Genomic DNA, 71111 nt, shown 5'->3' on the forward strand with positions numbered 1-71111 from the left:
CACACACAGGTTTGGCATACTTACTGTAACATTTTGGGTCTTTCTCATTTCGTTTGGAAGTTTTTTTAACAATTTAAAAAAGACAAAGAGTTTTTAAGAAAAAACTATTTCAGTATAAAAATCCTGAAAACCCTGTATCGGTTGTGTACCTAACTCTCAGTTTTATTTTCCTGCCAAACAGAAACTTATAGGGCATCACAAATGGCTCCATTCCAGGGGTCCACATCCTCCCACATCTGGCCCAGACCATTATATAAAACTTTAAGATCCATAACAAATATGACTTCCTGTTCTAATGTTATGCTAAAAAGTTAAATCATTCAAATGTTTTATTTAGACACCATCAGGATTCTTGCCGCTTCATTTTGACTGTGACGACTCTAGTTTAATTGCTGAACCGCCACCTGCGCCATGTACCTACGACCACTGAACGGATAAATGCTCATACTCTGATGAAAGGCAGCACATAGTCATCGCCTCCACAGATAGTCATAACACGAGATACTGTTAAATAACTCAGCCTTTAGGCTCACCTTTGACCTGTCAAAGTCCGCGCGGAGGGATGGAGAGAAGGGAGGGAGGCAGCTTTAAGATGCTATAACAGCTAATCAGTGACAGGTGAACTCCAGCTTTAGAGTTGGACTTCAAGCTGAGACGAGCTGGTGAGTAAATGAGCAAATATTCTTTCATGTTCTTTAATTTTAGTTTTAAAAATTAATAGCATGAAATTTATATAAGAACCCTTTTAGATTGATAGAAACACGTAAAGGAGAAAATACCAGGAAGATTTAAGAAGCCTGTAAAACAGAAATTCTGACATTACATTACAGCAACAAGGAAAGAAAACTTGCTGCTTGCTTCAGACTTCCTGATTACATTTGTGAATTTTTAATGACCAAGTGGATTATCAACCTCTTTTGGCCTCTAATTTCGCATTTTGGGTGAACACATCACTAAACTTACCAAGGGATGCCGAGGAAATGTTTTGGTTGTAAACGTATAAAAAACTAAAGTTCAACAGAGATTTCTTTCTTATAGGGTTACGGTGAATGAGTTTATTATTAAAGACTAAACAGTGTTACGTTACTTACATAGAGCAGTTGTTCATAAATATGCACCTATCACCAGGATTGCCTAAATTCATTCTCTTCCATTTATAAAGTATCTAGTCATGAGCTGTTCTCTCAGCAAAGAGCATTCACATCCTTTGTGTTTTTTTTCTCTGAAGTCAGCTATATCATATGCGTCATCATCAAAACATGTGTGTACCTCTTTATGGCCCAGCTTTAATAACAAGCGAAGAAGCGAATTAAAGGGAAAATCCTTTTTGTGCATTCAAAGTCCATGCAATTTTTTATGGTCTTCAGTCAGCAGTGCTTTCTATTAATCATTACCAGGCTCTGCAGAACGTTCATGGAAGATTAACTTTTCTTCTGAAGTCATCAGCACTTCTGTGGCTTCTTTATGTGGTGGATTAAAAGGTTTATGTGTAACAGTGGTCGCAAGAAGAAGGGGAGGCAGACGAGGGAGGATTTTGAAGGTCTTCATTTAACCTGATAACTGCAGTTACTCATTTAATTTGACGCTATTTCAAAAGTAATTATTTTGGCTTATTTGTCATATTATTTATAGTCCTAATCTCACCAAATGCACCAGCTTCTTTTGGACAAGTCACTTCTACTTTCTCCAGAGAAGGGTGTCTTTTGCAATAGTTTGTGTTATTCAGTCCATGGAAAGATGGAAGCTTTCCACAGAACTGGGCAATACAGCAATTTAGCATATTTCTGCAAAAAGAAAAAGAAAAAAAAAAAAACCAACAGAAACAACAGCAAAAAAATCCACATAGTTTTGGTAGATATTCAAAAAGAAGATTAGAAATGTCCAACACCTCTGAGGAACATTTCTAAACATTTAGTTATTTTGCACTCTAAAAAAAAAAAAATTGTGAGAACACACTTCAGATTTTCATCTACGTTCAAGTGTCAACACAATGTAACGCAATGCAAGCAGAGTAACGATTCTGATAATCTCTGTATTACTGAATGACAGTTATTACATATGAATAATATCTAGATAACCCTTGTGATTCTTTTTCTCCATCTGAAGACATGACCACCTACAAGCCAAGGGTGATTTCTCTGACCAAGAATCCAGGTCAAACGTTTGGTTTCTATCTGAGAGTGGAGCGAAATGAGGAAGGTCATCTGATCCGCTGCCTGGAAATGGGAGGTCCAGCCGAACTGGCTGGCATGAAAGACGGAGACCGCATCCTCCGGGTGAATGGAACATTTGTTGATGGGCTGCCCCACTCAGAGGTGAGCTGGCCTTCAGAGACACAGCAGTGCATTAATCAAATCGATAATGACTCTTTGACTGATTTTCTTTTTTTCTGACATCTCTGTTTCCCTTGGACAGGTGGTGGAGTTGGTGAGGAACGGCGGGGCATCTGTCGCATTCCACATCCTGGATGAATCATCTTACAAACAAGCAAAAGCTTTAGGGGTAAACCTTTCTGACCCCCAAAGCACACCAGTGACCAACGGAGTGGCCAAAGAGGCTCCAAAACCCAAACTCTGCTACTTGGTGAAGTCTAGCTCAGGATATGGGTTTTCTCTTCGCTCAGTCAAAGGTAAGATGCGGGATTACAGTCTGGGACAATTGTTTACTCATGCAATTTCCTCGGTCAATTGTCGATCACATAGGAAACAATTTCTTTTATGATCGAAATGGCGAATTGATAGTGGAAAAATTCAAATAGGTCATCCTGTTTAGTATCTGTTTTCCTATGTATGTCCTAAATCAGCCTGTTGTCCGTATACTGTCCAGTTCAGACCAGATCTACTCTTGCCAGCTCAGCATACCACACTTAGAGACGCCTGGAATGCAAGGCCTTCCTGATTTGGAGATTTGGTTACCCAAGAGAAGATCCCTCTCTTCTCTCCAGGGTTAGATATCTGATGCTCAAGGACTATTTTATCTCCTAGTCTCCTCTGTAATGTGAATTACATTCTCAGCCTGTGAAATGACTATAAAAGGTTTTTAAGTTCCTGTCTACAGCAGAGCGGGCAGAATAAGACACTGGTTTGATTGTATCCTCTGTCTGTTTTTCAATTCTTGGAAGAATTAATTAAAGTACCACTTTGATTTTCACCGATCTCCTGAATTTATTGAGGTGCATTTTTATTTTTTCCATTTACAGTCTACTTATAGCACCCTTCAGAGTTACTGGCACTCCAGGAAATAATATGCAAAAAGTCTTGCCATGCCTTCATAATTTACTGCGATAGTGTGGTTTCACACACTGAACATTTACAGCAGAGAAATTCAACTATTAATTTAAATACATTTATTAGTTCTGGGGAAAACATTCCAGATTTAACACATACTTCTTGTCTTACAAAATCACAGATACCACATATATTTACACCCCTTATAATTTCTATACAATAAATCTCACAGAAGCATTTTGTTGTTTTGTACCTTACTCTTTAAGTTGATCTGTGTAACTGGGAATTTAGTAATCCATGATTTCCTGTTTCCCTGGGGTATAAATACACTGCTCAAAAATATTAAAGGGACACTTTTTATCCAGAGTATAATATCAAGTTGATTAAACTGCTGGACTATTGATCTGGTCAGTTAAGTAGTAGAGGGGTTTTTAATCAGTGTCAGTTGTTGTGGCATTAATAAAACTAACAGGTGTATGAAGGGGCAGCAATGAGAAGACCCCCAAAACAGAAAGGGTTTTGCAGGTGGAGGCCACATACATTTTTCCCTCCTCATTTTTGTTGACTGCTTTTCAGTAATTTTACATTTGACCAGGGTCAGTGTCACTACTAGTAGTATTAGGCGATACCTGGACCATATAGAGGTTGCACAGGCAGTCCAATATAGAGGTTGCACAGGCAGTCCAACTTCACTTGGATGGCACATCAATACGTGCCATTGCCTGAAGGTTTGCTGTGTCTCTCAGAGCAGAGGAGATTCTAGGAGACAGGCTCCAACTCTAGGAGTGCTGGATGGGGCCGTCAAAGGTCCTCAGCCCATCAGCAGGACTGGTTTCTGATCCCATGTGCAAGAAGGAACAGGATGATTATTGCCAAAAAAATCTCCAAAGCTCAGAAGTTGGAGAACTGCAGCAAAGAGTGACATCTTGGGCTCAACAAGTTTCTATGACAACCAGTTTCTTTACCAAAAGCCCTGGGAACCGTGAAATGGCAAATGGACTGAATTTAAATAGCACTTTTCTAGTCATATCAACCACTCATACCACTTTACATTGGAAGTACATTCACCCAATTGCACTCACAAACATTCATACCCTGATCAGTAGGCAATTAGAGATTGAGTGATTTGCCCAGGGGGAGGAAGCTTGACTTGAGCCTACAACCTTCAGATTGTAAGACAACTACTCTGCCTTCTGATCTACAGTAGCCTTAGCTAAAAGTATGCAAGGTATCATGAACTATCTGAAATACCAGAAGCTAAAAGAAAAGCTGCACCAAATTCTTTCCTGTGATGTGCCATTTAACAATATTATGCATTTATGGTTATTTTATAGAAGACACAAAAATCTCATCAACTGCAACTGCTACCTAGCAACTGATCTTAATGAACTGTGATAGGATTAAAACTAGCTGCCTTTAATAAAGTGTTGAGTTTCAGTTAGATTATTTCTTTAGAAAATTATATAATGTTTTAACTTGGACATAAAAACAACATGTTATTTGTTTATTACTAGATCCATAAAAAAAGAAAAGAAAATTTGATTTGACCGTCTTTGACGGCCTAGAGGGCCCTTAGGGTTCACCTTTTTATAAGTTCAGGTAAGTAAAGCATGTGCTAAAGAACAGCAAACCTTGGATTTGATGTGAATAAATCTATATCTATTGTGTAGCTTTTCCTAATCTTTGTCGATCTATAGATTTTTGGCTCTGTTTAATTGTTTTACACAATAAGTTGTAAAAACAAAACAATAAAATTGCAGAACTTTTAAGCAACAGATATCTGTAACAGAAACTCTGCAGCTTCTCCAAGCAAATAAAAAGAGTTTTTTGTCTGAGTTCATCTGTGCATCTATCTGTTTTGTTCTGCTGAACCAGGCGAGCAGGGACTGTTCATGGCTGAGGTGGCCGCAGGTGGAGTAGCAGACAACGCTGGAGTCAGAAACGAAGACCGTCTTCTTGAGGTCAACGGAGAGAACATAGCAAACTCTACACATGATGAAGTGGTAGAAACTATCAGATTGGGGGGGGGGAGCGTCATGTTCTTGCTTGTTGACAAAGAAACAGACAGGTTCTATTGCAACAAAAAAGCCAAGATGGGATCATGGTCGGCAACGGTTAAGTTTCTCCCCCTGCAACCGCGTATCATCAATATGACCAAAAGATCAGATGGATATGGATTTCTGCTCAGAGAGGAACAAGACAAAACAGGCAAGGCCAAAACCAATACACTGTACCTTACACTGCAGAGATATGGTTGTGGTTTAACAACATGCTTCATGATTTAATGCAGGACACTTCATAAGAGACATAGACAAAGGCAGCCCAGCAGAAAAAGCTGGTTTGAGGGACATGGACAGAGTTGTTACTGTAAATGGAAAGGAGGTGGACAGGTGCAGCCATGAACAGGTGGTGGACAGGATCAAGCAAGGTGGCAACAAATGCTGCTTACTTGTGGTGGACAAAGCCACGGACCAAATGTACAAGCAGGTGAGCCACAGACTCTCTCTCAAGTCTTTCTGGTTCTGTTTACAATGTTGACGTACTGATACAATGATGTTTCATGCCTCATAGGGTAAAATCTCTCCAATGCTTTTCTGGGACAAGATGAAAGACTCCAACTCCCCACCCAGTTACATTGAAGCTTTGAACTTACCTGCTCCTGCCCAACCATCAACAAATGCAAAAGATAGGAAGGAGGAGCTCAGACCCAAATTGTGCAGGATGGAGAAGACCCCTGCAGGCTATGGCTTTCACCTAAATGGCATTGAAGGGATGAAGGGCCAATACATCACAGAGGTAGGACCAACAAGAACAACCACTTTGAGAAAGACTACTCCACAAGAAACTAGTAAGACTAACCTTGTTTCAGGTGGTGAAGGGCGGCACAGCAGACAAGGCTGGTCTGGAGAATGACGACATCGTGATAGAGGTGAACGGGAAGAACGTGGAGCAGAGCACCCATGCCGAGGCAGTGGAAATTATTCGCAGAAGTGGCAACTCTTTGGAGTTGTTGGTGGCTAGCAAGAATGTCTACACACAGCTCAAAGCCAATGGTGTCACAATCACACCTCTTCTCTTTGGGGAAACACCCAGGGGTAAAGCTCGGAGTGCAGGGCCTCCAGAACCCAACAGAAAGGAGATACAAGAGATGACCGAAGGGGAAGCCAGGCCTGAAACTCCACCTCACCGGGAAAAACAGAGGGTGAGTGGTGCTATTTGCTGTCACCGGTAATATTTCTAACTAGAATGGTTGTAAAAATGACAGTTCTGGTCAATAAGTAACCTCATGAGTGGAATGTGATATTCTGGCATATTTTGTCTTTGAGGTAACAAGTCAATTAATGATTAAAAATTAATGGTGCACCTTTAGAACATCATTTCAAATATTTTGGACCTGGACTTCGAAAAAGATCCATTAATGAAATGGTCGGGATCAGCGTTGTACATTTTGTGGGGTAAAATGGGCCTCTTGTCGTCTTCTCTGAATAATACTCCCATCCCAATCTGTCAGTTTAAGAGTACGATGATGTCTTGGAAGGTTTGCTGTTCTGCCATACTCTTTCCATTTTTGGACGATAGGTTGAACAATGCTCCGTGAGATGTTAAAACCTTGAGATGTTTTATAACTTAACCTTGCTTTACACTCCTGACCTTTATATCTGACCTGTCTTCTTCTTTTGTTCGCTAATTTTTACTAACCTCTGAGGTATTTACAGAACAGCTTCATTTATACTGAGATTTCATTATTTACTTAGATTAAAGTTACTTTTGATGGCAACTTTAAATTATTCATAGGTGTCAAAAGGGGATTAAAAATGTGCACAATTAAAAATCCTGTATAATTTTTTTTCATGTTAGTTTATCACTTTAAAACCACAAAATGTATTTTATTCTAATTTGATGTGGCAAAAGGGCTATGACTCATTTCTTCAGTGCACAGTATTGCATGAATTGCTATAAATGCAGATATGAACCTTCCCTCTCAAGAGGAATGCCAGTCGCTGTCATCAAATAACACCAGCAGACTACACTTTTGGTCAAATCTTTTTGGCTGGTGAAAGCATGCAAGACAGCTCTTGGTATATTATAAGTATTGGATGTTTAAACACTAGCAATACAACAAATCTCTGTTCTGGAAGAGTGTATCTGCATGAAGACAAAACTAGGAAATGCTTAAGTTGATATCAAGTATAAAAAAAATATTTCAAGTTTAATTCGATCCAATAACTTACAGGTGGTATTCTTCTTGCTTCAGCTGGATTCAACACAAACAGTAATGCTTTATTATTTCTCCTTCTTACTTTTAGACGCCCTCCGTGTCGTCATCGTCTTCGTCCGAAGGAAATTTCGATGAGAGACTCTGAAAAGGCGCCTGAAGGAAAACGTCTCTGTGACTGAATCTAATGATTTTCCTTTTTTTCCAACAATATGCTCTCTAAGCTTGACTCATTGAGGTGAAATCACATTAAAAGTGATGACAAAAAAAATGTAATTGCAGCACGGGACTGAAAAATTTACCCCTGGAATCTGATTCATGGCAGAAGAGCCATACTTTAAACTGACAGCAAAAAACATGCGTGCCTTTAGGGACGTTTCCAGTGCTCTTCCCATTCACTGGAACCCCTAAGTAGAGGTGATACAAATAATAAATTCGCCTTTTGTTGCAGTAGCATAATGCAAACCTTTAATTTGCATACATGTTCCACAGGCAGGTGTGGGGTGTTTCTGAAACTATAGGTATCTGTCGCCTTTTTATATAGGCTTTCAAGTTTTAGATGATCAGAGCAGAACCTTAAACTTGTAATCCACGATTTACTGTTTCTTTAACATATAAAATAATGACGCAGCCCAGAAACCCGTTTCTCTTAGCCACTCTTCAAAGTGGAAAGGTAAAAGAGCATATCATTTCACCCAGAATAACTGTATTACCATCTTCATAACAGACAATGGCTACAAGAAGATAGCTACTCAATAAGTCTAGTCAGAACAATAAGTTTTAAAGAAACAGAGGCGTGACAAACAAAGCTGGATGTCATCTTACCACTACAGTAGTAGTAAGAAGAACCATGAGGGAGGTTAAAAAAGCTCATTGTAAAATAACTTTACCAAAGCTTTGGTTTGTAATTATACCACTGAAATAAAAGATCCATTTATTTTAATCCTTTTTACACAATTTTTACCACAGGTCCCAATAAATGTATTTTGGGTGCTGTATTTTGGTTTTGATCAAAGCATCTGTATTGATGAGCAGCCACTTTTACATACCTGAAATAATCAATGTTAAAAAAAAATTAAAGTCATCTACATATGCAGTAAATACAGTTGTCTTTTGTGTACTTTCTTTCCTTCACACATTCTGTTCCCTTTATTCAATGTTTAAAAAAAAAAGTTCACATTTCTTACATTGAATAAAAATTCCATCGGAGGAAATGCTGACTTTACACATTCCTGTTTTCTTTCCAAACTGAATTACATGAACATTTAAAAAATACAATAAAAAGTAAATCACAGTAGGAAAACTTTTCCCCCTTTTTCAAACCTGCGGTGGAACAAGAAATGTTTTGCTCAAACCAGTGTGTTAAAAAACACATAAACAATTAGCCAAAAGAATACAAAACAATAACCAAAGAAAGAAACTTTTATGTTTAATTCTAACAATTTTCTGTAAATACTCTGCGTTTATGAGAGTCCAGTTGCAAAGTTCCTTCAACTTGTGCTCCAAAAGCCACCCAACAAAATGTTATTCCTGATTCAGGAATAAATACCTAAAACAATTATTACTGTACGTCTTAGAACTGCAGAATGAAGTTCAGCCCATGTATCGATGCGAGCAAAACGCACCGCAGGTCATCAGAAGGCCATGTGTTTTTCTGGTGCCTGTTTGTGGGCGAGATAAAGGAAGAGGATGCTGGACAGGGCGCTGACCAGGAAGATGACGTCAAACCAGCGGTGGTAAAAGTTAAACTGCAGCTCCCCCAGGACCTCTGTCACGATGGAGCGATACTCCAGCGGCATGCTCATTCGCATCAGCAGCACGGATGAAACAAAATACATCCCCTGATAGATTGGAATGCAAATAAAAACATATATATTTACATTTAACTTGAGGTTGCAGGAGGCACTCAACTAAGAAGAAACGCACACTTACCATGATCTGAGCGAGGACAAGCACAATGACATTGGAAGACTTGCTGCTCGATATTGCGTAGAAGAACTTAACAAAATGACGGAGATAATGTTCAGGTTGTGGAAACAGGAAACATCATTTTGGAGAAAGAAATCGTGCAAATGTTTTAACTTAGTTAAGCTGAAAAATATTTGGACATGGTCCTAATTGTATGTTTTTTGACCCAAATGGCCTCCGATCTGGATATAAAAACTAGACACACTGCAGATTAGAGCTGTTAATCTGTATTTAAATGTGCAATTCGTCCACAACCAGGCCAAACCTTTACCTTTGTAAGTGTGATGAGCAAACCTCGTATGGAAGTGACAATTATTATTCCAACCAAGATGAACGAAATATGCTGAGACCAAAATTTCACCTGAAACACACACAAAAAAAAACAGAAAACAATTAAAGCCAAAACCTTTTGAAAAAGGTTTATAAGTAAGACAAAAGGAGATTTTAGATTGTGCCCTTCGAGTGTGAACCTATGTTTAACAACCGTTTTATATGTTAACACGTGGAACATAAGCAGGGCAAGGTTAACTCCAGAGAAAACAAGTAGAGGTGACAAATAATGGGCGGCAAATTATTATTAATGGGTACTTATGCCTTTTTGGAGACATAAAGCAATTAACTAAATTGTAAAGCATTAAATTCATTTTGAAAACTCAATTTCCAGGTTGGTATCAAAATTAAAAAAGTGGTGGCTGTAGAGAGGGTTAGGACAAACCCATGCAATTACATTAGAAGTAATGGAAAAGGTGATATAAACATGTATTCGTACACGTGAGTGTGTTTCTTACATCAAACTGGATGCCCAAGTAGTTAACTGTTATTTCGATACCCCTCGTCACTGGATCCGTCTTCCCAACTCGATCAAACACTATGTTTATTGTGGCCTGTAATTGAAAGGAAGTTTTAAATGTAAAACATATCAGAAGCCTTGATTATGTAACCAACAGTGTGTGCAATGAATGTTTATATGGGATAGAAAATATTAATGCAATATTCCTACCATGAAGATTTTCCAAACACAATAGATGGAAAAGAAGTAACCAAGAAAGTTGAAGTATTTTCCCTGGAATGTCTTTGAATACTCAATTCGCTCCTAAAGATCAGGAAGAATGACAAATATTGACTGAAATATTGACATACCGCACATGATTAAAATGGGTATATTGGGAAAAATAAATGTCTGCTTTGAATAGGCGGAAAGTGCTGTCTGTTAAATGTTTAGTCCAGGTGAGAAAACCCTGCTGGTTTCCATGAAAGAGATTTAAAGAATCATACGTTTACATGTCGGGATACCATTAAAAGTCACCATTCCGCTGACCTTGCTTCTCTGTTTCAGTTAAAACACCCACAATCCTGCGGTGCATCACTATCACATGCCCAAACACCCTCCCCTCCAGAAACACAAACACAAACAGCTACAAAATGGAAACAAACATCAGTTTTTGGTTTTTAATATGAGACCACTTTTAATCATGGAACTGATATTGATAACTAACATCGGCCGATACCAATGTTAGTGGCGATATATCCTGCATACCTATTTATATGGAAATCAAAAATATCTTTGTGTCACAACAACAGCTGGAAAAAGAAAAAAAAAAAAAAATCACACCCTTCCAACATCTAACAAAAGATCTGATATTATGATTGTCACATTTTTATATATTAATCACAGCAGGGATTAGAAGTTACAAATACAGGTTACATAGTTACAACTTAGCAACAATACAAGCACGAATCACAAATTAACGAGTACGAATCTAAAACCCCTGATGGTGTTACACTCCTTACCAGTTGGTGGCGGTAATGCACCTGAAAGTATTATTATTATTATTATTCGCCAACCCCGCATTAAACAAGAAGAAGATGAAGTGGATCTTGTGTGGTTCCCCGTGTCATGTTTTTTTTTTTTTTTTTAATCACAGAGAAAATCAAAGTCTTTTCCAACTTATGTCATGTTCACTTTAACCTAACTCATATCAGTCAGCCACCAAACACTGTTTTTCAACACATCGGATTTAATTATAATCTTTTATTACTGATATACTGCTGGACAGAAAAAATTAGGCTTCCTGTGATGTATGAGAACATATTTCTACTCTTTTAAGAAGAGAAAAAGGAAAATGTTTTTAGGACCATCAAAGCAGAACAGAATATTTCAGTTTGTTTCAGTAATGTTTTGTTACCCCATGGGACAGGGATTAACCAATCAGCTTGTGTTGTGGCTCGTTCATTCCTCACATCGTACAAAACCATCCTTGTGAAATTGGAGACATTTGCTCTTTGCTTGCCAAAGTTAGGGGGGTGGGGGCTTATATTTCAGCCATCTGAAATATTCTGTTCCCCCCTGTAACTTTGGTAAATAGAGACCAAATGTCTCCAAATTCACAGCACCTACTGTCCATGATGAGAGGAATAGAGTCAAAAACTTGCTGGAAAATAATTTGTTTCTATGTTATGAGGGCAGTAAAGAATATTTCAGCCATTTGAAATATGAGAGGAATAAAAACTGTAAACCCCACTAGACCAGGTTTATTTATTATTATTTTATTCCCACCTATTTATTCACATATGGAGAACATATCGTCGCAGGGGAACAGCACAAACCCCGCTTCCCCTTCTTCTACTTGTTTAATAGAGTATTGGTGAACAACTTCCAGGTGCATTACCGCCACCAACTGGCAAGGAGTGTGACAGCTTCATCAGGAGTTATAGATTCATACTTGTAAATTTTTGATTCGTACTTGTATTGTTGCAAAGTTGTAACTTGTATTTGTAACTTCTCAACTTGTGTTCTCACAGATGAAACATCTGATGTCACATGTATTTATAAGTTGACAACAAGGCACAAATACAAATCTTGCATTTATTCATGTTTATTTATGTTCATTTACAAATTTAGACACCTACGCATAAGTTTTTTTTTTACAGTTATCCACAGCTTTTCACTATTCAAAAATGGCCACAATTAAAAGCACAATGTTAACGGGCAAATTTTTCTATCAATATGCCTTACTTATCTTCCTTTTGAGAATAAAAGCAACTTTACTGGGGCTTTTTCCAAAATAAAATATATACTGTATACAGGTGAGCTCAAAAATATTCATACCCCTGGCAAATGGAGATTTAAAAATGTTTTAATTGTGGTGCGGCGCATGGTATAAGAGGCTTCAGTCCCCAACGCAGCTGTACCTGGTTCGAGTCCTGACCCCGGTGACCTGTGCTGCATGTCTTCTTCCCCCCCGCTCTTCAACCCACTGTCTGCCTACTTTCAAATAACAAAAAATAAATGCCACTAGTGTCGCAAAAAACAACAAATCTTAAAAATAAATAATAATTTTAAGAACATGCTTCTTATGGCGGCAGGTCATATGAAAATTAGGGATTGGTCTAGCCATAGTCACAGCTTGTCTCTGTGGATAAAATATCTGCCTAGATTACTTGACACACGCTTGGAAGCATCGACACACAGGACATATCATGGGTTTATACCACTTCCCATAAGAAAATACCTATTTACCATTTTAAAACCAATTTAAATCTAAACCTAAAGTATTAAAAATTATGGGCTTAACTGTATGTAGGCAAAGAGATCAGATAAGAGTTAAGTAAATGTAAAAAAATGCCATTAAATACCATTAAAACATTAAATACAGTGCCTTGTGAAAGTACTCGGCCCCCTTGAACTGGTCAACCTCTTGCCACATTTCAGGCTTCAAACATAAAGATATAAAATTCTAATATTTTTGAAGAATCAACAACAAGTGGGACACAATCGTGAAGTGGAATGAAATTTATTGGATGTGTCAAACTTTTTTAACAAATAAAAAACTGAAGAGTGGGGCGTGCAATATTTTTGGGCACCTTTACTTTCAGTGCAGCAAACTCACTCCAGAAGTTCAGTGAGGATCTCTGAATGATCCAATGTTGTCCCAAATGACTGATGATGATAAATAGAATCCACCTGTGTGTAATCAAGTCTCTGTATAAATGCACCTGCTCTGTGATAGTCTCAGGGTTCTGTTCAAAGCGCAGAGAGCATCATGAAGACCAAGGAACACACCAGGCAGGTCCGAGATACTGTTGTGGAGAAATTTAAAGCCGGATTTGGATACAAAAAGATTTCCCAAGCTTTAAACATCCCGAGGAGCACTGTGCAAACAATCATATTGAAATGGAAGGAGGATCAGACCACTGCAAATCTACCAAGACCCGGCCGTCCCTCTAAACTTTCATCTCGAACAAGGAGAAGACTGATCAGAGATGCAGCCAAGAGGCCCATGATCACTCTGGATGAACTGTAGAGATCTACAGCTGAGGTGGGAGAGTCTGTCCATAGGACAACAATCAGTCGTACACTGCAAAAATCTGGCCTTTATGGAAGAGTGGCAAGAAGAAAGCCATTTCTCAAAGATATCCATAAAAAGTCTCGTTTAAAGTTTGCCACAAGCCACCTGGGAGACACACCAAACATGTGGAAGAAGGTGCTCTGGTCAGATGAAACCAAAATCGAACTGTTTGGCCACAATGCAAAACGATATGTTTGGTGTAAAAGCAACACAGCTCATCACCCTGAACACACCATCCCCACTGTCAAACATGGTGGTGGCAGCATCATGGTTTGGGCCTGCTTTTCGTCAGCAGGGACAGGGAAGATGGTCAAAATTGATGGGAAGATGGATGGGGCCAAATACAGGACCATTCTGGAAGAAAACCTGTTGGAGTCTGCAAGAGACCTGAGACTGGGACGGAGATTTATCTTCCAACAAGACAATGATCCAAAACATAAAGCCAAATCTACAATGGAATGGTTCACAAATAAACGTATCCAGGTGTTGGAATGGCCAAGTCAAAGTCCAGACCTGAATCCAATCGAGAATCTGTGGAAAGAGCTGAAGACTGCTGTTCACGAACGCTCTCCATCCAACCTCACTGAGCTCCAGCTGTTTTGCAAGAAGAATGGGCAAGAATTTCAGTCTCTCGATGTGCAAAACTGATAGAGACAAACCCCAAGCAACTTGCAGCTGTAATTGCAGCAAAGGGTGGCGCTACAAAGTATTAACGCAAGGGGGCCGAATAATATTGCACAACCCACTTTTCAGTTTTTTATTTGTTAAAAAAGTTTGACACATCCAATAAATTTCATCCCACTTCATGATTGTGTCCCACTTGTTGTTGATTCTTCACAGAATATTAGAATTTTATATCTTTATGTTTGAAGCCCGAAATGTAGCAAGAGGTTGAAAAGTTCAAGAGGGCCGAATACTTTCGCAAGGCACTGTAATGATGTACATAATTTCAGGACTGGTTTGTAAAAGGAATGAATGAGAAAGTTTTTAATAATGTTCAGAAACAATTCATTTAGTTTTAACCTTTTTGAACTGAGCACAGAAGTAGTGCTTATGGGTGAACTTTCACAACCCTGAATTACTGTAACTTAATAATGTAGGCAATAACAAGAAAAGGTCTGTATTACATGACAAGAAATGGAACATTTTTCTTGTACAGTGTGATATGTCTTAATTAGCTTTGTTTGGTCAAGTTTGTTTCCAGTGCAAGATGCATGGATAATCCCTGTGTTATTGGACATGCAAATTTGTTACCTTGGTGGCTTGCAGATCCACAGTTTCCAGGAAGAGTTGTCGACTCAACTCTTCCAGGGCATCAACTTCCTGTTGGATTAAAGTCAGATCTGAAGCGAGGAAGTCAGGGGAATCACACCAGCTAAGAGTTTTCTAGACACTTAATAGGAACTAAAAATTAGGAATGCTTGCATCCAAGCATGAAGGATACTTTCACTGCCTGTTTGTGTAGAGGTGACGCTCTTGATCATGCCCCAGAAACCAGTTTGTTTGTTTTGGTCCTCCCCTCGTTGGTACATCTGCCTCCTTGTCATGGCGATTCTTCACAGACAAAAAAAAAGCATTATTTCATATTTTGCCGAAAAAAAAAAAAAAAAAGGTTTAAGATAGAAAGAAATTTTAAAAAGGTAAAATAATTTATCCCACCTTTTCTTTTTGCTGACAATCATATCCATGGTTTGGAGTAGCCGCCGCTCCAGAGCAAGAATGTCACTGTCTGTTACATTCCTGTGAAAACAACAAAAGCTAGCTGTGAAGACACAGCGCCACCTTCAGCATGAATGTTGCGAAACATAGCTGAGGAGGCTCACCTGAGGAAGTAGGACATATATGTGTATGGGCAGTTGACAGCACCAAACCCTGAGAGAAGAGCCATAAGAGTGACTCCGATCACACCGACACGACTGATCAGCTGCTCAATGGACAGAATCCCTGAACAAAATCAATCAGCAACAAACATTAAACAGCTCTTAAACATGACACATGAATGACTGTACAGTACCTTGCAAAGGTCCTGCTTAACATTTTGCCTCATTACAACGACAAACTGTTATGTATTTATTGGGATTGTATGAGATAGACAAGTAACACACAATTGTGAAGTTGAAAGAAAACAATACATTTAAAGGTTTTTTGGGTTTTTTGTAAACAAACATCTGAAAAGTGTGTTGGACTTTTACATTAGTTATTACTAAGTCAGTAGTATGTAGAAACACATTTCCCTGCTATGACAGCTGCAAGTCTTTTGGGGTACTCTGAATGAACTTTTCCCTAAGTCATCTTTGATAAATACCCTAGTCTCAGTCAGATTTCACGAAGTGTGTTTGTGGACCTCAAATTTCAAGACTTGCAATATACAGGTCCTTCTCAAAAAATTAGCATATTGTGATAAAGTTCATTATTTTCCATAATGTCATGATGAAAATTTAACATTCATATATTTTAGATTCATTGCACACTAACTGAAATATTTCAGGTCTTTTATTGTCTTAATATGGATGATTTTGGCATACAGCTCATGAAAACCCAAAATTCCTATCTCACAAAATTAGCATATCATTAAAAGGGTCTCTAAACGAGCTATGAACCTAATCATCTGAATCAACGAGTTAACTCTAAACACCTGCAAAAGATTCCTGAGGCCTTTGAAACTCTCAGCCTGGTTCATCACTCAAAACCCCAATCATGGGTAAGACTGCCAACCTGACTGCTGTCCAGAAGGCCACTATTGACACCCTCAAGCAAGAGGGTAAGACACAGAAATAAATTTCTGAACGAATAGGCTGTTCCCAGAGTGCTGTATCAAGGCACCTCAGTGGGAAGTCTGTGGGAAGGAAAATGTGTGGCAGAAAACGCTGCACAACGAGAAGAGGTGACCGGACCCTGAGGAAGATTGTGGAGAAGGGCCGATTCCAGACCTTGGGGGACCTGCGGAAGCAGTGGACTGAGTGTGGAGTAGAAACATCCAGAGCCACCGTGCACAGGCGTGTGCAGGAAATGGGCTACAGGTGCCGCATTCCCCAGACCTGGGCTACAGAGAAGCAGCACTGGACTGTTGCTCAGTGGTCCAAAGTACTTTTTTCGGATGAAAGCAAATTCTGCATGTCATTCGGAAATCAAGGTGCCAGAGTCTGGAGGAAGACTGGAGAGAAGGAAATGCCAAAATGCCAGAAGTCCAGTATCAAGTACCCACAGTCAGTGATGGTCTGGGGTGCCGTGTCAGCTGCTGGTGTTGGTCCACTGTGTTTTATCAAGGGCAGGTTCAATGCAGCTAGCTATCAGGAGATTTTGGAGCACTTCATGCTTCCATCTGCTGAAAAGCTTTATGGAGATGAAGATTTCATTTTTCAGCACGACCTGGCACCTGTTCACAGTGCCAAAACCACTGGTAAATGGTTTACTGACCATGGTATCACTGTGCTCAATTGGCCTGCCAACTCTCCTGACCTGAACCCCATAGAGAATCTGTGGGATATTGTGAAGAGAACGTTGAGAGACTCAAGACCCAACACTCTGGATGAGCTAAAGGCCGCTATCGAAGCATCCTGGGCCTCCATAAGACCTCAGCAGTGCCACAGGCTGATTGCCTCCATGCCACGCCGCATTGAAGCAGTCATTTCTGCAAAAGGATTCCCGACCAAGTATTGAGTGCATAACTGTGCATGATTATTTGAAGGTTGACGTTTTTTGTATTAAAAACACTTTTTTTTTATTGGTCGGATGAAATATGCTAATTTTGTGAGATAGGAATTTTGGGTTTTCATGAGCTGTATGCCAAAATCATCCGTATTAAGACAATAAAAGACCTGAAATATTTCAGTTAGTGTGCAATGAATCTAAAATATATGAATGTTAAATTTTCATCATTACATTATAGAAAATAATGAACTTTATCACAATATGCTAATTATTTGAGAAGGACCTGTATTGTACATTGGATTTTGGTCTTTACTTTGACTGGGTCATTCTAACTAAGGCTTTAATTCAATTCAGTTTATTTATATAGCGCCAATTCACAACACATGTCTCAAGGCACTTCACAACAGTCAGGTTCATACATTCCAATTAATCCTAATCATTGAACAGTGCAGTCAGATTCAGTTATTTATTCAAATTGGATAAAACGTTTTTCTGTCTAAGGAAACCCAGCAGATTGCATCCAGTCAGTGACTTGCAGCATTCCCTCCTCCTGGATGAGCATGTAGAGACAGTGGACAGTCACTGGCGTTGACTTTGCAGCAATCCCTCATACTGAGCATGCATGTAGCGACAGTGGAGAGGAAAAACTCCCTTTTAACAGGAAGAAACCTCCAGCAGAACCAGGCTCAGTGTGAGCGGCCATCTGCCACGACCGACTGGGGGTTAGAGAGAACAGAGCAGAGACACAAAGAGAAGAAAGAAGCACTGATCCAGGAGTCCTTTCTATGGGAAGGAAAAGTAAATGTTAATGGATGTAGCTCCTTTAGTTGTTTCACCTAGAAAGAAAGAACAGATAAACTCTGAGCCAGTTTTCAAGGTTAAGAGTCTGAAAGAGAGCAAATATAATTAGTTACAGTGAAAGCTCAGTCAATCGCCATATCTAGGGGAGAGAAAGGGTTAAACACTGAAAGACAGGGCCATGTGGATCATCGGTAGAAGGTGAGCATTAAGTTGTTGCCAGCAGAAGCTCGGACGATGCCCCTCTCCAGAAATGTGTCACAGGTAGATACAGAGTCAGGCCAGGTGTAGCTTCTAGGAAGAGAAAAGAGAGAGAACCTGCGGTCCACCCGGACCAAAACCTCACGCCACAAGAACAGTTTTTTCCCATCTGCCACCAGCTTTGTTAACAAAGCCCGGAAACCACCCTGACACTCTCCCTTTCTCCCACACCCCACCTTTTTTGCTGACAGGACACTTGTAACTTGCAACTCTAAGCGTTACATTAACGCTCAGCTTGGACTCCTGCTTTACTTGCAGTGACATACTTGCACACTGATCACCTGCACTGTTGTATTGCTCTCGCATCCTATACTGCTCTACATTTACTCTCACTCACTTAGAACTGTGCACATATATTTATATTATATTGTAGATATGTTTATACTGTTTAATTTGTATTGTATTGCACCGACTACGCCAAAGCAAATTCCTTGTATGTCCAAAAACGTACTTGGCAATAAAGCGTTTCTGATTCTGAAAAGCTGAAATAACAGCAAATATTGCAAAATTGGAGAGTAGTGTGAGAATGTAGCGAAGAGGGTGAAAGTGGTCATTATGTCCCCCAGCAGCCTAAGCCTATAGCAGCACCACTACAGAGATAGCTCAGGATAACCTAAACCACTCTAACTATAAGCTTTATCAAAAAGGAAAGTTTTAAGCCTAGCCTTCAAAGTAGACAGGGTGTCTGCCTCACGGACTAAAACTGGGAGCTGGTTCCACAGGAGAGGAGCCTGATAACTAAAGGATCTGCCTCCCATTCTACTTCTAGAGACTCTAGAAACCACCAGTAAACCTGCAGTCTGAGAACAAAGTGCTCTGTTAGGAACATATGGAACAATCAGATCTCTGATGTATGATGGAGCTAGATCATTAAGGGCTTTATATGTGAAGAGGAGAATTTTAAATTCTATTCTGGATTTAACAGGGAGCCAATGAAGGGAAGCTAAAGTAGGAGAAATATCATCTCTCTTTTTAATTTTCATCAGAACTCTTGCTGCAGCATTTTGAATCAGCTGAAGGCTTTTAACTGCATTTTGTGGACATCCTGATAGTAACGAATTACAATAGTCCAGCCTTGAAGTAACAAATGCATGGACTAGTTTTTCAGCGTCACTCCTGGACAGGATATTTCTAATTTTGGCAGTGTTCCGGAGATGAAAGAAGGAAATCCTAGAAACCTGTTTAATATGGGATTTAAATGACATGTCCTGGTCAAAAATAACACCAAAGTTTTTTACTTTATTATCGGAGGTCAATTTAATGCCATCCAGGTTAAGTGATTGACTAAGCAGTTTCTTTTTTAAAGACTCCGGTCCAAAGATGACAACTTCTGTCTTGTCTGAATTTGGAAGCAGGAAATTTAAAGTCATCCAAGTTTTTATGTCTTCAAGACGTGCTTGTAGTCTATCTAACTGGTTGGACTCATCAGGATTCATGGATAAGTAAAGCTGAGTGTCATCAGCGTAACAGTGAAATTCTATGCAGCCTGATAATTTGACCTATTGGAAGCATATATATATATATATATATATATAGTAATATATATATATATAGTAAAGAGAATTGGCCCAAGTACTGAACCCTGTGGTACTCCACAATTAACCCCGGAGTTTAAAGATGATTTATCATTTATATGAACAAACTGGAATCTGTCAGACAAATAAGATTTAAACCAGCCTAGCGCTGTTTCCCTGATCCTTACAGCATATTCCAGCCTTTCTAAGAGAATATTGTGATTAACAGTATCAAATGCAGCACTGAGATCTAACAGAACAAGTACAGACACAAGTCCATTATCTGAAGCCATAAGAATATCATTAGTGACTTTCAGCAGAGCTGTTTCAGTGCTATGATGAGCTCTGAAGCCTGACTGAAACTCTTCAAACAAGTCATTGCTGTGTAAATGCTCACACAATTGATTAGCAACTATTTTCTCAAGAATTTTAGATAAGAATGGAAGATTGGATATAGGCCTGTAATTTTTAAATCATCTTGATCAAGCGAAGGTTTCTTAAGTAAAGGTTTAATTACAGCTACCTTAAAAGCCTGTGGTACATATCCATTTACTAAAGATAGATTAATCATATCTAAAATGGGGCTGGTAATCAGAGGAAACACTTCCTTAAATAATTTGGTTGGGATTGGGTCTAACATACAAGTTGAAGATTTAGATGAAGCTAATATTTCTGATAACTCAGGAAGCTTCACAGGATCAAAACAGTCCAAACACAAATCAGGTTCTGCAGTTATTTCCAATGTTGTCTCACTTGCTGAGAATGAAGTAGTCATCTTCGGGAGTATGTCAAAGATTTTCTTTTTAATAGAATAAATTTTATTTAAAAACAATCCCGTCATGACTGCTGGGAGCTAAGTGAATGGATGGCTCAACAGAGCTATGACTCTGTGTAAGTTAAGGAACTGTACTAAACAGAAACCTAGGATTATTCTTGTTCTCTTCTATTAATGATGAGAGATAAGCTGTTCTGGCTTGGTGAAGTGTCTTTTTATACAACAGTAGGCTATTTTTCCAGATTAAGTAGGAATGCTCTAGGTGTGTAGAGCGCCATTTTCTCTCCAATTTTCTAACATTGTGCTTTAAAGTGCGTAGCTCTGAATTAAACCAGGGAACCTGCCTCCTATGAATAATTACCTTCTTTTTCAAGGGGGCTGCATTGTCTAATGCACCACACAATGATGAAGTAACACTATGAACAGGAGAATCAATTTGTGACGGGGAAGAAACAAAATTATTGCCGTCCACTGTGCTTTTCTGTGATAATGAGGAAATTAAAAGTGGAACAGATTCTTTAAAGGTTGTTACAGCATCGTCTGATAATGATCTACTATAATGACATTTTCTTTCAGGTGTGGAGTACTCGGTTAAATTAAACTCAAAGGTTATTAAAAAATGGTCAGACAGGACAGGGTTATGAGACAATATTGTTATGTCTTTACACTTAATGCCATATGTCAACACAAGGTCCAGAGAATGAAGACAAAGGTGGGTAGGTTTGCTAAAGTTTTGAGCAAAGCCAAATGAGTCTAAGATAGCATTAAACGCTATATTTAGGCTATCACTTTCAGTGTCAACATGAATGTTAAAATCCCCCACTATAATGACCTTATCTATATTCAACACTAAATCAGATAAAAGGTCTGAAAATTGATCTAAAAATTTTGAGTAATCTAAACCATTCTACTGTTGCTATGTATAGTGCAGTTGTCCTGTAGGAAGGTGAACCTGTGAAATGTTAGTTTTCCACCAGATTTACAAGTCTGTATCTAGACCAAAAAGTTTAAATTAGGTCATTTTATAGCAGATAACCTTTATCCACATGTATGCGGTGTCCCATATATTACTCGTGACAAACTGAATACAGGACTTCCAACGGCTTTCTTCTTGCCAGTCTTTTATAAAGATGCGGTTTGTTCAGTAATGTTCTCCAATAAACCCGAAGGCCTTCATAGAACAGAATTACCTCTAAACAGAATTAAATCCACTTGATTTTATTAAGGACTATCAGAATAAATATAGCTAAATATAAATGAACACTAAACTTACATTTTGATAGAAAGAAATTAAAATCATGTTTTCTTTTTTCTTCCACTTCTAATTTATGCACAACTTTCTGCTCATCTATCACAAAAACTCCACTGAACTCTGTCAAAATGGGAGATGTTCAAAAGATGCAAATAATTTTGCATCACACTACCGTGGTATTAGATACAAGACATGATAAAAGCCTCATACACTCACCATGTTTTGGACTCAAGATAGGGAAGGGGTCTCCCAACTTCCAGAAGAAATACATGAAGGTGAACCACACCATACAGGCAAAAAGAAGTCTTTGCCTCTGCACTGAAAAGACAAGAAGCAAACAGTTCATTAATGAGATCATCAAATGATCAGTACCTCCAAATGTTTGGTCCAATTTTGTTTGAACTTACATAGTCGTATGTTGCTGACTACGAAGTAACCGATGTAGAAAGGCACTACGAAGATCAGGACCAGCAGAATCACGTAGAGGTTCAGCTTCCAGTGGAAATATCTGGAACTAGGACAAAATGTGATGGTTTTATCAGTTTTATCAGTTTTAATCAATGGAACAGGTTACCCTCCGGGAAATAAATGCCACTTACGTGCTACTTAAGGCCCCAAGAATCTCAAAAATGATGAGCTCAAACATTGTACAAGAAAATGCAAAGGTGACAGAGAAAACCACCTGGACAACATACTGTCGCACCTGAAAACAAAACACACAGATTGACAGTGAAGCAGATCTGTTTAAAAAGACAAGGTAAACTGTTGTGATTTTCTTAATAGAATAGATATAATTGTGCATTTTGGAAATACCAGTGGCACTTGTGCCGCAATTTGACAACAATTTAGTTATGTATAATTCTGCATTGAAATAAACTACTAGTATTGAAAATAAAGTCACAATAACGCCATACCTCATAATCTTTGAACAGCTGTCGCATAAAGAACAACCAGCCGAACCCAAAAAACAGCACCTGAGGTGAAATATGCAGAAAATAATTGGTGGACAAGCAGGAAGACAGACAGTAACCTAATACATAAAATAGCTTGAAAAACCTTACAATCCTATTGTACCTCAGGTTCAAGCCCAGTCTAATGGGTTCATTAGACTCGGCCTTAAATCAGTTGGGTCTAATTTCGATACGAATTAGATATAACAAATTTATTTGACAGGTTGCACACATTTATAAAAATGTGCGATCACGTACAACTAAAATATTCTAATAGTTGACGGATAAACAATTCCTTTAACCCATATTTTGCAATGTTAACAAACTGGCTAGGAACCATGCTTATGAGTAACCATTCGGTTTAAGTGGGTAAAATCAAGCATATTATTTTCTTTACACTACCTTAGACGCAGTGGTCCGTATCCTAAACATCTAAATAAACTAAAGAGTAGTAGACCTTTCTAACCGGTTACCTGAGAGGTGAACATGATGACTGAGTCCACCAGGAACGACATGACGATGATGTCTGTAAAAACAACCCGGAACACTTTGAAAGTTCACTCTGAGTGCGCCGCAAATTGCTGGCCAGTTTTAGTTCATTTCAACCCAAAAACAACCAAAAACAAACAACGCCTCTCTTTAAAGTGAACAGCGTTTTATTTGTCTAACATTCTGGCAGCACTTATTCAGCTGTCAAGCTAAAACAGCAAACCTACTTCCGTCGCGGAGATATTACGTCTTCTGCCCTTCAAAATAAAAGAACACAACATGAAAAATCTTAAAAATGTTAAGACAAGAAAATAAAATAGAAAATAATAAAACAGATAATAATAATCACTTGTAATCATTTATATCTACTATAATAATTATTATTATATTATTATTATCATTATTATTATTATTATTATTAATATTATTATTTTCCTTTAGGATTACTTTAAGCACACTGTGTTTCATATATGTCGGTTATTTTGATTTGCAGAATTATTTTAGTCTTAGATATCAACATAATCAGTTGTGAGACTAACTTAAGCATATTTAGAGCTATTTATCTACATTTGTCTATATATAAATAGAGAGAGAGACTCAATAAAAGAAGCAACAATAACAGCATTTCCATTTGTTGATTTTTGTTTGTTTTTTAATCACCCCACAAATTTCAAAACTTATATGAGCCAAATCGGTTCTGTACTGTTTTTATCATTTTGTATATAACGTCAAATATTTTATTTTCATACCAGCTATGTATGTTTTCTATATAAAATAAAAAAAATCACAGTTAATAATAATAATAATAATGTATTATTTTCCGAATTCCTTACCTCCACTTGTAGCCGAGATGTTGTATCTGCAAGCAATGCACGTACCATGAAACTAGAGGGCGCCGTGGACCTAAAAAAAGACGTGATTTTTTTGCAGTCTTCACAATAGCCTGCATTTAATTTGTGCAATTTATGCGCTTTTAGTGTTCAGTGCTGCCAACGGTTGGTGTATCAATCCGAGGAGAGCGCAACAGAAAAACATTTGGAAGAGCAGAAAGTAGTGTGCTGCATGTCGATGCGCCCAAAGACTGCTGGATTACACGGATGCAGGAGATGTAGCAGAGGTAGACAGAGGTAGATCTTAAACTGTTGGATTTTTACATTTATAACAGGAGGTCGAAGGTGAGTGTCTTTGTTAACTGATGTGATAAAACTTGTAGAAAAATGTGATGTACTGAGCTCTGATTTAATAAGTATTAGTCCAGTAATTAACATGGTTACAGATTTTGTTTAAATCTTCAAAATTGGGTTAAAATGTTAGGGAGTTGTCTAAACTCAAAAATACAAATCAAGCATTAAGATTATATTTTCCAGTGAACTAAAGTGCCAATAGCTGTTATATCCTGAAACTCCTTGAGAAAGATAAAAAAAAATTCTGAGCTTACCGCTGGCTAAGTTTATTATATTTTATATGGGACACTGACATGTTTCTAAAATTTGGATACACGAAGTTAGTATATAAAGCAGAGGTAAATATACAGAATGTAAAGTATTTTGACCCACTTACTGAGCTGATCGCTATTTGAAAGTTGTTCACTGACAAAAAAAAACAACATTTGAGAAACCAGTATTCTGGGCTTTTCAATGTGTGAAACTGATTACAGTTTCTGAATTTGTTCTGGAAGTGGGGTAACATAAGATCGGGGGTATTATCAAAGAATCTTCACATGTATGCATTTCATTTGCCATTGTGAGGCAGTTCTACTCAAAGGTTTAAAACACTCATAGTATGACGTACATGTCACAATATGGGGATCTAGTGTTTTAATTGAACCCACTTTTCCTGACAAAACTGGTAGTATTTATTTTAATAAAATGAATTAATAGGAAGGGCTGCACAGCCCTTAAAATAATTGGGCCTGACTCAGTACAATTACTGTTTTCCAGCAAGTCCCTGCTCTGCAGAACATAAAAACACAAACATACATCACCATCACAACATCAGCTAACGCAGGACAAGACAGTCAGGCAAATATACGCAGTTGAGACAAGCAGAATTAGGAGGAGGCTGCATCTCAGTGGCAGCAGCGATAGCTGTCCAGCAGATAGCGGGCATGGGGCTTCTTAAAAAGTCTTGATGTTGGAATAGTCCTTTTGTGCCGTGGGATGTCGTTCCAGGCTTTAGTGAGCACATTGAAGAAAGATCGTCATCCATAACAGAGCTCTAAGTGCTGCTGAAGTGCTACAATGTAAAATTTGAAAATACAATTTAATGCTAGTGTTCATAGTGTAATTTTGAAATGTTAAGGCATTAGACAGTGATAGAGCAGAACAGTTGTGGGTCCAACCAGAGAGTCTATTGTGAATCTTCTAAACCCTGTTAAAAAGTCTAGGTTGGGTGTTTATGTGTTGTCAGATTATGTACTGCACCCTTTCCAGGGTCTAGTCTGCCTTTTGTGAACTGACCCCTGGAGATATGCGCAAGCCCCCCGCAACTCAGAAGGCTTAATCAGGCATAGAAAGGCAAGGCAAGTTTATTTATACAGCACATTTCAGTAGGAAGACAATTCAAAGTGCTGTACATGAAAAACAGAAAAAGAAACATAAAAGGAAAAGTACATTACAGTGCCGTAAAGATAATTAAATAATTAAACAATAAAGAATTAATAATTAAAAAGATGATAATAAAGATAAAATTAAATTAAAAAAAATAATGATAAAATGATCAATAAGAAAATGAAAGGAAAGTTGGGCTGAAACCTTAACTAATAATGTTTAGATGGCCCAGTCAAAGGCCACTCTAAACAAATACCTTTTTAATCTTGATTTAAAGCAACTTAGGGTTTCGGCGCTTTTACAGTTTTCTAGGAGTTTATTCCAGATTAGTGGAGCATAAAAACTAAAAGCTGCTTCTCCATGTTTGGTTCTGGTTCTGGGTATGCAGAGTAGATTTGAGCCAGAAGACCTGAGAGGTCTGGGTGGTTGATACACTGACAGCAAGTCTGTAATGTATTTTGTTGCTAAGCCATTCAGTGATTTATAGACTAACAGAAGTATTTTAAAGTATATTCTCTGAGCTACAGGGAGCCAGTGTAGGGACTTTAGAACCGGGCTGATGTGCTCCACATTCATAGTTCTAGTGAGGACACAGGCAGCAGCGTTCTGGATCAACTGCAGCTGTCTGATCGACTTTTTAGGCAGACCTGTGAAGACACCGTTGCAGTAATCAATTCTAGTAAAGATGAACGCATAAATTCGTTTTTCAAGGAAGAAACTCGTGCCCTCAGAAACTGAAGTTAAAGAACCCGGATGTGTGACACAAAAAACGGAATTTTGGAACTGAAATTGAATTTCAGACCTGAAAGTGAAAGTAATCAAACTGAATTTTCAATACAAAGCAAAGTAATTTTCAAAGCAAACAAGTTCAGTTTTAAACCATTATATTCAGTTTCAGTTTAGTGAAATTCCTTTTCAAAACAATGCATTTAATTTCAAATTACACAAATACAAATTCAGTTAGAGCAATTCAAATTCAGTTTCTGATGGCACAAGTTTCTTCCCATACATTAGTCCTTTAATCCTGGAGATGTTCTTTAGGTGATAGAAGGCCGACCTTGTTACTGTCTTTATGTGCCTCTTAAGGGTCAAGTCTGAGTCCATCACTACACCCAGGTTTCGAGCCACATTGGTGGTTTCTAGCTGTATTAACTGAAGCTGTGTGCTAACTTTTAAACGTTCTTTCTTTGGTCCAAAAATGATTACGTCAGTTTTGTTTTGATTCAGTTGAAGATTTTGGGCCATCCATGCATTGATGTGTTCTAAGCATTTGCCAAGCGCTTGAATGGGTTCATGGTCACCTGGTGACATCGTAATGTCTAGCTGTGTGTCGTCTGCATAGTTATGATAATTTACGTTGTTGTTTATTATAATCTGAGTTAGGGGGAGCATGTAGATATTGAATAGTAGAGGCCCTAAGATGGACCCTTGGGGAATGGCACATGTGATTTTTGTGGTCTCTGATGTAAAGTTACCTTCCGACACAAAAAAGTCCCTCTCCTTCAAGTAGGATTTAAACCAATCGAGTACTATACCAGAAAGGCCGACCCAGTTTTCCAGGCGCTTGGAAAATTGACGGATGGAAAGAAATTCATGACACAGAACCAATTTTTAAGCATAATCTTCAGTGGGGCTGTGTGTTTTGGATCAATGTTCTGTTGGAACCTCCAGTTGTATTCAATTTTCAATCATTTTTCTCAAACTGTAGCACTTAGATTAATGGAAATTATTTAAAATAGGGTTGCCCAATCCCAGTCCTCAAGAGCTACTTCCTTAAACTCTTAGATTAATACTTTCTCTAACACACATGCAACAAATGAATGGCTAATTACCAGGTCTCTGCAGGGCTGAATGCATGTGAAGGAATTCAGCCATTTCATTTGTTTGGTGTGTTGGAGAAGGTAGTAACTCTCAAGAATTTGAATTAGGCACAACCAGTTTAGGATATTCATTAAACAAAAGGCTCAAGCAAGCCATGAACTGGGAAGCGTCAATATTGTTGTCCAGAGTGAAATGCATTTTTTACCACCACAGACTATAAGGGAGCCAATCAAGAAAAAAAAAAAACCCTGCTTCAAAACAGAAACCCAGAACCTTGACTGAAAGCGGCTTGCACGGACGAAGAGTTTTAATGTCAGAGAAAGCAAAAATAGAGCTGTTTGGTTACAGCAACTAGAAATAATGTTTTAAGACTCTTAGGTGAAGCTATAAAAACCTATATGAACTGCCACGGTGGATGGCATGAAGTGCATGGACTCATGAATAACAAAACCTATGTCCAAAATCTTCAGTTTACCTCAAGGCAAATCAGCAGGTAGACAGATTAAATTTAGACACAAGTAGGTGTTTCAATACAACTAAGGTCCCAAAAAACACATCAACTAGTTTTGGAAAGGATTGAAGCACGCTAGGATTAAGCTTCTGGAATTGACAGCAAACCCTGTAAAAACATTTGTGGACTATGCATAAAATCTGTAATAAAATCCAATTCAACCAACAAAAGCAGTCAAATATTTAGCCATAATTATGGCAAAATCAATTGAATTCATGATGAGTGTCTTTAAAGTTGTGATCACAGCAGCGACTGTTACTTTATGGAATATCAGGCTAACTCTTCAACTTTTCCTCAGTGAAGACAATGATGATCCCTGTGACATGTAGGACAGGTCTGCAGGTGTGTTTTCTCCTACTCTTGGTGGGACAGACAGATGGTGAGTAGGGGCATACTAATATTTACAAATAAGATACAGAAAAACTACACTAGCTCACTGTTTTATGCAATATTGATTTTAGGCAAAGTGACGGCACCGGCACGTGTAAAAGCAGCGCTGGACAAGCCCACTACACTTTTGTGCACTGTTTCGAGGGAACGCGGTGAATTCTTGAGGCAGGTCCGTTGGCTAGACGACCAGAACCAGACTGTGCTGAGCTACCAGCCAGGAAACCGAGATAGCGTGAGCGGACAACAGCACGTGGAGCTCGCCCTCTCACCCAAGGATACCTCGGCTATCAACATTCGCAGGGTGGGCTTCCGCGATGAGGGTTGCTACACCTGCATATTTGACCTAAACCCTTCAGGTTCAAAGCAGGGACAGATATGTCTCACTGTTGACGGCAAGTGAAATTCGTAATTATGTTTTTCTCAAAGTTTCACAGTCCAAAAGGTACATAAGTGTTTTTGCAGTTTGTACAAAATATATTCTACGTTAGGATAGACCTTTTGTTAATATGTGCCATATGCTAGGAGAAGATTATAATCTGGGGGAAGATAAAAGAAAATGTACAAAAAAAGTTTTAACCCTAACAGAAGTGTTAAAAAAGACATTTCATAAACCAGTGGCTGACATTGCAGAGGGTACATAATTTTTTTAGTATAATCTGAACAGTCAATCTGAAGACCTGTATAAATTTACATCAATGCTGTAGCTTATGTCTCATGCCATTCCAATCTAATTTCTGCTGCCACATTCTTAATGCCCGAGACACATAATTACTTGTCATCTGTGATGCACCTGACAAAATTGTCATCGCTTTAGGTAAATGTCTGACCCACATGCAAAACCTCACTCAGGAGCAAAATAGTTCTTTAGAAAAAGGATTATTTTTACAGCACAAACTTAAGTTCAGGTCTTTCTCAGGTCAGTCAACCACGGGAGGGCACAAAGGCTTCTTGGCTTCTCTGGGGAGAGAGAGAGAAGTTACTCCGGGAAGGTCTTTTAGAAACTGTAAAAAGCCTCTTGCTTACTGGGTTCCAGGCAGGTAAACAGTTCCAGGAGGTTACAGTGGAGGTTGGGAATCCAGGAGTCCAGGGGTCTTAGGGAGCCAAACCAAACAGCAAAAGATGAAGGAGATCCAAGGTCAAACAGTAGGTATGATATCTAGGTTAGAACATGGTTCCGGATAAGTGAATACGTCCACACCTCACAGGTACTAAAAGGAAGCAAGGAAAACAGGTACTGGTTAGAAAACACAGTAGTGTCAAGCAAGAATTACTTCGGCTAGGGATTTACCACATGGGTAAAACACTCTGGCGTCGAAGAACTGGTGGCTTGGCTCCTAAGTACTCCTCCAAGGCATCCACAATCAGATGAAGATCAGGGACACCTGTGGAAGGAGTACACATAGCGGCTCGAGGGAGACCTCTGGTGGACAGGATATTCCCAAGCCCCAACAAAAATATTAACAAAGTCTAGGTAAATGGAGAGCAGTGCTGCTGATAAGGAAGAGGCCTTCAAGAGTGGGGACAAAGACATATACAGAGAGGCAAAGTACAAGTTTGGCAAGGCAGTGAAAGAGGCCAAACAACTGTACTCTGAGAAGCTCCAAAACCAGTTCTCAGCCAACGACTCTGCGTCTGTCTGGAAAGGGCTCAAGCAAATCACCAACTACAAGCCGAAAGCCCCCCACTCCATCAACGACCGACGCCTCGCCAACGACCTGAACGAGTTCTACTGCCGCTTTGAAAGAGAAAGGGACAGTCCTGCAACCATCCCCCACGACGCCCCCCAACAGCTGCAGCCACAATCCACCACCCCCACCTCCCCAACCTCAAGAGGGGCCTTGGCACCTCCAACCCCCACCCTGAAGTTCCCCCCCACCAGCCCCCTACCCACGCCGAGGACGGCTCTTTCCATCCAGGAGAGGGACGTCAACAAACTCTTCAGGAGACAGAACCCCCGGAAAGCTGCTGGTCCGGATTCTGTCTCACCAGCCAGCCTGAAGCACTGCGCTGATCAGCTGTCTCCAGTCTTCACAGACATTTTTAACACCTCACTGGAGACATGTCATGTGCCTGTCTGCTTCAAGTCCTCCACCATCGTCCCTGTTCCCAAGAAGCCAAGGACCACAGGGCTTAATGACTTCAGACCCGTCGCCCTGACCTCTGTGGTGATGAAGTACCCCTTGCAGTTTGCCTACAGAGCCAACAGGTCTGTAGATGATGCAGTCAACCTAGCCCTTCACTTCATCCTCCAGCACCTGGACTCCACAGGAACCCATGCCAGGATCCTGTTTGTGGATTTCAGCTCTGCCTTCAACACCATCGTCCCAGTTCTGCTACAGGAGAAACTCTCCCAGGTGAGTGTGCCCGACTCCACCTGCAGGTGGATCACTGACTTCCTGTCTGACAGGAAGCAGCGCGTGAGGCTGGGGAAGCACGTCTCTGACTCCCTGACCATCAGCACCGGTTCCCCCCAAGGCTGTGTTCCCTCTCCTCTGCTCTTCTCCCTGTACACCAACAGCTGCACCTCCAGTCACCCAGTCACCAGTCTGTCAAGCTTCTGAAGTTTGCGGATGACACCACCCTGATCGGACTCATCTCTGATGGTGACGAGTCCGCGTACAGATGGGAGGTGGACCATCTGTTGGACTGGTGCAGCCAGAACAACCTTGAGCTCAACGCTCTAAAGACAGTGGAGATGGTTGTGGACTTCAGGCAGAACCCAGCACCACCTGCCCCCATCACCCTCTGTGACTCCACAATTGACACTGTGGAATCTTTCCGCTTCCTGGGAACCATCATCTCCCAGGATCTCAAGTGGGAGCCAAACATCAGCTCCCTCATCAAGAAAGCCCAGCAGAGAATGTTCTTCCTGCGGCAGCTGAAGAAATTCAACCTGCCAAAGACTATGATGGTGCACTTCTACACAGCCATCATTGAGTCCATCCTCACCTCCTCCATCACCATCTGGTACGCCGCTGCTACAGCCAAGGATAAGGGCAGGCTGCAGCGTGTCATTCAGTCTGCTGAGAAGGTGATTGGCTGCAGTCTACTGTCGCTCCAGGAACTGTACACCTCCAGGACCCTGAAGCGGGCAGGGAAGATTCTGGCTGATCCCTCCCACCCCGGTCACAGACTCTTTGAGACTCTCCCCTCTGGCAGGAGGCTGCGGTCCATCCGGACCAAAACCTCACGCCACAAGAACAGTTTTTTCCCATCTGCCACCAGCCTGGTTAACAAAGCCCGGAAACCACCCTGACACTCTCCCTTTCTCCCACACCCCCCCTTTTTTTGCTGACAGGACACCTGTAACCTGCAACTCTATGCGTTACATTAACGTTCAGCTTGGACTCCTGCTTTACGTGCACTACCATACTTCATATTTCTCTTGCATCTTATACTGCTCTATATTTACTCTCACTCACTTAAAACTGTGCACATATATTTATATTATATTGTAGATATGTTTATACTGTTTAATTTGTACTGTATTGTACCGACTACGCCAAAAAAAAAATTCCTTGTATGTCCAAAAACGTACTTGGCAATAAAGCTTTTCTGATTCTGATTCTGATTCTGATATCAGAAATATGTATGTTTATCTGAGTATTATCAGAGCAGGATAAGATGTGCTCTGTTGCTGGATTAAAGACACAATTGGAAGCACAAATAAGTAAAAAAACAAAAAAGATCCAAGAACTTAACCCTGTGGAATTCCATAACAAATTATAACCTGTATCTAATTTATTATTGACAGCTAATAAACTATCATAAGTTATGCAGTGATACAACGTAGAAACCCGTGTTTTTTCTATTTTTAATAAAAAAATAACATTGTGCAGAGAGAAGAGTCATGAACTCAGTGTGTAAAGCCTCCACTTGAAACCTGAATGAGTAACAATCCCAGTAATACTAGGAAGAGACAGAGCCTAGAGATAAGCTGGCACAGATGAGAAACACGTCTGTTTTCAAAGTTTTAGTGATAGATTTGTTAGAAAATATTTGTTTTTTTATTTTAGAAGAGAATAGCCAAGATAAATGAGGAATAACTTGGCTTAGGACAGAGCTGTCACAAGAGTATCATAAATTACAGTGGTCTGTGTTCAGTCTCCATGGTTGCGGTCCCTGACAGTGTTTCATGGCTTGATAGATTTTGGATGCTTTCCCTTTTGTACTGAAGGTATAAAACTGAAAATATTTGATTACATGTGTTCCTAACCAGTGTTAACCTCTGACCAGAAACTGATGAGTCTGCTGAGACTCAGCCAGTCATGTTAATAAAGAGCTGTGCAGCAGTGGGAGAAGGAGGGCTTATCCTCCTAAGCAAAAACAGCTGGAGCAGATTCCACTGACTGGTTTCTGTTTGGGTACCTCATATTTTCAATATTAACATTCTCCTTTATGTTTTTTATTTATTCTACTCATAATTCTTTTTTGTTTTTCATTCCCAGCCGAAGTCACATCTGAGAGAAACAAAACAGCAGTGAGCGGCAAGAAGGCCTCCCTGTCATGCTCCTTTGGTCTTCCCGAAAAAGTGCAGCAAATACTTTGGAAACACACTCCTGCTCAAGGCGAATCAACAGAGGTGGCCTCTGTTGCAAAACGGAGTGACCCTATGATTGAACCAAGCTATCAGGGGAGAGTCTGGCTCTCTGCTTCCCTGTCACACAGTCAGCTTACTATCCAACCTGTTGCCATTGAGGATGAGGGTTGCTACACCTGCCTCTACGAGACACATTCTGAGGGAACAAAGAGCTCTATGGTCTGTCTCTCCACCTATGGTAAATGTCTACTTTCAAGTTTACATTGTTTCATCCACATAACCCTATCAACACTCTAAGAATGCAAAATAAGGAGGTGAAAACACATATTTCTGCATTAAATATAGGATAATTTCCTTCGTTTTCTCTACTCAAGTTCAGGTGTTGAAAAAATTATAGATTACTAAATAAATAAAAGTGCATTTTCCTGTTAAACTGGCTTTTAAATCACATTAGAGCATTAGAAAAAAAACTGATAAAACTATTCAAAGAAAGAAAGCTATGTGCAGTTGTTTGTGGAAATAATGATTTCCTTCATGAGCTGCTGATGTCTTTTAATCACAGTTTTTTGGCTCAGTGCTTCAGTCTTTAATGCTGCCTTTGTATGAAGTTATTTTTCTGCTTATACTGTAGGAGTCATCAGCATTTCTCATTAAAAGCTGGCTTTCATTGACTGGTATGTTTCAACACTTCTCATTCGTGTAAATCTATGCTTTCTGCTGCTATACAAAACACATAAACTTGGCTATAGTTATTTCTCACCCTTTGCTGTAACTCCAAGATGACATCCATTCCCACATTTCTCTGTGTCTCTTTTCTTTTTCTGTCCTTGTCTCTCAATGTCTTAAAAGTATTCAAGGGTGCATTTCAGTAAATTAGAATATCAGCAAAAGTTTACCTATTTCAGTATTTCATCATTTAAAAAAATGGAAATTCACATTATAGAGATTCATTAAACACAGAAAGATTAAATTCAAATGTTTTTTCTGTTAATTACTTTTTTACGACATACAGCTAATGTAGGCTAATCAAAGCCTGAATTCAGCTTCTCAAAAAATGTAAATATTGCTTAAAAAGGTCTTGTATAACTGAAGTGTAAGACAACTGTCATATCTTCCACATTTACCTCCTAAATTAGATATAATATCAGAAGCCTCTTACCTAGCCAAGGACTGTTGCTCAACAGTTCAACGCCATCTATTCAAGTGAAAGTAAAATTTGCATTTCATTTGGATATCAAGGTCTCAACAAGGCAGATGAGATGAAGCATGGGCTTCCTTAACACCTCAGCAGTGCTGCAGACTGATAGGCTCCATGTTAAGCTGACATATATTTCGGTAGGCCAACATTTTTGTACAACAATCCTTTTAATTGATTATAAAATTATGTCATTTTTTTCAGAAACTGATTTTTGTGTTCTTCATTAGTTGTAAGCCATTATCATCAATATTATTAGAAACAGACACTTGAAATATACCCCTCTGTTTGTAATGAATCTACAGTTAAGGTGAGTTGGAGTTCATCAACAAAGATTCATTGTCAAATGCAGTGGAAAACATGCAAAAAGCTGCTCAGACGTTTGACTTTCTGTTTGGCAGTAAACATTTTCCCATTGATTATTGATAAGAGTATGAATACTTTTCAACATGCTGTTTTTAAATAAAATGTAAATAAAATGGATAAATTATCTTTTGAGAGGTCACTCATGTCCTATAAAATGAAAACAATTGTTAATCTAAATCTGCCAGGGGTGTAAAAACCTTTGGGCTTAACCATATATAACATGATATTTATTTTTTTAAGGGAATTGCTCAAATAAATTCACTTTTTAATCTCATTCATTGAGATTTACCTGTATATGCCAGTAAGCACAGCAATTTAATTCATGGAGATTAGTTGAGGATTTATTGTTATTTATTGTCTGATTTTGTTGTTTTCATATGCCACAGCTGATTCTAATATTTATTAGATTTATTGTTTAATTGCTTACAGCAATTAGATTTGAATGGCCATTTTTAGTTGTATGAACTGTAGATTACAGTTTTAGTCGTAAGGAGAAACAGATATGGGAAAAATAGGAAAAATCTATGATAAAGTTTCCTAATTTGAGTCAAATTATTTATTGCAATAACATTACTGATAATAAGTAAAGCAGTTTCGGATTCCACCGTTCCAAAAACATGCATGTTGCTTCATCCAACTAGTCAGGGCTCCTTTAGTTGCATTTATAACTACCTTTAACACAGTAACTGAGATTAAACTAAGATTTCATGCAGAGTTGCTTCAGTGGAGATGCTCCCCAAGATGACACTTCATACCAATCTCACAGTCTTTTGAAATTGTAATTCTTGCTTCATATTGAATGGCACAAAAGCAAAATTACTTTTTTTATCTGTGATTTTCATGCAGTTTAAGACCTTAGAAAACTCAGGCAAACTGGGTCAAATACAGTGGGTAACTTAACGTACTCTTTATATTGAGTTTTCTATAGTTCCCTTTTTAATTAAAGTGCTGGATAAAGGGAAATTTTGAGGTTTTGGTGGTGGTGCTGAAAATGACTTATATGGCACCAGTAAGGTCTTCTTTTTCATACAATTACTCAGTTAAACTCACACATAAATAAAGTCACTCTATCTACACCATGAGCCTGATCCACACATCCCTGTTTACTGTTGTTTATCGTTTGCTGCTCTATTTACTTGAATGAAAAAGACAAATTTTGAGAGATCCTGAACAGAGAAGATGGATTGTCAGTTTTAAAGTTCGCTGGTAGGAAAGCAAGGTACTGTTGGGATTTGGACATTAATATTTAGTTTTTCTTCCTCCTCTATGCTGAATGCAGCAGCGAGAACAGAGTTTGCCATGACCTGCTTCCACACAAACACTGAACAATAATGTCCATATGCAGAATAAAGCGTTCGAAAGAATGATGGAGGCAGGGAGTGATGTCCTCATGCATGACTGTGTCAGTGTTCACAGCACAGTGATTCCCTCTGTGCTTTGTCTGCCTCCCCTTTGTGCTCATTTGCTTTTCCACTTTCCTCCCGTTCCCTTTCTCTTTCAGTAGTTTCATCAGACAGATGCAGTTTTGTTTGAAATTAATCTGCAAAGTAAATTTTTTTTTTTTTTTACTTTTGCTGAAGAATGATTAACATTGTTGTTTTTTTGTTTTTTTTTTCTTTGTTTCTGCTGCCCATTTCAACCAATATTCTTCTTGGATTTACTTCACTTTGGATGACTTAAGGCCCCCTGGGCACAAGTCCAGCATTAAACATCCCGAGGTGACACCTTGAACCTGAACCCTCAACACATGGAAAATACAACCAGATCCAGAGATATTAGTACGGACACAGTGGGATTTACACGGAATATTTGGACCTAAAGTGCAAATATTGTCATGGTCAGCATGTAAAAAACGTTAAAAACTTTGAGTTGTAATGCTGAACAATAGAATTAGTAAAAGATTTAAGTCTATTATCCAAGATCACCTGGCGCTTCAGTTTTGTGTTTTGTTAGTCATGCCCAGGTCAGTAAAACTGATCTGGCCTTTGCAAAACACTCTTGCTTATTTTTGCCTACAGAGTTGCTGTTTGAATGAATTGACGTTTTTTTTTTTTGAACTTCATTCAGTTGGTTTTTCTTTTTATATTATATTATATTAAATGTTTTTAATTTTATATTGTGCACTGTTAGTTTGCTGTTAAGTAATTACCTCCCAGGATTATCAACTATCCCTCACAAATAGAAATACTAGGTACAATGCAGTTTTTGAGCTTAAAGAGCAAGCTTTGTTAAGGTTAGCTGTGTCAAATAATATAAATATCAGAAAAATGAAGCTGTAATTCCCAAAGCTACCATGAAGTTTAGCATGTAGGGGCAATTTGCACTCCTTTCTGCATTCACAGTTGTTCTCACTTCTAAAGATAAGTTTAAAGATGTGTCATAACAATGCAGGTACAAAACAGAAAAAGAGATGGAGAAAAAGAGTTCCTCAAAGCAACTTAAGGTCCTGACCATTTCTGGGAACTCCTCAAAACTGTAAGAACATGTCGGTACGATTGAGTTGTAATTGTTAACAATTTAATAACAGGTTATTGCAGCATGTTTAAAATCACAGTCTTCACCAAACGGACATTGTGTTCTCACTAATAATGTTTTCATGTGGAGCACCACGTTTACTCTTCTGATATGACTGAAAACGCAATTCTCAGGGAACACCCAGATTACATAGAAAACTCAACCTAAATCACAGATAGGTTTGGAGTGGGACTCATACTGATCATTTAAAAATACCTTGATTGGCAATATGTACATCCTCAATTTTTTGTAAGGAGCTCAATTGAATGTTTCTTGCTATACAACACAATAAATAAGCAAATAAAACAATTATGCCATAAACCATTTTGTAAAAGTTAAAATAAATTTACAGGAGTTACAAATTGATTCTACATATGACTTTATCAGATACACTTTTATAGGTCCAGAACATTTAGTTCCTTCCAAGGTCTGTAGGAAAACATTTTTCCACTCTTTTAGAGCTTCTCTGTCCTCAGTAGGATCACTGCTAGGGTCACTTTTCCTTGATTTTTGTTATGTGACGGCCTTATCCTAACATAATTTAAATTATTCTTTTCTCCCAAAATACCACTCAGATTAACAAATAATAAAAGTGTGAAAACAATTATTTTGCAATATATGTAAACTACTTACAAAATAAAATAGAATCACTCCTACATAAATATTCATAAGTCTTTGCATTTACACTTAAAATTCAGCTAAGATGCTCCTTGTTTCCACTGAACATCCTTCAGACATTTCTACACCTTGGTTGGATCCACCTGTTGATTGGACTTAAGTTGGAATGGAGCCAACTTGTCTATATCTAAGTAATGACAGCAATTGTTTAATATGTTGTTAAAGCACCTTTGGTAGCAATTGCAGCCTCATTTACAGTCTTATTGTGTTTGTCTCTAAAAGCCGAGTTTGGCTTGGGTTTTCTCACATTGTTTTTTGTAGACCCTCCTATTCAGGCTGTGTGGACACTGTCTCTACACAGCCCGTTTTGGGCCTTTTCATTGATTTAAGTTTGGGTTCTGGCTCGGTCACTTAAGGATATTCACCTACTGCTCCTGAAATCACTGCTTTGTTTTCTTAGCTGTTTGCTTCATGTAATTATCTAGTTGGAATATGAATGATCACCCTAGTCTTGTGTCCAAGTTTCACAGTAGGGATGCTGTAAGCCAACAAATAATCTTTGCCTATGTTTCTCCCGACAAAATGTTTGAAGCTCAGGCCCAAAAATTCTTTTTGGGTTTCATCACGATAGTTTTTCTTTTTCTGGGTTGACAATTTCTAAAATGTGTTTCTGCAAACCCAATAGCCTTTCCTTACTAATCCGTAGGATGTTATTATAGTTTGGCTAATGATCTGAATTCTTGTTCCTGTATTGCTCCAACCCACCCTCACAGTTTGGTGTAATCCATACCAAAGGTGGGTGCAGTTCTTTAGTCATAATACTGTGAGGAATCGAAAACCCTGAGAGCAAAATATCTGCGGCTTAATGTGTTCTTGCCAACAAAAATGCTCTCCATTCCAGTGCATCACATTCCTCACCCAGCCCCAAGAACAGGGAATGGAAAACAGTCTCAGATTTACTTATGGATCTTATGAAAACACAAACTTGTATGTCTCAATTGATCCTAGCTTTTATCCCAGGTATCATCTGCATGACTATTCTAAAATATTTGGACAAATGATTTAGTAAAACAATATTTTTTTAGAGAAACCTACAACTACAACTTGCTTTTTCTAAATTTTGGTCTAAGATAATACAGTATATTTCTTAAAGTTGACAATTTTATTTATAACGCTATGAAGAAAAATACATTAAAAAAAAAGAAAGACAGTAAAAAACGTATTTGTAATGTTTTTTCTTTTCTTTTAATGTTTACTCCGCCCTCTTTTTTTCCAGTTCTACCAAAACCTCAGGTGAGCTACAAGACCACTTCTCCAGGTGTGATCGAAGCCAACTGCACCTGTGTGTCTCGGCCCCCTGCAGAGATCGTGTGGAACGTGGAAACAGACAACCGCACCATGGGCCCCCCTGTGACCATGCAGCACCGCCAGGATGATGGGACCACTCTGGTCATCAGCATACTGACCGTCAAATCAGGGTTGCTTAAAGATGTGTCCATCAAATGCTTGGTGCATCACAAAGGGCTCGAGTCACCCATCGCTGTATCCATGAACACTAAGAGTAAGTTGTCAACTAACAACTACATCTATATAGATGTTACTGATGGTATACATGACCCACGCTCCACACCTCTGCTTTTGCAGACTATCTCAACAAATATTAACGTTTTTAATGCAGTTTTATTGATTTAAATACATATATAAGATTGCAACATTTTGGTTTTGGGCTCAAAGCAGTAGAAAAATGCAGTTGTCAACAGCATTCACAAAAATGTCCCGGAATAATTATCCATTAAATATAAACATTAGAGGCTAGAATAGCATCACAAGTTAGTTAATTATACCTAGGTTAAACAAACTGGAAAAGGAGAGAGCTTAGCTATGTGACCACATCAATTATTGTAGTGGTACATATTATAGCACATACAAATTATTTGTCAAAAAAGAGTAAAAAAAACCATAAGCATCAGATACAACTTATTTACTCATAAACACAAATCACACTTCAAAAGTCAAATGAGCAAACAGAAAAAAAGTTGTTTTATTGGTGTGATATGATCAACCATAACAATCAAGCATTGACATAAATGCACCCAAAAGGTGTTTTGAATGGGTCCTAAATGTTTTATACTAAGTATAAGAAAAAGAAAATAGCTGTCATTAGAAATAGTACAATTATATGAAATGTAATATAGTATAATTGTAAAGTAAACAAAAAAACGAAACACAAGTGAGACCTCATTCTTATATGAATAAATAACCTTCCTCTTAAACTATACTTAAAAACTCTAAACTAAAATGTAATGTTTTCATAACAACCCTGGAGTGTAAGAAAAGCCTATTAAATATGAGTTTGATTTTAATGGTGCCAGATAGTGCCTTTGCCATGAAATAGTCTTAAATGAACCAAACAAAGACAAGACGTTTCCTAAGAGATACATCCTGAATGAGCACATGCAGATTTCGCATTAGGAGCTTTTGCAATTCTGCCCAGACTATTTATTTAGGTGCTTTGCCAAGCTAAACTGGGCTACTGGCTAACTTCAAGTTATTTACAACAGGTTGAGTGTAATATAAAATAGGCAACAATCCCTTCTACCCAATATCTACCATAAGAAGAACACAAGTCCTTCCCCTGTACTGTTAATAGGAGAGTCCAAACTGGTTTTCATATTTAGCTCATGCATCATTAAGGCTTTATTTTTCTGCCGGCTTCAAATTTATCTCATTTCACTGGGTCAAGAGTGCAAAAGGAGAGAAATTAGGCAGCACCCTATAAATTAAACCTGTAATTGAATTACAAATGGCCCAAAACAGAGAGGCAGGGTACTGATTAGTACCAAACAGGCTGCACACATATCAGCACGTCAATTACATTAAATAATTATATGTTTTACAGTTCATAGCAAGTAATGCATCTCCTGATCAGGTATGTGTCTTTTTCCTTTTTAGTTGGCACAGCTCTCACCATCCTGATCTCAGTCACGACGGTCGCAGCTCTGCTGGTGATGTCTTTGTGCTTCTGCCTCTGGAAGTGCTTTTTGCGTAAAGAAGGTGAGCACATGTTTATGCGGAATTTCTAATGGATGACTTTGCATCTGTTATTGTGCAGGTTTTTATCAAGTATCTTCTATTATGCATTCTATTGTTTTGCTAGTCTTGATAAACTGCGTAGACCTCAATTATAGGCAATACATCAGGGAGCAGGTTGCCTCAAACTGAGTGAATAAGCTAAAGATCAATAATATTCTAACAATTTTTAGTTAGCGAGAAAAAAAGCTTGCTCTGTAAATATTCTCTTAAACATGAGATCTTATTTTAAAATCAACAGAATTTAATATCAGGGTTCCCTCGCTTTTGTATTTTTTGAACCGCCTCAGAAACAATAAAAAAGCAGATCCCTATTCATATTCATATTAGCTAAGTAACTGTGCAATACATGTATTGCTATTGGCCAGAGAGGCAAGTCTTAAGGCAGTAGGTGTGTCCAGTCTCTGTAATGTTTTGAGATTATTTAATGAGAGCTACTAAACTGATGTCAACATAGGTTAACTTTTCACTCTGAAAGGTATTATGTAAGGTCACACGTGTACCCAAACCAGGATCACACTATAGCATAGGACTACAATGTAGTTGTGACTTTTCAAAACTCACAAAAAGCACAGAAGTGAAAGCCCTTAAAGTTCATCATGATTTGTTTATAAAGAGATTCAAAAGCCTGAAACAATGGAGAGCAATAAAAAAACGGTTTAAAAGGTTTAAAATCAGTGACTCAAGTTATAATGATGATGTCTGGTCTGGAAGAAAGGGGAAAAACACCAACTCTTGGTCGGTAGGATTAGGGTCTCCTCGGATGAAGGTAAGTATGTAAGTATTACAGTTTAATAGTAATCCAAGGACCAGAATGCTAAAAGCGCTGTGAAGAGCAACTCTAAGTCAAGAGTTAGCAGAGCACACATAGGGCACGGGGGAGTTAGTTCCCAGGATGTCGTCTCTAGAGAGGGTTTCAAAGAGAGCTTTGAATTATTGCAACCATAGTGGACAACTAGGCAGAGAGGAGCATCCTAGATACTCTGGAGCAGACTGACCTTCAGGTGTGGCTGCTGCAATTAGTCCAGCCTGCACATGAGGAAGCAGCTGCACTTAGGAAGAGAGACAAACCAAATATAAACATAGAGCTGGTTCAGATTTATGACAACAGCTTTAAATGCAGTAACATAATCTCACACTATCTTTTTATTTTATTTTAAATCCTATCATGAATACATTTATTTAACTAGGAGAAAATAAATATTTCATGAATAACATAATTGCATTTTAGAAAATTAAAATTCCTAGCAATTCATGTAAATGCACTTAACTAAAGCATCCTGTCAAATTTACACTTTGCTTTTTGACCTTCATTAACCTCCTGTTTCCCTATGGCATTAATACGACATAACAGGGAGACCAATTTATTTTAGCTACTCTTCCCAACAGCAAACATGCTATCCATGGATGGCAGATGTGTGTTGATATTCATAAGTCAGGTAATGGCTACAATACACTTGTTACTTGCCTAATCTTAACCCATATCTACAGCCAGAGTAAGAGAAAGATATTTTAAAACAATTTAAACTGTGACAAATGAGACAACTGGGATCTAGGATTATCTTGCAACTATGCCCAGTTAGGAGGATTTCAGCAACAACAAAATGGTTGCCAAAGCAACCTGTTCATATAAGCACAAAAGAACGGTGTAGAATCTATGTGAAATACTGAGACATTTTATTATTACTATCATAAGTAGCAGTGGTAGTATTAGTAGTAGTATGTATTTTTTTTTTGGACTTATTTAACCACAGAAAAATAATTGAGATTTAGTTCATCGTTGGGTCTTTCAGCAGGATGATGATCCACAAACCAACACAGACATAGGAACCCAAGACGCTTGGGACTCCGAAGAGACTGGGCAAAGAGTTATGGTCAAAGATCCCTTGCTGTATGTTCCAATGTTGTGAGAAGTGTTATGGGAGAAGACTACCTACCTGTGTTTGACTAAAGGGGATTGTACCAAGTATTAACACTCATGATGCCATTAAATAAGGATATTATATTATTTTTTAGCATATCTTCACAAGGGATTTTCTTTTCCTTACTGAATTTAAGAACTCAAACTTTAGGTTGGATTTTATTAAATGTTAAAGTTTAATTTGAAAAATGAAGTTACACATCTTACCAGGAGTACCCATAACTGTGGATAGTGCTGTAGCCTATTTAAAAAGTTAGATTTTAACATTTAACTAAGCTGCAAGTCATCGATAATAAAAAGCAAGTTCTAATCAAAGCTATTTTTTTCTTCCTTTTTGCTGGTCTAAATATTATTTTCACATCATTTTTTTTGCTCTTCCACCGCCTCTCTGACAGATAATCCTTCTGCTCTGGAGAAAAGTGATCGAGCACACATAATAAATACTCCAAGAATTCATGTGTGGAAACGCCACTCCCAGTTTCACTAAATGCTCTGAAGAAGTTATCCTGTAAAATTATTTACAATGAGACCGTGTTAGAAAGTTGTTTTCCAAAGTTAAGGAGTTTCAGCGCCGAAATAATAGTCTGGAATTATGAGACAGTTTCTGCAGATCAGATCCAAAGTCGCAGCTTCCTCTAAAAAGTTTGAATTTAAAAAATAATCTCTTTCTGATTTTTATGAACTCTCTCTACACTCATTTCTTTTCAGACGATTAATCTTATTCACGAAAGCTGAAAAGAAGAGGCCATGCTTCTTAGGACCGTCCCAAAGAGACCTTTTCCTGCCGTATCATCATCATCACCACCATCTTTATGAGTATGTGGGTGGAAAGGGAAGATGCTCTCAAATTCCTTATGGGCTGTCCAGCACAATCCTATTTATCATCAACTACTGGATGACATTCAGCTTTGCTCTGACTCTTCCATAGCTTTCACTTTTTTCTATCTCAGCTCTGTAATTGATTGAGTCGATGGCTGCACATTCCACAACAGCAGCCTCTCTGTGCAGCTGAGTGTTGTGGAGTGATTTCTGCAGAACATTACATGTCCTCAAAAAACCTTTCTCTGGTTTCCTCTGTCTTTTCATGAACCTTAAAGATGTGTCCTAATGTTTTGTATCTTTCTTACTTGCTAACTCCAGAAAACATAACAGAGAACCACATATATATATAGATGTCTATAAATAGATTTATTGTAAATCTTGTCTCTGTAGTTCATTTTAAGATCCGGATGGGGTTATAAGGTCTATTAGAAGACCTGGTAGTGGTCCCTTTAAATTTTTTGTGTAAAATATAAAGTGCCCTCCAGAAGTATTTATACCTGAACAACTAACTTTGATGTATTTTCTTGAGATTCTATGTGATAGACCAATACAAAGTAATGCATAAAGTTTTTAAGATTAGAACCAAACGTAATCTTTGAGCCTACTTGCAAAGCACTAAGTGTGACAGAAAATGAACACTGCACATTGCCCTGTAGACACAATCTCCACAATGAAACCTGGTGGTAGCAGCATCACGTTGTAAGAATGCGCTTCTTCAGCAAAGACAGGAAAGGTGGTCGGACTTAAAAGTTGCACTCCACAAATGCTCACAGGCAATCTGACTGAGACTGAGCTGTTTTAGCAAGAAACAAATGGGCAGATATTACAGTCTCTTCCATGTCAGTGGTTGCAGCATGACAATATCATAAAACGTTCAAGGGTCATGTATACTTTTGCAAGGCACTGGATTTCAAATGTTTTTGTATAACTCTGTCTTTTTGCAAGTTTTTTTTTCTTTTTTTTTTCTTTGCAGGCACGTTTTTGTTAAAAGGTTAAATTCCACGGTCAGATGGCTTGAATCAGTTGCTAAACCCTTTTAGTTACCTCTGAAGGGAATGTGTGTCTTGCTGCTCACCATGCAGTCTCGACGCCTTTAAAAATTACTTAAGGACTACAGGTTAAACATCTCAAAGGGCCAGTCTGTTCTTTAAAAATCCTTTTCAGTCTGGATCAAACAGACACAAACATCAAAGCATAAAAGGAAATGCAATGAAGCTTCTAGTTGATTTTTTTTCCTTCTTTACATTTCTACACTGGCTTGTTATTATCAAAGCTGACTTGGAACACTCTGCTTACTGTGAAGCGTATGATTTACATTTTGTTTACTTTGTTGACAGACGTAAGATGTGAAAGTCATCATAATTCTGTTAGGAATGTCATATTCCTGACCAATCACACAAAAAATACTATATTTGAACTGTATTTCAGTAAAGACACATTATGAAAACTAAACACATTATGTAAAATAAATGTAAAAGAACAATAAAAGGACTAAAAAACTAACCTTGGAGTCTCTATATTATCTATTCTTCAGCTCAGCGCTGTGTGTCTTAAATTGGATTGAGGAAAAGATCAAGTTCCACCCTGTTGTACCAAAGCTGCCTGCCAGATGCTCATTAGGAGACATTTTGTTCCTCTAAAAAGTGAGTGTGGATCTAAGGAAATAATGAAAAAATGTGAACCCATATGCATTCAGAGAACTTATATCATGACATTCTCAAGTAGTGTATTTAATTAATGATAATGTCTGATTTCCTACAGAAAACATGGTATTTTATTCAGCACTTGTGGAAACAGTCAGCAGTAGAAATAAAGTAGTGTAATGGAAATTTTATTAAGTGTTCCAAAGTGTATGACCTTTAGGTTACCTCACTCCTCAGAACATCTGTGTTAGAGGAGGAAGCTGTAAAAGCCATTATCAGAAGTTTAATGGTTAAAACCCATGCTTTAGGGTGATGACTCAGGAAGAGCAGATGGGTCTGTTCCTAGATAACTTTGTTACCTCTGACCCGAGGAGGGTCTAGGGCCATAAAACACAGAGTCTTTGAAGTTGAGAAACACCCACATACTCTTTAAATACTGTGTGTAAATGTTGATCGGGGCTCTGCTTAACTGACTAACCTCAGTGACAGGGTCTTCAAACGCTGAAATGCCTAAAGACAAAGCCCGGTTTTGCCCTTTTAAAGAGTTCATTTCTCTCCCACTTTGCTAAGAAAATTTCATTATAATTTTAGCGTCACAAACAGGATCTAACGTGCCAGAGGAAACCGCAGGAGGGGACACGGACGCCTGGCCAGCCTGAGACTAAGTTGTCCTCAGTCCACGTCCATTTTACGGAGGGGAGTCCTCATGTCCGCCTGCGGCTTCTGGCCGATTGGATCCGAACTATTTGTCTACAAATATATCTGGGTGAGAAGTTGCTCTCTACACATTAACCATCATCTCCTAATTAATTAGGTTCCAGAGTTGCGAGAGGGAGGACATCAGCTGAGGGCCAGGTCACCCTGTAAAGGAAATACAGGGAGGTTCTCATTGGTAACAATAAGATAAAGCAAAACCCTGTGTTTTGCGGGTTGTTTTTTGCAATTTTCTACACCTCATAAAGGAGAAAAGCCTGACGGCAGACGTGCCGCTGAACGGGTAAAGAGGAAAAAAAAAAATGGTTCCGGAACCTTAGAGGCATCAGGTGTACGTCTTTCTCCAGACTCTGTGATTTATAAAATAATGAAAGGAAAAAGTGGGGTTTTTGTCCGCAAGTACTAACTGACGCTTCTTGAAAGTACAAATTCATTGTTTTTCACAGCAGCTGCTGGGAAGAGGTTATATTAGGTTTTTTCTTCCCTCTTCTGATTCATGCAGCGTGTTGATTTACACTGTACCTTATATCAGGTCCTGACAAAAACTATGAAAGGCTTGGTTCTGCAGTTTCTTTTTTCTCCCTTTGGAGAAGGAAAGAGAAACCTATGCAGTTCTGTGTTGCACAGAACTATTAAAACACTTGTTGTTTTCTAAGATATCACCAGTTAAAACATTTTAAACTTTTGAGAGTGATTGGTTTTGTTAAACACATTTTCCTTGGTAAAACAAACCTTTAAAATGAAAATGGGAAAAATTTGGTTATTTTTGAAGGTAAGAAAGAATCTGATTGGACAGTGATACCACACAAAAATGAAACTAATCTCATGTTTTCTAAAAGACTCTGCATAGAAAAGGCCTCCAGAACCGTGGAGTTATTTTCCACCACAGTACCAAATTTTTAAGCATGCTTTTTCTTTATTTTAAAGCAGATCTGTGTTTTTTGTTTTGTTTTTGTTTTTTTAGCATAATGTTTGTCTGAAGCTTCTTATGAACTGGGTTAGAAGCAAATATGATCTGAGGTAAATTAGGAGCTGTGAACAAGTGATTTTAAATCTGATTATTGTCCAAGCAGAAATAATACACTAATAGGTCTGGGGATATTTAGTCAACCCTCTCTTCAATCTCTGCAGAAAATTAGCATCATTGTTCAATGCAGTAGTATTCAACCTGTGGTTCCTGGACTCCTGAAGCCCGTAAGCCATAGATTTTGGGTCCATAAAATTATAATACTTAATTAAAGGTAGACCGATTACCTATTAAAACAGATCTAAGCCAATGATGGGTTCCAGTCATTTGGTGGCTTTGAAATGCAATAATACTCAAATGTTCTACTCTGGGGAACACAGATTGGGGTTGAAGAGTTTAGTTTTGGAGCCAAGGCTAGGATTTTTTATAACAGAATAAAGACAAGTACAATCCTTTATTTTAGGAAAAAAAAAAGACAAAAGAAATAAAAGCTCTCTCAACACTAAAGAGGAAGGTCTGCTCAAACTCCAGTCTCCTTGTTTGATTTCTTAGGGTTTAAAGATTAAAAGAATACATAGGAGTACAAAGGTACACAATGTAATTTCAGATTACTAAGAGATAAAATATTGGAACATTTATCAGCATTTGGATTATTAAAGAGGGGTTATAGTAATAATTTTCTCCCCAACTCTCAAAATTTAAATAACCCAAATTAAAGAAAATTATGTCTGTTCTCCTTTTGAAACACTATGTGGGAACAAAGTCCAGTTTGGAGTCAAGCTTCTTATCTTAATTTCTGATTAAGTCAAACACTGCAGTTTTTGTTTTGTTTGGGTATACCTTAAAAATGTCAACGCCGGCTTAAAATAGTTCTTTGCATTTAACTTGAGCAGAGAAATTCTTGAATGCAGCTGCGATCAAATTGAGCCAAACAAAAGAGAATTATAACAATAACTCTCAAGATTGTAGTTATTATTATTACAGAGTTACAGAACAAAGAATTGGCAAAAAGTTTCAGCATCAGTAAATTTGGATTCTTGTTAATGAAAACTGTTGCTGTGCTTCTAAATAGTTTGAGATATCTTTGGATTATGTGCACTCATTTTAAAAAGGATCCTGAAGATTGTCATAACAAAATGGATCAATTATAGCATTAAAAGACATGGCTGAGAAAACATTTTGAAAAGCGATTGTTAAGAATTTCTTTGAATTCTTGAAGCTTCAAATTTGGCCATTTGTCTGTCTTTGATGTTTTGTCTTTGTTTTGTTGGAATGAATGTTTGTTTATATGTTGCATGAAACAATAATCCATGTTTAGAATAATGTTTCTAAATCCCAGATTGATTAAAACTTTGAGTTTTCAGGAGAGTTAAGAAGCAGCTTGTTTCTGAGGTAGGTGCATGTTAACAGTTTTGTAGTTTAAGGTTCACTAAGATGGGTTTGAATGAAGAAACTGTGGGTCCGCCCATAGGCTGCCAATCAGAGGTTAGTTCTGCCTGACTCCGCCCACCTACCAGGTTGGTTCATGCCTTTGCTGTCATGGTAACGCTCAATACCTCCCTTCCTGAGTTTTAACAGTTTAAGAGACAATAGAATCAAAATGCTTGTAGTGATTGTTGCCTTAAAAACATGTTTTTTGTATAATAATTAAGGATGTAGCATGACTTTTAGATTTATGTGTTTTACTATTAAAAGGTTCATGAAATAGTTTAAACTAGTTTGAAGAATTAGTTTTGCATGCAGAATTATTGGTGATTTATTAGATTGAAAGTTTTCCCTGGTACCATTAAACTAGCTGACAGTTCAAGATATGCCAAAAGTAAGGAATATATTTTTGATAAAGAATCAGAGTCATGACTTCAAACTTAGTGAGAATTATTTATTAGATTCAATTTGTAGGGTTTATGCATCAAAATTACATTAGATGTCCATTAATCTAATATTCATCTTCATACAAGACAAATCAGGATGATATGTGACTTATTTCTAAATGAGACATTGATGAACTGAATAACTAATGTTTGTGTTTTGTTGTTAATGGAACTGAATTGCAGTTAAAAACAACTGGATTGTATTTATGTTGCATTTGGTAATTTCATAGTGACACATAGTTATGTCAGAATTCATTTCTTTGGTTCTATGTAATGTGATCTTGGTTACTAGAACATTTTTGTACCAACTTTTTGCTGAATTGTCGCATGGGTTGGACCCTGCGCCAGGAGAGGGGAATGTCAGAATAAAGCAACATGGGGTTCCAAAAGTTCTTCCTCAAACATTATATGTCACATTTTTGATATTCAGAATATTTAGCTGATGGTCACTGCTAGTATCTCAGGTGAAGTCAGAAGATCAATTCTTTTGATTTTGTTGGATGTTTTGATGAAGTTCTTGTAGTTAAGCACTTAGGTTTGAGAATGGGACTTTGAATTGAAAATTAGCCAAGCGTTGTGAAGGCCCTGTTCTCACTTATATGAGATTGAGACAAAGGACACAGGCAAATCTCAGTCCTTTTGAAGTGCTGTGTGGCAGGTCTCCTAATTTGGGCATGGGGATATTGCCAAGATCATCTTCTTCCACATCTTTGTGTGAAGATAGGATGTTGTTTTACTGTCAAAACCTGTCCACTGTGTTTTCTCAAGTTTCACAGACGGTGAAGGCTGCTTTACCAGAAACAGCCACTTCCACCCTCCAGTCCGTTATTCCTGGCGACTGGATTCTGGTCAGAGAATCTAGGAGAAAACACTGGAAGTCCAGGGCTGGAATGGCCCATATCAGATCCTACTAGACACCCAGGAAAGCTGCAGGAAAGCTCCAGCTCCTCCAGCTTCATCTGGCTTCCAGGACGAGTCATCTTCCAACTGGATCATCCACGGCCTGAAAGGTGTGAGGACAGCGGACCACCACAAGACAAAGAACTGTAAGCTGATCACTGGCGAGTGATTGAAGAGGTGGTTGAAGAACACTGTTCTTACAAGGACACAATAATCTCTTGGGCAGTGCAACGTTATTTCAGAATCTACTTATCATAAGGTAATTTGCCTCACTGCGTACACACCACAATGAGAGACACATAGGAAACATACAGGGAAGACCTCTACACATTTGCACATAACCTTTCTCTGGATGATGGACTGGCGACGTCTGCAACAGAGAGACTATCAAACATGCACCATGATGCTTATTCTCCTTAATTTCTTAACATTTGGTGGCTACTAGGCTCCTTTGCCTGGACAGTGAGGGTCAGCCAAATTATTTTCTCCCACTTTGACAGCGAAACTGACTCCGAGGAGGAAATCTCGGATGCTTTTATCTAACTTTCATGTTTATTGCTTGATATCTATCATTATGGTATTATTACAAATTTGAAATGTGTTCATTTCCACCGTTGTTTAGTTGGACTATGGAAGCCTAACTTCCAGCAGGTTAGAGTTCCTGTTTCTAAACATATTTCTAGAGGAGCTTCCTACGACCGCCCACCTGTACCAGACTGGTAACAGGGCAGCTTGAAGCACAGAAGCCACTCAGGAGAGACAGCAGAATTTTTGAGTTTTGTTTATGATTTGTTTTCTTTGAAAAAAAAACTGTTTGCTTTCAGTACCAGAAGAAAGGACATTTCACCTCAAGGTCACGATACAGTTATATGGAAGATGGTCTGTTCTGATGCTAATGATTGGTATTGCAAGTATTTTATTACTCTTGTGTTCATTTGGGGAAAGGTACAGCAAAGACAATTTGTGGCTAATCTGAGTAATTACGCCAATAATACTCATCAGCTGATAATGTCTGGTGGCAACTGATGCATCAAACCGTGAGGAAGATAAGAAATGACAGTTGCTATGTTTGTCGTTTGATTTCACGTGCTAATAATGATCAACCATTTTTAGTACCTGTTCCTATTGATACTACTTTCTTTCCAGATAGGCGACATAACCAGCTGGTGGAGGTTATTTTTCCTTGGGTGAGGAATTATATTGTAAGGCAAAGCAGAAATGTTAGTAGATTTTCTAGTGAGACTAATTTAATATGGGCTCCTACAGGAATTCTTTATTTGTATCACACAGGAGGAAAACACACCTTATTTCCTTGGGAAGACAGAAGGTTGCAAAACTATTATATCTGTTTCATGTGCTTTAATCAACAGACATAAATTTGAGTCATGTCCTATCAGAACTGCTTATACTATTTCAGGATCTTTGGTCCCAGATCTCTTTGTGTTAACTCTTAATCTTACAGCCTTACCGAATGGAAGTAAGTTGTATGACCAGGGAGGTAAATTAATCAGGGTTCTTGTTACTTTTCCTAGTAGAGATGGGTCCTCATGTCCTAAGAACATGGTTTGGATGTGTGGAAATAGATCATATCTGTATCTGCCTGTAACCTACTTTGATAAGAAAATTCCATTACAGTAGGTTCTTGATTACATTAGCCAGGCTACTTAAGTTAGGAATTTGTGTTACACCACCGTGTCTTCAACATTTCTCAAAACCTTAAGAAATGATGTACGTTGCAGAACAAGTCAGGAGACTCACTCCCCCTGCACCCTATCTCAGTGTAATAAAGTTTGTATGTATATGCTGTAAAAAAGTTTATTTGTATCCATAGATGAAGGCATGCATAAACAATCTTGGGCTTGGCACCTACATTTTGTTTGAGGCTACATTCCTCTGCAGGTGGTGTTTAGTTGGTTGGTTTTGTGGCTGTAAAACGCGTGCCTCCTTTAGGAAAATCTATAACAGCTGCTGGGATCATACAAGTGACCATGCTGTCAGTTTGTTGCAGTGAATGATTGCTTTGTTCACCAGTGACTAAAATGCAAACAGCAGTGTGTGTGTGTGTGTGAGAGAGAGGAGAATTTAATGGCAGAGGTTGTGCGTGGGCTGTAACTGCCAGACACCACTGCTGAAAGAAAAACCTTCCACACAGCGAGACAAGTTTTTTTTTTTTCCAACAGGGGATTTACATGCAGCTGTATTTTAACTTTTCACCTTTATGAGTTTGGAATCAGTCCACTGGGCATTATGCGAGGTCATGTTAATCGTTATAATTATTTTTTTGTAATTTCCTCATCCCAGTTTTTTTTTGTTTTTGGGAGCAGTGCATTCAGAGGAACCTTTGAAACAGAATTACTAAGGAACATTGTGTTAGATGTAATCAAATTGAATTTAGTTCAGCAGAATGAGCAATGATCAGTGGTCTCAAGGGTTGAATACAAATTTCAGGGCCATCATATGAGCAGTAATGTTTAATATATTTGGGGTTAGGTCACAGCATTACTTGCAAAATTTATTTGATACACAGCAGAAGCCTAACTTTTTTTTAGCTTGTACTAAAAAACAGCAATAAATTAGAAAAAAATGTCTATTTGTATTCAGCCTGTTCAAAGAAATTCTTATATTTCTCTACTTCAGTTTCTCCTTCCAGGGGCAAAGACAGCACATCATCTACCTTAATTTCTTTCCTCTGCACATGTCCAAACCATCTCAGCATTGCCTCTTTAGCTGTGTCTTTCAGATATACAGAACCATCACTGTAATATGCACTATTTTGTTTGCTCTTCTTAGCTGTTCCACCTCAACTCCTCATCCAATCTTACATAGTGACTCTGCATTTAAACATCATAACCACATTGTTACTGAAAACCTTTCTGATTATTGCAGCTCTCCTTCTCTCACAAATCACTTGTCTCCAGATTCTCCGACTTGCCTGAACTATCTCTTTCTTCTTCTATCTCTTCTTCTCTGACCCCAAACTCATCCACCTTCTCAGACTTTACTCCAGACAGCTTCAATGTGGCATATTTTCCCTCTCATTCACATATATGTTTAGAATAAGATGTTTCTTATCAGTTACATGAGACATAAATTAAATATAACGCACTTGTAAAAATGTGTTGCATTAAGATTGTTAGGACAGGAGCTTTGCCCCACCAAACATCTATTAATGTGAATCTACCACACAGGTAGATTAAAGACAAACATTTCAAATAAAGTTCAAACAATATAAATAAAATTTTACAATTGATTTAGATACAGAAATCCCAATGAAGAAATGCATTGTTGCTTTCAAATTGGTTGAGGGAGCGATGTTAAACACCAGACATGCTGCCATTTTGTGGATCAGTTTCACTTTGAATAGTAGAATATCTGTTGCATGGCAATAGTTAAAACATGAGTAAGAAACCTAAACCAGAATTTAAATGCAGGCTGAGACACCGCGTTGCAATGTCAAATGCAAAAGTCTTTATGGATGACAAATAGTTGCAAACAATGATCTTTTTAAGCATTTTTAACACCTGTAGTGTTTTTATAAAAAACATTAATTCAGGTTCTGATTCACCATCTCACCATTTCTACTGACAAATAAATCCTCTAAATCCAAACGAAGTGGAAGTCAGCATGGTATTGCAGGGTAAATTGTTTTTTAGCGGCATTTCACTTTGGTCCTCTGAAGTTTCATGTTAAGTTCGAAATACCCTAGCTTGACGTGCACTTGTCACATCTTTTTTCTCTAAACGTTGCCCCTAATTGACTCTGTTATTGCTACTGGATTTGCTACTGCTCTGTCTCAGCTGTCCCAAGGATGCGGTGCGAATTGTTAAGACAGGGGTCCAGGGTCCAGCCTTGGAGTACTCCTTTAAGAAGCAGATGTGTGTATTTGCTGTCCCATAAGCTTTCTTGCAGGAATAGATAATACAACAAAAAAAACATAATGAAGACTCTACCTGTGTTTTCTGTTATTTGTTGTTTTTTTTTGCTTTGACCACAGTTCATCTGAAAATATTAGATTTGTTTCTGTGTCTTATAAATAAAGTAACACATTTCCACTAGAAAATGTTTCTTTAAAGTTAACAGTGACAGAGTTTGTTATGTCCCAGTTTATAAAACTGCAAATAAAGTAGGTTTAACTAACTCTAGTAATGGTAAGTAATGTACTATTTTCAGCAGTGCCTTAAATTTACAGTTAAGGCCAAAATTTAAAAAAAAATATCCCTGGCTGATTTACATTTTCAAATTATTTTTATTCAACTTAGAAGGTTGTTACTTTAAAAAAAAACATAATTAAACAAGAATCTATCAAAAGATAGATGTCAAAAGAGTATGAATTATGGCAACTATAAAAAAAATAATTTATCTGTATTTATTTACATTTTAATAAAAAAAAATGATCCTTCCTAATAATTAATAGAAAAATCTTTATTGGCACTACAACAGCTTTTCCAATGGGTATTTTAAAGATTTTCCTCTGGTGAACTCTTTTATGTTGGAAGGCCTCCTTCCCATCACCCTAATCTGTAGCTCCCACCACCGATTCGCCATCAGATTGAAGTCAGGACTCTGGCTGGGCCACCTTAAGATGTTATTGTTTCTTCCAGTCATAAGAAACATGTTGGTCAATTCAAAGATTACTTTAAACCCTACACTGCCAGAAGTATGAATACCTTTGACCTTAACTGTAATAAGGTGTCATATTAAACCAGTGAAGCATCCAATAGTACTCTAAAATCCATTTTATTGTTAGTTTTTGTGCACTTTTACCAAAAGAGAATTACTCAAGCAGGACTTTCCCTTCAATTACGACATTTTTATTGTTCTGTGTGTATTATACCTAAAGGATATGCATGCATGCTGATGTTTCTGTAATAAAATATTTGACTGGTTTTAGATATTTTGTATCACTTAATATGAATTTAACAGACTCCTTTCTGATTTTTCTTTTCCCCGTCATAGCAGTAAAGTAATTGTCTTAACTCTCACTGGGTAGGAACAAATAGTTTAGCAGTTGCTTCGCTCACCCCACATATAGGAAAAAAAAATCATTTGACCTTCAACTTCCTGTAATTTTGAGCCAAAGCACTCATCTGTGGTTTGCAGGTCAGACTAGTTGTTTCCCTGCAGCCATACTGCCAAACTCTGCATATGTTGTACAGGAAACGTATAAATAGAATGGTCTCATGTGTTTTCTTTTGATGTAGCTCTTTGAACATGTCTGACATTTAATAACTTCAAGTAAAGATAATGCAAAACATATATATATAAAAAAAAATGTTATCAAAATTTCAAATCACAGAATTGTTGAAAATATAATGAAATAAAATAAAATAAAATATACAAAAAAAATAAACAAAAAATATATAAACTAACCTTTGCTGCCTCTGCTTTAATTGTAACGGCCTTATGACCACAACCCTCTTTCTGCATTGTCACTTAACCTACACCTGTTCCATGACGCTTCTGCACAAGTATGGAGGTTTTGCAGTTCTTTCAGAACTTTTAATTAACATTGACAACAGCATCATTTATTTTTTCACCTTGTTTACATGCAGACCTTCTGTCTGCTCTCCCACCTTGTTGGTAGTTGATGACAGCGTACAGTACGCTGTTAGACACTTGAGTTTTAGCTGCTGTGTTTGCAACAGCCGGCTGGTTCCCAATGTGAGCAGGAGGAGGGGATGTTGATGTTGTTCTTTCTACTTTTCTTGAAGAGTTGACATCGTTCAGAACCGAGGATTGAGTTCGCACGGTGGGAGAAAAAAGAACGCTTGTCTTGGGCAGTTCCGGTATCGTATGTGTAGATATTTCCTGGCACAACAAACACCATTTCAAAAATACTTTTCTTTATATAAATACAACTCTTTTAGAACAAGAAGCAACCTAAATGGGTTAAGGGCCCATCCACACCAGATTAAGATTGCCCAGTGGTCTTTAGCATCGTTAAAACTGTTCAAACTTTGCTGGATTGTGGTACCACCAGGGAATGTAGCCTAGCCAGAGTCCTGACTTAAATCTGCCAGAAAATCTGTGGAGGAAGCAAGAGATTTATTTGATGACAAGGAGACCTTTTAACCTCGACTGTCAAGATACCAGTAGAAACATGCAAAAAGCTGGTCAGCAATCATGTGAACGGTTTGGTTTCTGTAATGCCACATTTTGTATTGGTTTTTGAGAAGGGTAGAAGGAATTTTTGACATACCATTTTTTTAAATTACATAACTAAAAGATGATTTTTTTTATTTAAACTCCTTTTAGATTGTTTTATCTTTTGATAAAATGCCTGTCTCGTTTCCTTTCAGAAACAAACATCGTAATTTAAAAACAAAATATTTTATACCTAAATCTGGCAGTGGCATGAATAATTTTAGGCTTAACTGTAGGCTACAATATATGAACTACCACAATCTTCCCAAAAAAGTTTTATGCATACTCAAGACAGTTAGGGAATTATCATGGTCGATCACATGTGATAGATGTGCACTATTAAACCTCTCAATGACCCTGCAAAGACCATATATATTCTGGGTGACTCTAAATGTCATAGTGTAGTCCTATTCTGGTGTGGATGGGGCTTAATACTGCATCTTGTGATGGTATCTTAGCAATACAAACACTGTTTGCCACATTTTCTGAAACTGACACCTCCATCTTACAGTTCTTGTTGTTGTTATGGTTCTAAAAATTTGAATTCATTATGTAAAATGGCTTTACATTACCTCTTGCTTTCTATTGTTGCTGGTCCATGTTCCTGTACAAATAAATAGTTTGAGGAGATTATAGATGCAAATATTGTAACAGTAATAGAAGGACCAGAAATAAATATTCTTACCTTTCCAGCCATGAAAGCAAACAAGAGTCAACACTATCACTATAGTGACTAGAAGCACAATGCTACTGCAGATCGTGAAATAGGGCAGCCAGGGGTAATCATCACTAGAAGTGTTTGAATCAACTGCATAAAAGATTAGTGTTAATAATATCTGCAAGAACAATTTGTAAAATGTAACTAAAAAATAAAGTTTTTTACCTGCAAAATTATCAGAGTTTTCTATCCCTTCGTTTAGGTCTTTGAGTAATTAAAGAAAGCAGATACAGTTAATACATTGAACCAAACATCATCAGTAAATTTAGGCACTAGATAACTAAAAATAGGACCTGAAACTGAGATGTTGATGACATGTCCGACACTGTTATGATTGAATCCTAAATCACATCGGTACAGGCCATCATCCTTAATGGAAACCTGCGTGAAACTCAAATATGAGATCAGCTTATTTTGGTCTTGTTTCTGGCTGATTTCTATGTTCTCCATATTTGGAATGATCTCACAGTGGCTTGTATGAGAAAATTTACACCACGTGACATAGAGTAACTTTCCACAGTGTTCGACGGGACACTCGACTGTCAGACTTTGTCCAGGAGAAATACGTGTTGTTGTACCTCTTTTCACTGTGATCGTCACGTCACATGAAGAAACTGTAATGTCAAAAGATGAATGAAATTTTAGTGACACAATTCACAAAGTACTGTCAAATACAATATATGCTATGATGATTACTTTTACAAAAAGGTGTTTATTACTTCAGGAGGTATTTTTCTTAAATGCCTCTTTCCTTTTAACTTATATTGCTACCTGACTTCTGACTTGTTTCACCGTTCAATAAAACAAATAAATAATAAATCAGATTAGAGTTTTATTTTTGTTTTTTCCTGTTTGATTAATGTATTGATTGCACAATCTTTCTCATGAACTTACTGTTCTTCTGCCTTGTTGTCACATAAATACTCAACATCGATCATGCTCCAATAAAATCTTCCCCCGTGCTTTCTTAGCAAACATCGCTTTAGCAAAATAAATTTTATGGAGTTACGTAACACCAAAACGGTTTACCTTGATCATCTCCACAGATGCAAATAAATGCAGCACACCAAAGCATCAGTACTTTCCTTCCATCCATCGTGCATCAGATGCTCGTCACCAAACTTTCAAATTAACTGCTGCAGGTTCATTTTAGTTGTGACAAGTTAACCACTTCCCGACCCACATGTTTTCTTTAAGCATACAGCACGTGATTTTTAGTATGAGGTGACAAGATTCCCTCTGTACATAGATAGGTGAGCATGCAGATATTATCTCAGCTTTTTTTCCCACGATCAGCAGAGGTATATACCCGCATTTTGTCATTACTTTATTTGACGATAAACTTGCCACAGATACCTCAGAGTTATTTAATGAGCCTAACACCCCCAACCACCATCTCTGATGTAACTGTTGGTTACTGTTCACCACTCAGGTGTAAATGATTATTACATTTCGTTCTGATGTGTCTTTGGGTTTCTTCTTGCCTAAAATATAGAACAAAGCAGCATTTACCTTTTCCTGCTTCTTCTTCTCACAGGTTTTCTTTCATAAAATCAGCACCTGGTGTGAATTCATTTTAATTATTGTCTCTATACTACTTTAATTATAACCAATACTGTAAATGCAGATCCTCACCTGTATTATTATGAGGTTTCTCTGTCCGTTTGTTTAAGTCAACCACTTAAACTAACACATTCAATGACACATTTCTGCAAAATTTCCCACATAAGCAGAAAAAATGTGCTGTTGAAATTGAGACCTGTACAAATGGCCATCACTAATGGAGACCTGCTTAAAACCCAGCTTATCCCTCTCCTATTTCTGTCTGATTTATACATTCGCTGTTTTAGGAATATGTTTCCTTGTGTAAGAGAATTTACACCAGCTGACATTGAATGACTGGACAGGACACACAACTGTTTGTCCAGGGGAACAGTTGTCTTGCTGTACCTCTATGCACTTTAATCATCAATTCACATGAAAAGCTGTAATGAGCATAAAATCGGATCTTACTAAGAGTTAATACAAGATATTGTCAGGTACTATATATTTTACTTTTCATGCTTTGACAAGAAGTTTTTATTCAGTAGATTGCATTCAGATTTTTATTGTGTGTGATTTGTATGTCCTGTTTTGATGTTATCTTGTTTCATGATCTTAAATATTTTTAAATTAGATATTTTCATTGCATGGTATTTAGTGCTTCTTTTGGAAACTATTTTAATCCACTGTGGACTTACTTGACCACTGGGTTAGGGCCTATCACCTGTTGAAGTGTGTGTGTGCCCGGGGTGGGCATCAGCTGTCAAACAGACATGCCAGGGAAGCTGGCTAAACAGCTCAATTGTGCAGGACACAGACTGCAGGGTTAATGAAAGGAGGGCGCAAAATTCAAGCCTAGAGTCGAGTTACTATGGCAAGACTTTAGGGTCAAATATAATGCGAATTTTAACGCATTATTCATTTTTACACACAAACCCAACGTGGGGTGTCGTAAATAACATGTGGTGGCGTTTTATGCATATTTTATCATCTAGAGGCTGTCTTATTAATGCTCAGCCACTAGATTTCAGGGCATTTTTGCCGATCAGTACACTGTAAGGCCAGACACAACCAGAACATCCCTAATCTTTGGAGAATGACAGAAAACATGCATTGAGGATTCTGCTCCAGTTTTAATCACACCCAATTTAACAATAAAGCTTGGTATGACATTCAACCACTGTGCTAGTTAAGTTTAGACAATAGAAATTAGTTAGGCAATTAATTATCAATTGAAATAGATAATAGCATCTGATTACACATACACAACCCACAGAAAGGCTCGCTTTATTTAATCCACTGCTGTATTTTCTTTTTTCTGTTTAATTGTTTTTGACTTGTACTATGCCTTAGCTTTTATTTCACTTTCAATTCATTTCAAGTACATTTTTGTTACTTTGAGCCCTCATATACATTTTGGTAGTTTGTTTAAAATGACAAAAGATACGTTAAAAAGATAGTGTTCATCAACTTGTAGTTCTTCTGACGTCACATCAGATGTTGGCAAAAGGTTAGAAACCTACATTTTCCTACAATTTTGACCCTAACGGCTTGCCAGTAACGGAAATTTCAAGTGGAAAGCGACGCGCTTTGACGACAGGGCAGGGCAAAGGCTCAGCATCAGAGAGTACTTCTTTCCACTGTCGTATGTAGGATGCAGTGTTGCTGGAGATTAGCCCGGCCGGCAGTACAAGCGAACCTTCTGGCCGGCTTCTGTTCTCCGCGGGGCGATGAAGCGAGAGAGGTCCGCTGCCGTGACGAGCGTGTGGCGCCTGCTGTGGGTGTGGATGCTGGATGTGAATACTGTCGGTCGGGGAGGGAAAGCTCCTCCCTGACATCCCAGACCAGACTGGTTTAGTCACACTTTGCTTTCAGAGAACCTTTTTTTGATGTGCTTTTTACGCATTCTTACTTGCTGTTTTATTTTTTTTATAAATAATAAAACTGTGTACAGCATGACCTGTCTTTCAGTCTTTGTTTCCTTTGCATCTGCTACACTCACTCCCCCCATACCAGAAGGGCTCTGCACCCCTGACCTTATCATTCAAAGAAATGAGGAAAAACTCCCTTTTAACAGGAAGAAACCTCCAGCAGAACCAGGCTCAGTGTGAGCGGCCATCTGCCACGACCGACTGGGGGTTTGAGAGAACAGAGCAGAGACACAAAGAGAACAAAGCAGTGATCCAGGAGTACTTTCTATGGTAAGGAAAAGTAAATGCTAATGGATGTAGCTCCTTTAGTTGTTTCACCTAGAAAGAAAGAACAGATAAACTCTGAGACAGTTTTCAAGGTTAAGAGTCTGAAAGAGAGCACATAGAGTTAGTTACAGTAAAAGCTCAGTCAATTTCCATGTCTAGGAGAGAGAAAGGGTTAAACACTGAAAGACAGGGCTATGTGGATCATCGGTAGAGGGTGAGCATTAAGTTGTTGCCAGCAGAAGCTCGGACGCTTCCCCTTTCCAGAAAGGTGTCACAGGTAGACACAGAGCCAGGCCAGGTGTAGCTTCTAGGAAGAGAAAAGAGAGAGAACAAGGTTAAAAGCTGAAATAACAGCAAATAATGCAAAATTGGAGAGTAGTGTGAGAATGTAGCGAAGAGGGTGAAAGTGGTCATTATGTCCTCCAGCAGCCTAAGCCTATAGCAGCATAACTACACAGATAGTTTCAGTTCAGATTATTTAGTTAAACGGCGCTTATTTACAACAATGTCGTCTCAAGGCACCCCACAAAGGGTCCCACTGATGGTCATAGTTATACTAAAAACCACAATGATTGGGATACCTCTCTCTGTCAGACTGATCACAACCATCGGAAGAGTGCAGGGGTCATACAGGTAGCAGAAATGAAGGTGTGTTTGCACCTCAACCATAACTGAGCTGGTTTAGGCTAAACCTGACTCCCCCTTACTCCAACCAACAGGGAGGGAGGAAGGCTCCCTCCCTGATAACCTAAGCCACTCTAACTATAAGCTGTATCAAAAAGGAAAGTTTTAAGCCTAGCCTTAAAAGTAGACAGGGTGTCTGCCTCACGGACTAAAGCTGGGAGCTGGTTCTACAGGAGAGGAGCCTGATAACTAAAGGATCTGCCTCCCATTCTACTTCTAGAGACTCTAGGAACCACCAGTAAACCTGCAGTCTGAGAATGAAGTGCTCTGTTAGGAACATATGGAACAATCAGATCTCTGATGTATGATGGAGCTAGATCATTAAGGGCTTTATATGTGAGGAGGAGAATTTTAAATTTTATTCTGGATTTAACAGGGAGCCAATGAAGGGAAGCTAAAATAGGAGAAATATGATCTCTCTTTTTAATTTTCATCAGAACTCTTGCTGCAGCATTTGAATCAGCTGAAGGCTTTTAACTGCATTTTGTGGACATCCTGATAGTAAAGAATTACAATAGTCCAGCCTTGAAGTAACAAATGCATGGACTAGTTTTTCAGCGTCACTCCTGGACAGGATATTTCTAATTTTGGCAATGTTCTGGAGGTGAAAGAAGGAAATCCTAGAAACCTGTTTACTTTGTAGGGCTCTGCCAGAACTCTTCCTGTTCCTCCTTGCACAACGGAGGTCCTTAACCCATCAACAGGGCCATGTCCAGCTCTCATAGGGTATCTGGAATCTCCTCCATACTCTGGAGACTGCTAAGAGACACAGCAAGGCTTTGAGTAATAACACATATTGATTTGTCATCCTGGTGGAGTTGGACTGCCTGCGCAAACCATTCCTGTTTTTCAGGTTGTCTCATTGTTGTGCTGTTATTGCACCTGTTAATTTAGTCAGTCAGTCAGTCAGTCATTTTCTACCGCTTATTCCATAGTGGGTCGCGGGGGAGCTGGTGCCTATCTCCAGCAGTCTATGGGCGAGAGGCGGGGTACACCCTGGACAGGTCGCCAGTCCATCGCAGGGCCTGTTAATTTAATTAACACCAAAACAGCTGTCACTGATTAACATCTCCCTTTGCTACTTAAATGATCGAGTCCAAATTCCAGAAGTTTAACTGACTTGAAATTGTACTCTGATTAAAAGGTGTTCTTTAAATCTTTCTGAGCAGTGTATAAAAGCAGACAGCCCAGTGAGCATTGAAAGTCCCCATGCGTACAAAACACACGAGAAAGCAGCAAACCCACTGCCAAAATTCTCTTTTCTCTATATTCACCTCTCTCTGCCAGTTCTCCTATTTTTCCCAGAAGTATTCTAATGCCAGTGGGAGTACTTTGAGTTATATAATAAGTTCAGGACCAAAAACACCTTTTTTCTAAAGTGCGTTTGGATTAACGTTCAATGAAAAATTTGTTTTTTCTCTAGGATAAATGACTGACTCCATGGGGATATGTCATTGTTTGTATTCTTGCCAGAAAAGTAGAACACAACAGAAATGATTTTCTTACTGTTTTCTTCTCATAAAACCAGCACCTGGTGTGAATAGACTCTCTTCTCTGTGTCAGATGTCATACACTCTTCCCTCAGTGGTGTATGAGACTAACCCGGATTTTTCTCAATAGTGCCATCTTGTGTAGAATATCAGGTGATACGGTTTGTGTAAGGACTTATTTTTGTTTTATCAAGGAAAAAATAGTGAAGTAAAACACCATCTTTTTTGTTGTATAAAACAGGACTAACATCTATTCACAAGCACAAGCACAAATACAGCACAAATTAGTTCAAACAAGACTGTCAGTGAAACAATCCCAGCAGGGAAGGGTAAGACAAATGATCAAAATCTAAAACTAATCCCACATCAACAGTTTCACAGTTTTTTAAATCAGTGACAGTTCGACAAAAGTGCATAGGGAACATTTGAAATAGAAATTGTTAGGGTTAATTCATGTGTGCATTTTATGAAAAATTACAGAAAATGTTAGACTTCCTTTGTATTGAAATCTGTGCAAATATATTCTCTAATGTTTTTAATAATCATTGAAGAATAAAGAAATGTACAATCTGTTCTAACATGTAGCCTTTATGAGAAATCTACAATATATCATGGTCAAAACCATCTGGCCAAGAAAGACAAATGGCCAGACACTGACAGTGAGGAAATTCCTTGTTGACATGAAGAAAGAGAATGACAAGCATTTTTTAGTATCTCTATTTGTCATGATTCCCCTGTGCTAGGTATTTGAGTTTGATTTTTTTTCATATCTGTTTCCTCCCAGTTGTTCTCCAATTGCTGTTATTTACTTATTTCCTGTATTCCTGTGCATTTAGGGTTCTGTTCTATTCCTTCCTAAGTTTCTGTGTTCCTGCTCATTAGCATCCCTCCTAAAGTAGCTCTGCATTTTCCCTGCCACCAGCGGCTCCATATTTCTCCTGATTAGATCTTCTTGTTCATTGGTCGTCTATCCACCATGCCTCTACATTTATACTCTCTGGTTTTCATTTCTCGCCGCTGGATCCCACAGTTTGTCATGTCAAGCCTGTTGTTTACATGCTCCATGTTTGTAACTCTGCCTGAGTTCTGTGTTCCTACATTCTCCATGTAAGTTACCAGTTTCTATTATTAAAAAAGTTCAACTCACCTGCAGCCCCTGAACTCCAGCTTGCACGTTGGTCCTACAAAACCACAGCAATCCGTGACACGGATCCGTGTGCTAATTTGTTGCCAGCCTAACAGCACTAATAGCATAATTTATTGTAGCAAAATTGGTTTTGGTTAACTGAACTCACTGCAGACAGGGGGTAAGAGGTAAAGACAAAATTTTTCCTACCAGTAAAAATAGCAGGTGTAATACTAAAGCCAGGAAAATAACATGGTTAGTGTTTTCTTTGTCAAAACAGATCATTACTGGTGAGATAAAATCAACTACTATACAAAGGTGAAGTTGTTCTGTTTAGAGGAATAGACTAAAATCCTAAAAGGGCTGATGTAAATGCAAATATTTACATGCAGAGGGAGTCAAACCAGATGCCTCATAGTTAAATAACCTCATCTCATTTTACACATAATGTTTTTGATAGAATATATGATGGTACATGCTTTGAAAGTACATCTACATATGTTGAAATGCTGAAATATTTCCCATTCTTTAGTTAGATGGGTATAAGCCATGTTAGACATGCCAAAATAAAAACCGATACATCTTTTAAGAGATGCTGTCTTATTATAAACAAACTTCTTTTTTTAAATTAAAATACCTTAAAATCTAAATCTGCCTGGGAATGAATCATTTTGGGCTTAACTGTGTTTATTGTTCTTGTAACAAAATAGCTAAATTTTCTTGTCTTCTGGTGACAAAACTTCGAGAAGGTACTTTGCTGCTCATTTCAGCAGCTGCAAATTTCAGTGGAGCTTAAAATTAGTACAAGACTGATTTAAAAAGGATTTACTAAATAAGAAAATAAAACCACTGTCAGCGTCTGAGGTAGTTTTGGACCAAAATGCAAACAGGGATTAGGGCTCGGCATATTGTAAAATAAGATTTACTTTAATAAGGCTTGTAGTTCAGCACTTACAAGAGAATCAAATGAATGTCCTGCTTAGCACTATGCAGGGAAACACAAGGAGGTCAAGGAGAGACGTGAGATTTCATGAGGAACCAGTGTAGAATAACATGAACATGAACATAGACCAGGTTAAATGCAGGGAGGGGAGGAGAGTGGACCAATGAGAGAAAAGCCAAGGTGATCTGATGAGTAGTGAAAACAGGTGTGAGAACCTGCTGTGGAGACTGAGGGAATGGTGATTACTATGGTGAATAATGCTGAGGAACGCAGGGACATGAGGAACTAAACTAGAGTGAAAACGTAAACAAATTAGAAACCAGGAAGTGGGAGACTGGGTAAGAAAGAGACAATAAATACAGAACTAGCAGGGGGGAGCAGAGAAAGTGAAGACCTAAGGTAACAGATAACATAATAAGTGGAAACTAAACCTAGCAGGAACAAATATTCAAATACAACTAACTGCCAGGGAGGAACTGCAACTTAAGAGACTAACACAGAGAACTATACTAGAATCAATAAGCCGGGGAGGAAAAATAAATATAAAAAAGTAAACGGGAGGGAACTCTGCGACAAGCAAGGCTGGGGAGAAAAACTAATCTAAAGGGGAACAAACCTCTGAGTAAACAATAACTGAAGAAGATCTAAAGACAAGGGGAGGAACTACAAAGGGGCACGAGTGAAGGAAAGTCAGAACACAGGAAAACAGAAAGACATAAATAAACCAGTGAGTGAGTGGACTAATGATTACGAAGAAGAACGCAGAAAGACGAAATGACAGAACTATAATCAAACTACGAAGCACGATGCGGGGAAAAAACAAATCTAGATAAGCTGCACAATATTAGGAAAAAACCAAAACAAACACAAAGCCCAGACTGGCAGATCCTGACAATCACACATTGATATTTTACCAAGGACCAAAAACATAAGTCCAAAACACTGTCCAAGTCTGGATACACACATTAAATACAAATGTGTGTATCTACTCCAACAGAGATCCAAGACTGTGGGCATCAACAGAGATTTACTAACCTGGAGAAGACAAATCTGAAAATCAGCAATTTCAAAACAGGCTCCTCTTGTTAATACAATCATTCCTAATATTGTGCCTCTTCATTGTATGACAGAGTACCTTTATGTTTATTTGGGAATGAAATAGTTAACTAAATCTGTTTTATGGATTGTTTTCAGCTACTTTTGTATATACACTGCTCAAAAAAATAAAGGGAACACTCAAATAACATCCTAGATCTGAATGAAGGAAATATTCTCATTGAATACTTTGTTCTGTACAAAGTTGAATGTGCTGACAACAAAATCACACAAAAATCATCAATGGAAATCTAATTTATGAACCAATGGAGGCCTGGATTTGGAGTCACACACAAAATTAAAGTGGAAAAAACACACTACAGGCCGATCCAACTTTGATGTAATGTCCTTAAAACAAGTCAAAATGAGGCTCAGTATTGTGTGTGGCCTCCACGTACCTCTATGACCTCCCTACAACGCCTGGACATGCTCCTGATTAGACAGGGGATGGTCTCCTGAGGGATCTCCTCCCAGACCTGGACTAAAGCATCTGCCAACTCCTGGACAGTCTGTGGTGCAATGTGACGTTGGTGGATGGAGCGAGACATGATGTCCCAGATGTGCTCAATCGGATTCAGGTCTGGGGAACGGGCGGGCCAGTCCATAGCTTCAATGTCTTCATCTTGCAGGAACTGTTGACACACTCCAGCCACATGAGGTCAAGCATTGTCCTGCATTAGGAGGAACCCAGGGCCAACCGTACCAGCATATGGTCTCACAAGGGGTCTGAGGATCTCATCTCAGTACCTAATGGCAGTCAGGCTACCTCTGGCGAGCACATGGAGGGCCGTGCGGACCTCCAAAGAAATGCCACGCCACACCATTACTGACCCACTGTCAAACTGGTCATGCTGAAGGATGTTGCAGGCAGCAGATCGCTCTCCACGGTGTCTCCAGACTCTGTCACGTCTGGGTTGTTGCCCTCCTACGGCCTCCTCCACATCTCCTGGTGTACTGTCCTGTCTCCTGGTAGTGGCTCCAGGCTCTGGACACTACCCTGACAGACACAGCAAACCTTCTTGCCACAGCTCGCATTGATGTGCCATCCTGGATGAGCTGCACTACCTGAGCCACTTGTGTGGGTTGTAGAGTCCGTCTCATGCTACCACGAGTGTGAAAGCACCACCAACATTCAAAAGTGACCAAAACATCAGCCAGAAAGCATAGGTACTGAGAAGTGGTCTGTGGTCCCCACCTGCAGAACCACTCCTTTATTGAGTGTGTCTTGCTAATCGCCAAAGATTTCCCCCTGTTGTCTTTTCCATTTGCACAACATCATGTGAAATTGATTGTCAATCAGTGTTGCAGAGATGCAGCAAAGGTCAACAGGCCGGGACTTGAACCCATGACGACTGAGTCGAGGACTGTAGCTCCGTACATGGGTTAGGCGTTTTACCCCTATGCCACCACCACACCCCAATATGTACTTTAACATTTAAAAGTTATATCCCAGCTATTGATTATATCATATTTTACGCAAGTCACTAACATTTAAATTTAAAAATTGCATCTGCAATTCACATCCAGCTTAAAACACAACAAATTGTTTTGTTTTCACTTTTAGTGTAATCTATAATATGAATTAGTTTGCATTTTGCTTCCTTTTATTGAAGCAGAAATGTACTAATCGAGTCATACTATTAAACATTTTTATCATAATCTGAGCTATTAACGTGTTTCACCTTCATCCTTTTCATACAAACAAGGGCATGTAAAGGAGTAAATCATTATATGTGTTATTACATATGTTCTATTAGGTCTCTCTTGTAAATGAGACTACCTTTATAAATAAAGGTTTAAAAATAAAAAATTTCAAAAGTTATCTCAGTTTGTTCATTAGGTTCAGCGTGTTCGTACTGAGCTCTGATAAAATCTACATGAGTTTCACTTTTCTGATCTCACCACTTCCGTACCACATCCTGACCTCCCACAGCATTCTCTTCAAGTGTGTTTGAGTATATCTAAAATGTCCTCTGAACATAACTCTGAAAAAGTACATGCAGGATATATAAACTTTTATGAGGGATAAATTCACTTTTGCACCAATTTCAGGTGCACGCTTTCTGCAACATTAATAAATCCAGAAATTTAAAAACATAATTTCAGGACAATGTTACATGTAATAATGAATAAAACCAGAGAAAAACTACTTATAAACATATGTATCTAATACTGAATTATAAAAATGTATGTAATTTAGAGCCAAACCTATGACCATGGCGTGACATCAGAATTAGCCAAACCACCGCGGCCACACCCTCTTGCCAAACCTGTCAGTACAAGAGACCAACTTAGACCATCATGTTATCTTGTCACTGTGGACAGTTTCATGTTGATTACGCAAAGGGGATCAAATATGGACCACATTAAGCGAAACTTTACACTTCCTGTTCTCAGGGGGCGGGGCTTTGATGATGTCAGCATTTTACCATTTTTGTGTCTCTGTGACTTTCCTTGTGGGAAATATAACAGGTTGGTGTTTTATGGCGAGATGTCAGATTTTGAGGCTTGGCCACGCCCACATAGTTTCATGCGCCAAAAGGTTTTGATCATTTTAATCTGCAATGCCCTAAGACTATACTCATTGATTTTGAGGTCTCCAAGTTGAAAGCTGTAGGATGAGTTCACTCAAACTCGACGTGTGTAATCCAGAGAAAATGGCGTCTTTGATTCAAAATGGCCGACCTCCTATGGGGTTTGGACAATTGGTCCAAGAGACTTTTTTGTAGGTCCCAAGAAGTTACATATCTGTACCAAATTTAATAAACCTCGGACAAAGCATGCCTTGGGGCTGGTTGTTTTAGTGCTTCTAGAGGGCGCTGTGGAGTAATTAGGCCACACCCACCAATTATTTCACTGGATATCTTTGGGGGCTGGACCAATATCAATCATATTAAGTTTGGTGGTGATCGGCTGAAAAATGTGGAAATCAGAGGCAAACGTAAGGCCATGACGTGACGTCTCACTACGCCACACCACCACGCCCACACCCTCTTGCGTAAAAGGTCTGTGTTCCAAATCAACTTAGACCATCTTCTTATCTGCCACTGGAGACAGTTTTATGTTGATTAGGTGACAGGGGTCAAATATGGACCTTTCACTGTAAAACATGACACTTCCTGTTCTCATGGAGCGGGGCTTAGATGATGTCAGGATTTGACCATTGAATATTGTACAGGGCCAGATGTGGACAACATGCTCAAAAACACTTTAGATACCCCATCCCTTCTGAGCAAACTGACCAAATTTCAAGCCGATGGACCAAAGTCCCTAGGAGGAGTTTGATAAAATACAGAGGCTACAAACAGGAAAAATGGGGTCAAAATTGAAACTTCAATCCAAGATGGCCGACTTCCTGTTTGGTGTAGGATGTGGGTGCAAGAGAGTTTTAGGTAAGTCCTGGGGAGTTCTACAAGTGTACCAAATTTCATAACTATACGATAAAGTAAGGTCGATGTGGAGGCTTTTTTGAAAATTTTTGGGGGGCGCTGCTGAGTCATTTTTATTGCGACATTTGCGAAACCTTTAAAATACTTAAATTTCATGTACGATTGATGCCTCCGCCAAAGTTGGTGAGTTTTTGAACAAGTTAAAGCCACAAAAAAGGCAATTCATTTATTGCCTGAATAATAATAAGAAACATCCTTTCAACTCCAAACCACATGACCTGTTTTGCACCTATTCTCTCGTCTCTTGAAACAAGACATAAACGTTTATACTGAAAACTAAGAATATCTAGTAATAAAGAAAAATGTATAAATCTATGACTAACCACCCATGGGAGACAAAAACAATTGAGGAAAAGGTTCCAACTAGCGATGTTCTGGTCAGGATTTTTTATGTCCCCAATAGTGATCTAAGTCATTTAAGATTATGCATGTGTCAATACTTAGTACCAGTTTACTTGTATTCGTACTTGTACTCGTCGTCTTCCGCTCCATCCGAGACCGGGCCACGGCAGCAGCAGACTCAATAGAGACACCCAGGTTTTTCTCTCCCCAGACACCTCCTCCAGCTCCTCCGTGGAGAGCCCAAGGCATTCTCAGGCCAGTCGAGAGACGTAGTCCCTCCAGTGTGTCCTAGGCCGTCCCCTGGGCCTCCTCCCGTTGGGACGTGATTGGAACACCTCCAGAGGGAGGCGTCCAAGTGAAAATACCTTTGGGCTGTAAAACCTTAAATGCTCATTTCTAGCCAGGCTGAAATTTGTAAAAGAAAAACTAAAGAGAATAGTCTATGCCAGGCTTTTTGAAGTTCCTGTTATATGGTAATAGTACAACATCACAGCATCCAGAGCAGGTTGCATGGTACACACAGACAGGGAACTGCTGTAAAAACAGGCTCCAGTTTACTGTGAACATCAGTACACACAAACTACATCAGTACTTCATTTGTAAAGTTGCAACATATTGAAGAAGTATACCTTAGGGTTTAAAATAGAAATTAACATAGGAAGTGGACTATGTCATAGCTGTCAGTTGCTGAATGGCTTCCCCTGTGTCAGAGAGCTTGGGTCACTTCAGACTAGTTCTTAAGAAATAATGACTTCCTTTAACTCAACTGCCTGTCACTGCATGTCGATATTAAATAATTTAAACATTTAGGCACACATTTCAAATAGAAAGCCTAACTGTGAAGGCTGTCTTTTGAAAGTTTTTAAACAGATAGAAAGGGTAGTTACAATCTTAACCAAAGGTGAATGTAAAGTCAGCTGTCAGAGAAAGAAAAAGTTCGGAATACATAACTCTCACTACTATTGCTAACTACTTGTATTTGGATGACAATAGAATGTACGGGTCAGTAACTACTCCATCTGGATTGTTAGTCCTGTTGTACCTTAGCTCAAAGTGGTTCATGAACGGCTCTAATTCACTAAAAGACTTGTTTGAAACATACGCCAAAGCCAACCTACTCAATTTACTCACTCAGTCTGAAATGTTTGCCTCTGACATCATGATCCTGTTGCTCAAAGAGGTTTAATTTTCCTTTGGACAAAGATACAACTTGTAATATAAAATGGAATTTCCATTTCATTTGTAAAAAAGCAACGAGCTTCCTTATGTTCTTTATTGCCAGACTTTGTTATAGTATTTTGCAGCTTTACACAGGTTAAGGGTTGAAGCTTGTCCCCTATAGCTAGCATTGCAGTAGACTAAGGTTTAGGATGCAGTTTGTGGCATTCTCTTGTAAAATTAAGGTTTGGAATATGTCAAATTATGTCCATGATGAGCCTCTGCAAAGAAATGCTAACAAGAATGTATCGGTATGGGCGTGTGAGGCACTTCAATATAT

The 71111-nt window shown here is 38.4% G+C and overlaps 4 protein-coding genes and 1 long non-coding RNA gene across 7 annotated transcripts; 2 read left to right on the plus strand and 3 right to left on the minus strand.

Annotated features, from left to right (window-relative positions):
* Positions 1-514: 514 nt before the first annotated feature.
* pdzk1 (PDZ domain containing 1) lies at positions 515-8544 on the plus strand. Of its 2 annotated transcripts, none has more exons than XM_047370586.1 (8): positions 515-662; positions 2107-2315; positions 2416-2629; positions 5103-5435; positions 5518-5714; positions 5799-6023; positions 6097-6429; positions 7535-8544. In XM_047370586.1, the coding sequence occupies exons 2-8, from the start codon at positions 2109-2111 to the stop codon at positions 7589-7591; spliced, it is 1566 nt and encodes a 521-aa protein (XP_047226542.1). In that variant the 5' UTR covers positions 515-662; positions 2107-2108; the 3' UTR covers positions 7592-8544. The 2 variants fall into 2 exon arrangements, with proteins under 2 accessions (XP_047226542.1, XP_047226543.1); XM_047370587.1 differs by lacking the exon at positions 515-662 and adding an exon at positions 1573-1596.
* A 17-nt stretch (positions 8545-8561) lies between these two features.
* Positions 8562-23567, minus strand: si:ch73-390b10.2 (Golgi pH regulator). Of its 2 annotated transcripts, none has more exons than XM_047370588.1 (14): positions 23435-23567; positions 22926-22985; positions 22611-22714; positions 22419-22432; positions 22228-22329; positions 15584-15704; positions 15420-15500; positions 15205-15314; positions 15015-15103; positions 10412-10504; positions 10200-10295; positions 9683-9772; positions 9376-9441; positions 8562-9284 (listed from the first exon to the last, which is right to left on the minus strand). In XM_047370588.1, the coding sequence occupies exons 1-14, from the start codon at positions 23474-23476 to the stop codon at positions 9078-9080; spliced, it is 1275 nt and encodes a 424-aa protein (XP_047226544.1). In that variant the 5' UTR covers positions 23477-23567; the 3' UTR covers positions 8562-9077. The 2 variants fall into 2 exon arrangements, with proteins under 2 accessions (XP_047226544.1, XP_047226545.1); XM_047370589.1 differs by having other exon boundaries at positions 22419-22525.
* An 873-nt stretch (positions 23568-24440) lies between these two features.
* Positions 24441-45290, plus strand: zgc:113337 (uncharacterized protein LOC503741 homolog). The gene is made up of 7 exons (XM_047371360.1): positions 24441-24625; positions 28630-28710; positions 28793-29113; positions 33170-33499; positions 39231-39515; positions 40907-41008; positions 43674-45290. Exons 2-7 carry the CDS (start codon positions 28638-28640, stop codon positions 43679-43681), a joined length of 1119 nt encoding a protein of 372 aa, XP_047227316.1. The 5' UTR covers positions 24441-24625; positions 28630-28637; the 3' UTR covers positions 43682-45290.
* On the minus strand, positions 29119-30330 carry LOC124871796. Its single transcript, XR_007039118.1, has 2 exons — positions 29745-30330; positions 29119-29678 (listed from the first exon to the last, which is right to left on the minus strand). It is a non-coding gene; the product is annotated as an uncharacterized LOC124871796 (long non-coding RNA).
* Positions 45291-51014: 5724 nt separating the features above from the next.
* On the minus strand, positions 51015-57318 carry si:ch211-214p13.8. Its single transcript, XM_047371055.1, has 5 exons — positions 57038-57318; positions 56910-56948; positions 56712-56834; positions 56599-56630; positions 51015-55690 (listed from the first exon to the last, which is right to left on the minus strand). Exons 1-5 carry the CDS (start codon positions 57192-57194, stop codon positions 55382-55384), a joined length of 660 nt encoding a protein of 219 aa, XP_047227011.1. The 5' UTR covers positions 57195-57318; the 3' UTR covers positions 51015-55381.
* Positions 57319-71111: the final 13793 nt, after the last annotated feature.

This window comes from Girardinichthys multiradiatus, chromosome 7 (genome assembly GCF_021462225.1).
Source record: "Girardinichthys multiradiatus isolate DD_20200921_A chromosome 7, DD_fGirMul_XY1, whole genome shotgun sequence".
Lineage (NCBI taxonomy): Eukaryota > Metazoa > Chordata > Actinopteri > Cyprinodontiformes > Goodeidae > Girardinichthys > Girardinichthys multiradiatus.

What these genes read in the sequence shown, in the direction of transcription:
- pdzk1 (XM_047370586.1), top strand. Translation starts at nt 2,109, where the DNA reads ATGACCACCTACAAGCCAAGGGTGATTTCTCTGACCAAGAATCCAGGT. An exon ending in AGAGGAACAAGACAAAACAG is followed by an intron (nt 5,436 to 5,517) that starts GCAAGGCCAAAA and finishes GATTTAATGCAG; the next exon opens with GACACTTCATAAGAGACATA. An exon ending in AGGGCCAATACATCACAGAG is followed by an intron (nt 6,024 to 6,096) that starts GTAGGACCAACA and finishes ACCTTGTTTCAG; the next exon opens with GTGGTGAAGGGCGGCACAGC.
- si:ch73-390b10.2 (XM_047370589.1), bottom strand. Translation starts at nt 23,476, where the DNA reads ATGTCGTTCCTGGTGGACTCAGTCATCATGTTCACCTCTCAG. An exon ending in TATATGTCCTACTTCCTCAG is followed by an intron (nt 15,501 to 15,583) that starts GTGAGCCTCCTC and finishes TTGTTTTCACAG; the next exon opens with GAATGTAACAGACAGTGACA. An exon ending in ACTTGGGCATCCAGTTTGAT is followed by an intron (nt 9,773 to 10,199) that starts GTAAGAAACACA and finishes TGTGTGTTTCAG; the next exon opens with GTGAAATTTTGGTCTCAGCA.
- zgc:113337 (XM_047371360.1), top strand. Translation starts at nt 28,638, where the DNA reads ATGATGATCCCTGTGACATGTAGGACAGGTCTGCAGGTGTGTTTTCTC. An exon ending in CTTGGTGGGACAGACAGATG is followed by an intron (nt 28,711 to 28,792) that starts GTGAGTAGGGGC and finishes TATTGATTTTAG; the next exon opens with GCAAAGTGACGGCACCGGCA. An exon ending in TGTATCCATGAACACTAAGA is followed by an intron (nt 39,516 to 40,906) that starts GTAAGTTGTCAA and finishes TTTCCTTTTTAG; the next exon opens with TTGGCACAGCTCTCACCATC.
- si:ch211-214p13.8 (XM_047371055.1), bottom strand. Translation starts at nt 57,194, where the DNA reads ATGGAGAACATAGAAATCAGCCAGAAACAAGACCAAAATAAGCTGATC. An exon ending in AAACTCTGATAATTTTGCAG is followed by an intron (nt 56,835 to 56,909) that starts GTAAAAAACTTT and finishes TCTTTTATGCAG; the next exon opens with TTGATTCAAACACTTCTAGT. An exon ending in TTGCTTTCATGGCTGGAAAG is followed by an intron (nt 56,631 to 56,711) that starts GTAAGAATATTT and finishes TTATTTGTACAG; the next exon opens with GAACATGGACCAGCAACAAT.